We start from the raw sequence: 72,089 nt of genomic DNA, 5'->3' as shown, positions 1-72,089 counted from the left end.
GAAGACAGGTTGAAAAGTGGTGAACTACTCCTTTAAGTGTTCATCTAGCCGAGAGTGTACAAATGGAACCACATGAGTTCATTTAACTGCAGTGTAACAGGCTGCTTCTGGTTGCAGGTAAAGGATGCTGTCCGTGTCTATCTGTTGTCAGGCTGTTTACTAGTGAAGGTATTCCGTGCTTATAGGCCTGTCAATCTGCATCTACTGTATGTGCTCTGGGCCCTGGGCAGTCATAGTGAAAGTTAAACCGTAACACAGAGCTGGGGGCCGCGCGCAGCCACACACGCACACACACACACACACACACACACACGCACGCACGCACGAACACACACACTACCCTGCGGAGGTCTACAGAGCAGTGAGGTATATGAGAACAGAGAGGATTGTGTCAGCTCACTTTCCCCTCCCTCTCCTCCTTCCATTCCTCCTCGTTACTACCCTTCTCTCCTCTCCTCTCCTCTCAATGGAACTCTTGTCCTCCCCTCTATTTTCCCAAAAGCATCTGCACCCCCATGGGCGCGTGGTGCTATTCCGATGGCTTTAAAGTCAGAGAGAGAGAGAGAAAGAGTGGAGTGGAGCGTCTTCTCTTCTCTCTGTCTTATCTTAGATGAAATCTATAGGCTGAAGAGCCCTGGGTTAGAGTGCATGTTCAATAATGTGTCTCACTTGACTGGAAAAAGCGCCCTGACTGGAAAAATAGCGCCTGTCCGACATGAACTATCTTCCAAGAATCGCATTTTATCAGTGAATGGAAACAGGCAAAATGCACATTTTCTTGATTCGAATTTCTGTAGATTCGCTTCCTATTTTCATGCCGCTGTTCAACTATGAGAGCGGAGAGACAGACACACACACACACACACACACACACACACACACACACACACACACACACACACACACACACACACACACACACACACATACACACACACACACACACACACACACACACACACACACACACAAAAGACGTGTCAATTAACGCAACAGGCACAGCTGGTCTGACTCTGCCATAACTTATGGTTCTCACTCTCAGCAAATTTATGATTAAGCCTGTGCACTCTCCATGTTTCCACCTCAAAATGCTGGATTATAGTTCTTCAAATGGACTCTCTCTCTCTCTCTCTCTCTCTCTCTCTCTCTCTCTCTCTCTCTCTCTCTCTCTCTCTCTCTCTCTCTCTCTCTCTCTCTCTCTCTCTCTCTCTCTCGGACATGGGATTCGTGCCGTCTGATTTTCAGGCCATCGGAATATCGAGATTTAGCCCACCCCCCTCTCCTCTCCTCTCCTCTCCTCTCTCCTCTCCTCTCCTCTCCTCTCCTCTAGCAGCAGAAATAGCGATGGTTCCATCTACAACGGTCCTGGCTGTGCCTCAGACACAAAACACTCTGCTAGCTTATATAACAACACTAGAATAAATCTAGAACTGCATATAGAAGCACTGGCTAGGTGATATATTCAGCACACACACACACACACACACACACACACACACACACACACACACACACACACACACACACACACACACACACACACACACACACACACACACACACACACACACACACACACACAGTGGCGATTACATCAACAGCAGCACACCCTAATAAACACAAGGGAAGGGATGAGTACATTAGCCACCAATCAACGTATTATATTCAATTCAATCATCTTGACTGAACAGAATCAATGCATGGATATTCTCCCACAGTCACACAGAGTCAGCCAGTGGGCGTCCATACTAAGCAGGCTGATGCCATGAGTACCATAGTGTGTAAAAGAAAAACAAGGATTATGCGTGGAGTGCTTGGAGTACTAGAGAAGTGCTACTGTCTACTTGAGAAGAACGGTCTATGTTTCAGATCCGCCCTCAGGACCACATTACGATGGTCTCTGTCTCATATCAGTCTCACCTCAGTCTTGACTCTGTCTTGAACCAGTGCACATCTCCTGTAAAGTTTAAACCTCCTGGAGGTTTAAAATTTAATAATATACTGTAATATAAAAGCATATCAAATATTGTCACTGTCGGACAGAAACCAACTAACTCCATTTTTTCAGCCTTTTATTTATGTCGATAAATCAACACTATTGAACACCCTATGTGTTTTTTCTTTTTTCTTTTCATTTCAGGTGGTTTCTTCCCGACAGCAGAGATATATTATGGTGTAATAATCCTCTAGTCCAGACTATACCCCCTTGAGTTTTCCGTAAATAAGTTAAAAAGAATGAATAATGTACTGGATTTAGAGTACATCACACCACTCACACACACCTTCGTTTTTCATGAATACGGCAACTTACTGTAGGTGAATAAACAACACTATTAAGTAGTACCTCTCTAGTCCATCTCTAGTCTATCTACATGCAAGCATACACAAACACAAGGGGAATTCTGGGTCGTACTGGCAGACTTTATTGTCTTTATTACTGGTATGTTATGCATGGGAAACTGATCAGTACGGTATAGCTCTCCTAACTACCTCCATTCTATGCTTACTCCCTCCTCCCACCTCCAATCCCCAAGTCCTCCACAGGGTGCTGTGGGGGCCCCGTTTTGGTCTGCATCAAAGGCATAATTAGCCAGTTAGTTAGATGAAAACACATGTGGGAGTCTGCCTCCCCTGGGGTCCATAAAGGGCCTAAAGAGCATCTAGAGTGTGGCTCCTTTGGACCCCGAAGGGGCCTTAAGTCCTAATGTTGTTTTTAATCACTTTTTGATACTCTTTGCCATAGTCTAAATTATCTCTCTGGGGACCTAAACGTAGTTTTTTTAATTTTATTTTAAGTCTAACTAAAGTTTTAGTCAAGTGATCAAAATGTGGTTAACAACAACGTTAGACCACAATTCTGGTGCAATTTGGAAAATAGGTTTAGAGCTAGGGCAATGAGCCTCAAAGGACGTAGAATAATACTCTTTACAGTTCATCGTGTAGGAATCCCAAAAGACTTTAAATAGCTGCTTGGGTAGAGATTGCATAACAGCCCAGTCCAACCTATTGCAGAAAGAAATGTCCTGTCCTATCTTGATGTTTCTGTAAAGCCCAATGAAGCTACAAGGGAGATTTAAGAGGCAAGGAGCTGAGAGAGGTCTACGTTAAGTAAACAGTGCGCCAGAAGCAAGGACTCACTAAGCGTCTCTCTGCTGAGAACAGCAGACACAAGTTGGGGATTAGACTTAATTGGAAGTCATTGATCCATTGAAGGCTGATCAATTCTTCCTAATTTAGTGCATGAGATGAGACTTTATTTACCCTTTATTTAAATGGGCAAGCGATAGAAGAACATACTCATATTCATAAGGACATGAGAAGAGATGTGATGTGATTTGATAAGATTTCATGACATGATGTGACGTGACGCGCCAAAGCAGTCAATTACACCCGGTACAGTTTGTTACATTTATGCTTTGTCCTTAAAGGGGATGACCACCTATTTTCAATATTGAATTATGTCATTAATATACCTTAGAGGAGTTGTGTGAAAAAAAGAAAAAAAAAAAAAAAAGTTCCCCCTCCTCTGTGTTGCCTAGACCTGGAGGATTGATTTTGGGGTTTGTATTTTAAAGTACAATGTGTGATGTCATCAAGTTGCTATTTGCAATACAAATTCCAAAATCAATCCTCCAGTTCTAGGCAACTATTTCAACTTCTATTTCAACACAACTCCTCTAAGGTATATTAATGACATAGTTCAATATTGAAAATGGGTGGTCTTCCCATTTAAGCCCTCTACCTGACATGCACCTGATCAGAAAGTTACAACTAGAGTACAGAGCCTGACACACACACACGCACGCACGCACGCACGCACGCACGCACGCACGCACACGCACACAGACTCCGCGGCCCAATAGCCTCAACACAGTGTGCCAGCACATTCTGTTCTGCATCCTCAGATGGCCTTTTTGACACGGCAGAGTGAGAGCTAGCTGTGAGAGGGTACAGTACAGTATGTATGAGGCCCTTAAAAGTGACAACCTGAGGGAGTGATACCATGTCACAGCACGAGACCAGCTGCAGGACGAGGACAAGGTGAAGATATAAGAGTCAAGGCTGGCTCCTTCCTCGCTACACAGTCAAATCCCAAGTGTGAAAATGCACCTGTAAAGCGTCTCTGTCGGGCAGAAACCTCCTATCTCCAAGTTTTCGTAAAGTAAAGCCCTGCTTCATCATACAAGACTGTCACACAAATTAGTGAAAATAGCAGATCTACAAGCACACAACGCCTTGCGGTGCGAGGCGTTGTGTGCTTGTAGATCGTCTATTTTCACAATTTCTTTTTTATCGTTTTTAAAATAACAAAAAAGGAAGGTTTTGGACATACAAGGTTTCCACCCGACAACGACGAAAGGGTAATTTTTCAGACTCTCCGAGTTAAATGAACACTCAGGATTTTACTGTGTATTAAACTGCTAGGAAGCACATTAAGCTGAAAGCAGAAATATGCTATTGTACCCACTACCTATATTCCTTCTTCTGACAGGCTGTTTTTATTTTTGGTATTTTATTTTGTTGGGTCGTAGAACTGGTCTCAATGTGTGTGTGTTTTTATAGGTATTCTGTTCTTTGTATAGTGTTTACTGGCCTTCTGTGAAATGTCATTTTTTCCTGACAACGTTATCACCTTGCTAACACATTCTCCGAATCCATCATGAAAAGTCTTGAGAGGAATGTGATGCTCTGAGAATGGTGCGGTGAGTCAGTTTAACTCCGATAGTGTGCAGATGGGACCAAATGGACCTGTGCAATCAACACGTCAATTAACACATTAGCACATTTAAGCATTTTAATCAATTATTCCAATCATGGAAAATGTAATTAAATCATGTCTAAAAGACAAACATTTAAGGTATATACAGTAGTATAGTGTTGCAATATTTCCAGAGACAGTGTGAGTGTGAGTGTGTGTGTGTGTGTGTGTGCGTGTGTGCGTGTGCGTGTGTGCATACGTGTGTGTGTGTGTGTGTGTGTGTGTGTGTGTGCGCGTGCGTGCGCGTGCGTGCGTGCGTGCGTGCGTGCGTGCGTGCGTGCGTGCGTGCGTGCGTGCGTGTGACCATGCATGTGTTGTGACAAATCTCAAGCTCTGTTTTCCAGGGCCTGTGTTGTGCGCTCCCGCTCCGCGTCCATAATTTGCCGGAACAAACGCGCCATTGTCTTGGCTAAACTGAATAAGGTCTACCAGTTTAATAAGCCTAAAGTCTTTTACATTTTTTAACTGGCTTCTTCAACATTATCTCACTGGAGCATGGCTGCCAGCTGTTCTCCACCAAGGCTCTTTGCTCATATCTCTGCAGATCCCACAGAGGATATGAAGAGATGCCTCAATGCTTGAAACTGGAAATGTTCTCAACCACTTAAGCCCTTTATGCTTTGCTGTACAACAAATAGCGCTGCCTATTTTCAAATGATGTTAGGGAAACTCCCGAAAATAGGGACACAAGGGTTAATTTGGTTTGAATTAAATCACTAATTGTGATATCAAAAAATAGATATGGTCGTTGTCGGGTGGAAACCTGTCAAAAACCATTTATAATAATTTAAAAAATGATTTAAACTAGTGAAGACAGCAGATCATGTGTGCTTGTAGATCTGCTGTTTTCACTACTTTTGTACAACGGCCTTGTATGACGAAGCAGGGCTTTACTTTTACGAAAAAACATACACATTTGAAACATGGAGATACAAGGTTTCTGCCCGACAGTGAGTGACGATCTCAAATATATCAGACAGTCTATATTTCCCATAAGAATTGCATGTATTTAATTAAGTCTGACCAGAAACAGTGATAAAACATAATTGTTCTCACCACCACCAGCAATAAAAGTGAGTGACCAGGGAGGGAGGGACATCACGAGCAGAGGCATGGATCCCCCCAAATCGACCGTTCAGTGTTGACTGCCCCTCAGCACTTCTGAGCATCCTATCCTCTTCTCCCCTGGGGCTTTTATTCTACATTATAAGATGCTAGTCTGCAGATCACCATAATCTCTGCTCAGCAAATTCCGCTATACGATTGCCATTGTTACTGTGGCATTACTTACAATACATACATACATACATACATACAATGCTACTTTTCATGCACCGTCCCGTAAGTTTACATGCAATTATGCTAGCCTGCACGCAATATTTATCGTCAATTAATGTCCGCTCCCACCATGTCTCATATCGTCACTGTTGGACGGAAACCTCGTATCTCCAAGTTTCAAATGTGTATGTTCTTAATTCGCAAAGTAAAGCCCTGCTTCATCATACAAGGCCGTCACACAAAAGTAGTGAAAACAGCCGATCTACAAGCACACAACACCTCTTGTGTTTTCACTAGTTTAGTTCTTTTTTTAAATGACAAATGCAAAATGAACGGTTTTGGACATATAAGGTTTTCACCCGACAACGACGATATGCATATGTCTATACGTTGACGTGTTTCTTTTTTGCAAATTCTTTTAAACTTTAGGTAAGTCTAAATTAAAGTCAAATTAGCTGGCACCCCTGCGGTCGCTACTCGACCTTTGTTACTTGTTATGTTACACTATAATGGCTCATATTATTATATTATAATTCTGATTCAGATCTCCACTACTATTCATCTTATAGGAATGTAGTCTGTTTTATTGTGTTCTGCATTTATATGCAAATGTTTTTACAGTGGCCATTGTTGCACCTCCTCTGGCTGTTTCTGATGCCATAGGCTTAGGATTATTGACTGCCTTAACTATTGAAAAATAGCAGATATACAAGCTCACAGCGCGGCACGCTGCGAGCTTGTAGAGCTGCTATTTTTAAAAAATTGTGAAAATAAGAATTTTGACCCGATTCTATAAGTGTCTTTTGAATGCTTCTAAGATTTTTTGAAAAACCTATGTTTCTATATTATGTCAGCAATCTGGCTAGCCATCGTCAAAGATAACTGGAGCTCAGTTAGTCTGTTCTTGAGAGACTACTATGTCAGTGGTACTCAAACCTTTTCATGTGAAGGAACCCCAAAATGATATTTATTTGACCACGGACCCACAAATATTTAGTTCCAGGGACCCCCCAGAAGCAAAATTGTAGTTACAAACGTTCACTTTGAAAATACATATATTCAAAGATGTGCACACATTTTCACGACTTTTTCAAAAATAGCAGATCTACAAGCAAGCTTGTATACCTGCTATTTTTCACTGGTTAAAGCATTCAATAATTCTAGGCCTAAATGGGTGTGCGGTAAACTGTGTTGTGAGAATGTTTGCGTAGAATACACTTCCTTTAATTCCTGCCGAACCCTGGGCTAATGTTAGCCCTGCTCACCTCCTTCAGTAGTGCTCTCTCAGCAACTCTGTGAGAAGGAGAGATTTCCCTTACTCTCCACAGACCTCTCTGTCAAAATCCATTTGCAACGGACATGGCATACAAAGAGATTTGAAGAGCAGCCCAACATTCTGTTAACCGCCATAACTTTTAGTATTTCCTCAGAACTCCAGAGGGCCACAGTGAAGACTATACTGTAGTGCAGTCAGTGTTTATCAACCTTTTAATTACTTATTTCATGGACCCCCAGTTTGATATGCATATTAGGCCATGGACCTAGCCTGGTTCCAGCCCATAGACCCGCCCACTCCCAGAGTGGACTGTTTCTCTGGTCTGGAATTGTGTTCATAATAAGTGATTTCTGGAGCCGAAATGACGGCTCCTCCAATTAGCGCAGGGGGTGGGGGTGGGTTTAACAAATAACCAATCCGTGCCGTCAAAGTCCCTCCCCTCCAGAAATCGCTCAAACACGGCACAATGTCAGACTCAAGCTTCAGCTGAGTCTGAAATCAGGCTACCATGGACACCCATCAGATTTATTTATTTATTTTTGCATCTCTCTAACCCCATGCTACAGCTACACTATAAAATCCTCAGTGACCTCATAAGGGTAAGTAAGACCCTTGGCCCCGTAAGCGTCCACTTGATTCCTCACTATGGTTTTCCAGCTTATCATTTAGCTGGAGTCCTGCTGGAACTCTCTCACACATCCCTGGGGGTCCCCGGACCCTACATTGAGAACCAGTGCTTTTGGGCACTTACACCAACGATGGCATCGAGTAAAATCGATAAGACTGCACAACGCCAAAAACGCCCAGAGCCTCTTATCCTCCTCCACTGTCTTTGTGGATTACAGTATGCAGGCAGGACTAACCGTCACTTACACAGCCGCATGAGTGAGCGCAGAAGTGGCCAAAAAAACGGAGCAGATGACAAGTCTGCGGTTGCCAGGAGCCTCCACAAGGCCAGGCAGTTCCCCAGACGGTGTGTCATTCTGTGGGCTAGACAAAGCCCTTCCACCATTAAAAGCACAATGGCCATGGGTTTTAAAACGCTGAGCCGCTGAGCCGGAATTTCTGCGCCTATGTAGAATTGCTCACTTCCCAGGGCATGTCACATGCTTATTTGGTGACAGCCCGGGCGGGCATACCTCAAATAGCGTACATGTCACGCACTGACGCAATACTATATGAGAACATCTTTTCTTGTATTGCAAATTCACAGCCTTCGCCAATGCCGACAGTGTGTGGGTGAGCCAACCACCATCACAAGCAGCGTAGGAGACCGTATTGAGGAATAAGCACCTTATGGTGTTAATGAGGAGCATTGCCTTGTTTGCATGGCCTTGCTTTTACTTCATCCTCTGCTTCACTCCTCCGTATGCGTCTTCTAGTGTATTATATATTTATGTAAGCACTTCCTTTTATATCTATCTATGCTATGCATTTATAATAACCTGGATTTTCTTCATATACTTTTGGCACAGCTTCCTACGATTCTCCGAACACTCTACAGTCTGTTTCTAATAACCTAATGCGTGTTATTGTTTCTAATATTGCTGCTACAGTCTAAGTAGGTGGGGGGGAGGACGACACTGAAGACATTCCCATAATTAAAAACAACGGCATGATGGGCACAGCTAGCACACCTGCTGAAACCAGGATACTGACAAAACTGCTTAAACACCGTAATCAGTAATCACAACTATCACTCAGAAATATGAAAATGTCTTTTGTTTTTGTGACAAATTGCTTCATTCCAAAGTGATTATTTCATGAAAGGGCTCATCAATCCTGGATACTGTAAATATAAATGTTCCATATACTGTATTGTATGTAGGCTACTACATGCTCAAACATGCGTGTTCACATGCACACCCACTTGCACATGCCCGCACACACGCACACACAGTGTTTCCCCCACACCTATTTATTGTACTATTACTGTAGGTATAGTGTAAGTTGGAGGGGTCTAAAACAGCTTTTAGAATACAGTTGCGCAATTAATCAACAATAATCATGAATCGTGATTCTATGTTTCACAATTATTGCAAAACCTTGCTTGTTCAGCTGTTGCACCTTAATTGCGCTACAACCAGAGCATTGTACAACTCATCTCCGCATACTTCTGGCTCATATGATGAACAATTCAATCACAGAGGCCATCACATACCATTTGAGTATAACATTACACAAAATATAAAAACAATGTTCAAGATTAATAATTAGGAATCCACTAAAAATTATCAGCATTATTATTATTATTTTTTATTTTAGCTGCAGCCCTAGCCTAGACAATATGACAAAGCTATCTATACATCCAACGTAGCTGTAATATTCCATAGATGATGGGACTTTAAATCACTCCATTCAGACCAATACTAATAAAATTCTCCGAAATGACATTACGACATTATGTGGTACTAAAACTCTTCACTGAATCTAATGATTCATTCTTTTAGACAATTGGTGGCAGGCAATTGATGTAAGCAGGTTCATTTAACTCGGTGTACAAATGTGTGCACGCTGAGTTAACTGAACAGTGAGGATTTGACCATACAGGGTCATGAGGTACCAGACCTGCAGAACCACATTATCAATTCTACAGTATAAATGTCAGATGCAATGGGAACATTTCAAGGCCCCTTCAGACCAGTGAGGCAGAACAGTCCTGTTGTTGATGCCAGAAATTGGACCGGTGGTTTGGATAAAACGCAAATCTAATGTCTATGGGTGGTTGTATACTGTATATTTTAAAGCAGCCTTGAATAAGAAATATGTGTAATCATATTGGAGTTTTGCATTTAATTGCCTTCATTAAATAATAAAACAATTTAAACAAAAAATACACAAGAATAGCCACTGGCCAAAGGCAGTTTAATAAGTATAGGCAGGCCCTGTTGCAAGCAGGGCTAAGAATGGTAATTCCACTCCCTTACGTCACTCTATAAACGATGCCTGAAACAGCTATACATGTGCTGTTTTCCTATTTTCTCATAATCTCAGCATTGTGTTTACATTTCAGCTTGCTAGTGACAGTTAAAGACCTTCAATGGCAGGTTTGGCACAGTCCGGGGGGGAATAAATAAGGTCAAGCTAAAAGCAGAAATACATTCTTCAAGATTAAAACTTAACATCTGTGGTTTAAATGTTTCTGCTGGATTTGTGGCAAACCTGTATCTACTACAGTACATTTCTCCCTATAGCTGTATGCTTCTCTTTATATATATATCGTCGTTGTCGGGCGGAAACATTGTATCTCGAGTTTCAAATGTGTACGTTCTTTCGCAAAGTAAAGCCCTGTTTCATCATACAAGGCCGTCACACAAAAGTAGACGATCTACAAGCACACACCACCTCACACTGCGAGGCGTTGTGTGCTTGTAGATCGGCTGTTTTCACTAGTTTAGTTCTTTTTTTAAATGATAAATGCAAAATGAACGGTTTTGGACATACAAGGTTTTCACCCGACAACAACGATATATTATTTTTCAAAAGTGTGTTCTACATACTCACAGCACGTCTGCATCGCGATGTGTTGAGCCTGTGAGCTCACATTGCGTCGCATCGGTGTTGTGAGCTTGTAGATTAGCAATTTTCTAATATCCAGCGCTGCAGCTACCATGACACGCCCGATGCAACTGTGTGTCAGGCATCACAGTGCCAAAGGGCACCAAAACATTAGAGAGAAAAGAGAAAAGCCAAGCCGATCCATTTGATCTGTGGGCGGGGCCGCAGCGCAGTCCACGACTCAGTCTGCACTCACTCACAGACAGACAGACGATAAACGAAACGGGTATTTCTTACATTGATGCTCCTACATATTATCATGCAAGCACCAGTTAAAGTTACTTTCCATCCCTCATATACTGTATGCACAGTGCACATCCCATAACCCACACACTGCACATCATTTTGGAGCTCATATCTTTGAACGGGTAAGGGCTAGTGTGTTAAAATCAAGGGATCTGAGACCATTTTGATCTGGCCAATGTTTATCTGTAGAGATCTAGGTTGTCAAGTCTTTGTCTGTGGAGTTGCAATCCCAGTAAGTGGAGAAATACAGAAACTTCCAGTTTCAACATACTGTAGAGAGCACTACCCCTGCTGTATACTGAATGGAGGAAAAAACACCCAGCCTTTCCAACAAACTAGCAAGCAGTCTTAAATGCCCAATAATTAACCGGTAGTTAGCAAGCTTGCTAGCTAAAGCCAATTTACACTTTCTTGTGCGACTATTTTCTCGTGTCGCATGCTGAAAATAGCTCAATTTCAGTAGAGATAAGTGTCTTTGTCTTCATCAAGTGTAAATGAAGGAACCCTTGAGTCTTATTTGCCATGAAGCTTTTCTAAATGAAATAATTACGTGCCATTTTACACAGATTGTGAAGCTCAGGAACAGCATGGGTAGAGTATATGAAATGCAAGACTTGCCAGGTTTCAGGACAGCTATAGCAGCAGTAGCGTTATACAGTATTCTAATAGCATAATGTATAAACAACACATAGCATGTAACAGCGTAAACTTCCTGTCTATTATATGGCTATTGATATACTGTTTGTGTATGAATCTGCACAAACAAACAATACAGGCTGCCTGCTAATGAGAATGTCGACTAGTGTGCATCGTGATGCTGGTCTACTGTACCATGTCATGCATGGATTTTCAACTCTCACACTCACACTCACACGTTTCACTTTCACTTTGACTTCAGGCTTCCCATGGCTAAAGATGGTTCTTAATTATGTCAATGTTCTCTTTCATATACAAGACACAATGGCACTTCTTTTAATGTACTGCATGAAAATGTTCATAATGATGAACAACTAATTATTCCACAGTCTTGCAGGACCAACAAATACCTTCTCTCCATTGAGAAAATGGCCACAGCCTATAGGAAATGCTGGCCTGAGCTTCACATGTTAAAATAGTTTAATTCATGGGTTGCATTTGTAGTCCTAAACCGGCCATATTGAGGACCAACACAGGTGTTCAATTTGTCTGATTGGCATAGAACCAATGTTCTACATTAATCAAAACACCTGTGTTGGTCCTCAAAATGGCTGGTGTAGGACTACAAATGCAACCCATGAATTAGTAGAATAAACCAGACAATGCGTTCTTTAGATCCACTATATATCTTCATCTACATGGGACTTCAAAAATTAGAATCACAATCATTTGCCAAAAATGGAACACATGTTAAAACATAAATGGTGAGTCATGTACGGTACTGTATATTGTCTATAATACAGTGGAGCTGTAAAAACTTGACCAACAAGAGAAATATGTTTATGTCAAGATAGGCTACTTTTGATTTACTTTGCTTTCTTATGTACACGCCTATGTTTACTACATAGTTGAGATGCCACATTATTAAGACTGCGATAAGCAGTTAAGCAGTTATATGTAAACACAAAAACATTAAACAAATTCATTATTGTACATGAGCAGCTACACTGATATTAACCTGCCCTGCATTGTGCAAAGCAGCCCGTATAGGCCATTGGTTGGTAGGCCATACATCTAAAAACAAGAAAATAAAATAAAGAAAAATGAATTTGCTGTGAATAATTAAAGAATGTTGGGCGGAGGTGGCTTGTTCCAGGTTTGATACCCTGGCAGGTGGGGCAGTGTCTGACCAACACACAGCCCTCCATCAGCACCCATCATTGAAGTGCCCTTGAGCAGAGGCGTCAATTGGGTATGCCAAGGTATGGCAGCTGCCAGCTTCCATACCTTGGCTACAGGGGGAAAAAAACATTTAAATGTATTTCTTAAAATAAATTCATCATGCCTGTTGCTAAGGTATGGCAACATGACTGGTGTCTTGCACGAGCGCCTTTGCGCGCGTGCAAGACACCAGTCATGTTGCCATACCTTAGCTTTTGCTGAACTGACGCCGCTGCCCTTGAGCAAGGCACTGACTGAACCTCCCGTTGCTCCACTGGAGCTGCTAGTGCAATATAAAATGGAAGTACTGTATACTGGGCAGCTCCCAGGTGTGAATGAGTGAGAAGCAGGGAAGAACTCTGAGTTAGAAAATAATGGCCAAACTAGAAAGTAAGGTGGCCACATTTTCCAATATACTACAACAGGAGGACCACAGGAAGAGTCAACAAGGAATCTATAATTTATGAACTAGCACCCTCCTATGTACAGAAAAGGTAGAGGAGGCAGAGAAGGGGAGAGAGAGGGAGAGAGAGAGAGAGAGAGAGAGAGAGAGAGAGAGAGAGAAGCGGATTTGGATGTTGGGAAAACATTGAGAGAAACGGAACAGAGAGAAGAAGAGGAGCGGAGAGGAGACGAGAGGAGAGGAGAGGAGAGGAGGAGCAGAAAGGAGTAAAGAGGGGAGCAACAATGAGTAGAAATGTTCCTTGAGGGCTGAGCTATGTAGATCAGAGCCCTGGGGACCTTGTGGTGTGAGCTGCCGGGGCCTACTGCACTGCATGCAGCCTACAGAGGCATAACAATGCAAAGCAGAGGAAAATGATGGAGGAATATGAATCACCATATAAGAGGAAAAGAGATCGGCACACCAAATTGCTGCTCCCAAAGATATAGTTTACTCTGTAACGTTTCGGGCCACACGGCTCTTCCTCAGACCTTGAATAAGAATCATCATCAATATTAATGAGAGTAAAAGGCCCCAAATCCCAACACTGCCACCTGGTTTATTTTCTTTAAAGATAAAGTGATATTTTGCATCACACAATGACTTGATGTGTGGCCTATAATGCAGTCCACACAGCTTCACATTGCACAATAGCTTTAAGCAGTAGCCTCACATACATGAGTTTCAAATGCTATGTTATAGCTATCAAATGAACTATGGGCTTATTCAATCCATAGGACAATCTTACAAGTCCTTAAGCAGGTTTATCTGCTTAAAAAGAAGGGGAAAAAAAGAAAAAAAGAAAACAGAGGTCCCCCTAATCTTACAAATAATACCAACCAAATATATCAAATAATATTTGACATTCTGGATTGTGGGCTAACAGGCTTTCCCCTTTATGAAACAAAAATAGAGTTATAAATCAGCCTTAATTAGGATATTTTTTTTATGCCCACGTATAGCTGAAGTCATGACTAAACATCCCTCAGAAGCTAGACGAACATGGCAGCTTATCCCCCTCGCCTGTCAAAGGCTCATCATCCATATTATATATCTGGTGAGTGTATAATGTCATTAGCGACTTAGACCAAAGCCAAATCAACGCATCCATTCCAGATCAGAGACGTAGGCTACGGACTCTTTCTATTTCATTCTGGCGTGACAAGTCCTTCCTTGGGGCTGCGAATGTGAGCGCACACACAAATACCGCATTCATCCAGTTCTATGGTGGTGGTGCCCTCGCAGCCAACGGGCGCAACTTTCCTCCCTCTATATCGGCGAGAGAGAGAAAGAGAGACTCGATTCAATAAGCAGAGGCGTCCAGAGGCGTCAGTTGGGTATGGCAAGCTAGGGGCAGCTGCCATACCTTGGCTACAGAGGGAAATAATAAAATGTACTTTTCCTCGTGCCTGTTGCTAAGGTATGGCAACATGACTGGTGGCTTGCATGCGCGCCCTCGAGACACCAGTCATGTTGCCATACCTTAGCTTTTTTTTAACTGACGCCACTGCCCCCCCTCTCCATCACTCTGCATCCCGGCCACAGCTCATCAGCTGAGAAGAGCTTTCGTCTCTTTGATTAACAGGTTTTTTTCCCCCACCAATAATAATTATGCGATTACGACTCGAGTAGCCTACGAGTTTTTCCCTTATTCCAAAGTGGTCAATGCCCACAAAGGAGCTAAAGTCAGGGCTTCGTATCATTAAATTCAACTAAAAATAAATATTAGGCTATATATAGCCTAAATGTATTTTTTCATAGCCTATACACCAAGAAAATGTTTGCAGAAATGGGCTATAAGTGACAGTAGCCTATTTGACACCGGGCTTGCATCTCTCCATCGTCTGCAGGTGGCAAATGCTTGATTTTTCTTTTTATTATTATTATTATTTCAGTGTATTGTATTTTTTAGTTTTACCCATTGGGGATTGAATTTGGACAACTCATTTGTCTGCTTCACATGTTAGGCTATAAGAGCACACAGGCTATTTTTTTGGCAGCGAAAGTGAGAGTGCGCATGCATCTGGTGCGTCTTCATTCACTTCAACACACAGAGAGAGGATCCAAAGTGACAGAGAGAAGCAGAGGGAAATATGTTGGTTTCTGTGTGTGTGTGGAGAGACGTTTTCATCACGACACAGCCTCTCAATGGATATTTCTTTCCCCATATCCTTTAACACTGTGAAATACCGCAATAAAACACTATCTGGCACGATCTGAGCATTCAAACGAACTTGTTCTCCCCAATGTGTGTCGGTCAATAATGAACAGAGAGAAGAAAAATACTGCATTGGTCGTTGTTGTTTTTTCGGTCAAATGCAAAGCATCTCTATGATATTACAACATTGCGGAGTTGTCAAGAGTGTGTTTACCGTGAGGATAGGATCCCATCCGCAGGTTTCTTCTTCACCTCAAGACGATATTCCTCTGTGCGTTATACGTCCCGTTAGGATAAAGTGCATTTCCCTGCGATCATCAAGCCATATCCCCAAATCCCGACGCACAAGCCTTGGCCAGGCTGGGACATAACGCTACAACACTTTGATCACTCCAAAAGGTATAGCCTCAAAAACTCGACAATTCCCTCTCCGGCGGTAGATCGGTCGAAAACTGCAACACGAAAAACAAAATCAAAGGAACCTTTTTTTTTTGCCCAAAACAAGTCCGTAGGTAATCCAATTTTGTGGGGGTGTTTTCTTAATGAGAAAAGACCTCTAGGCTCCGGGTCTTGGATATACCATTGTACATTTTAATGATGAGAATCTTGGGGGGGGAAAAAAACTGGCAATTTGATTTTTGTCCCCCCTCCTCTTCGCTCGCTCCTCACGATCCAGGCTGCACTTGGCTGTTAAAAGCCCGTCTCCTCATCCCTCCTCTCGTCTCCTCCGGTCCTCAGTCAGTCTCACGGCGGGATGAGAGGCAGCATTCATGGAGCAGAGACGCACCTAGCGGTCTGGCACGGAACTCCACATTAAAATTCCTCCCTCACAGTTCTTTAAAGAAACATGGGGATAACCGAAATAGTAATATTCCAGACCGCTATTAATCCACAGGGAAATTGCATTCTAGGGCAGAGATTCTCAAACGTGTTCATGTCAAGGACCCCCAAATTGACTCTTAGCCCGCGGACCCCCATTTGAATAGATATATGTCAGGGACCCCCATAAGAGAAGATCTTTACAGCAGTGATTCCCAACCATTTTAATTTCAAGGACCACCAGTTTGACATGCATATTAGGCTAAGGACCCCCATTTAATGGCATTTCTATCTCTGAGACCCCAATTTATATTGCAAAATCAATGTTAAAGGAGTAGTTCACCCCCCAAAATGACTTTTTTTCTATTGATTAGTCATGCCATGGAGACTAGAGTTCAATAATATGTTTTTGTTTTTTGTCGCATTCCTTAGACAAAAATGTGATAACAATAAATTTACCCCCATTCATTCCGGATGGTGACCCGTTTCAAAACGGGTCACCATCCGGAATCAATGGGGGTAAATTTACTCGATTCAAATTTTTGTCTTAGGAATGTGACAAAAACCAAAAAATATTATTGAACTCTACTCTCCATGGCATGACTAATCAATAGAAAAAAAGTCATTTTGGGGGTGAACTACTCCTTTAATTTAACTCTGAAAGTGTACAAATGGAACCAAATGGACCCTTTAGTTCCTAACTCTCATTTAGCTGGGGACCCCCTGGAACTTCCTCAAAGTGGGGTCCGGGAACCTAGAATCTATGATTTAGCGCAGCGTCAATGTGTCATTGTCTGCAGCTTCAGCCATTTAGTGTATATGTAGCCTATAGGCTACATTGTTACAATGTCAATAAAAAATAATTCTGTAAAATGCTTCATTTTAAGACTTAATTTTTGTTTACATTTTGCCCAAGTTATGAAAACATTACTGGAACTTGTCTGAATTATTGAGTATATGTTGGCCAAATATAATTGCACTCTAAATAAATCATGTATTTCTGAGTTGCAATCTTTTTTCCATGCAGGGACAATTTTCAGCAAGATATTTCATATCAATATGCACTTAAAAAACATTAAAATGCAACAATGTAACATTGATACAAAATATATCAACACGGTTAAGTTTAAAGTCTTTGCAAGTTACTCCAGTGGCTTGAAAAATAAATAAACAACAGTATGATTTGAAAATGGTCGGTTTCAAGTACAATGTAAGTTCATAGTCAATGTGCTTAACATAGCTAGACTACCGTATATTTAAAATGTTAGAAGTAAGAGTAAAAGTAGGCTACTATGGCCCCTTTTCCACCGGGGTTGAACCGGTTCCGTTCTCCTTCCCCGCCTAATTTTGAACCAATTCAGAGTGTTTCCACTGAAAATGAATTGGTTCAGAACCCTAAAAGTTGGTTCGGAATTGGAACCAAAAAATACTTGGTTTCTCTTGCCCTGAACTGGGAACCAAAGTGGCCGTGTCACTATTTATTACACAGGTTGGAAGATGAAGATGCGATATAAACAGTGGCAAAAGCAAGTGAAAAATCATCAAAAAAAGGAAAAGAATAAAAGTGAAACTGTAACTGCCTTCGATGATGTAATTTCCTCTGTTAAATGGACACTTTGACCGCATATAGCTATAAAAAAAACATTGCCCACAGTGTTGGGTGTAAGTAAGATAAAAGGGGAGGGGATGATTGTATGATGTCATTAACTCAGTGTTTTTTGATCAGGCCTTTTTGACTCAGAGGCTTGCAGCTTTCAGGAAGAAACCAAAAATACACAGGGAAGGCAAATTTGCACATTATAACCCCACCAGGCGTCTAGAGTAATGTTAACTTCATAGACACATACAAAACAGAAAAAGCACAAAACTATACTTTAAGGAGAACCTCTTAAGTTCATATTATGCTTTTTGTCCGGGGAGTTCTCAGGAATTCAAAGTAACATTCTCTGTTGTCCGTTGTGTTTGTACTTGAATTCCTTTAGTGCTCTCTCTTTTGACCTTGCAATACGATGTCTTCATTCAGTCTTTGTGCTTTGGTTGTCATGAAAGTAAGATTTAGAGAGGAGAGGAAAGTGGACCTGGACTGTGAAAAGAATACACAATCAGAGAACACATAAAGATAACTAAATGTTGCACTCCAATTTCCATTTTAACTCAAGCACTCTATAAAATATTTACTCAAACTTGGATAATTGGGCTTGGTTCCCAAGGTTAATTAGAATGAAGTACATTCTAAAGGGTTACCATCTTGAATTTAAAATAGGGTTAGGTGCTCATGCTCTGAACAGGATAACGTTGTTGTCGGGTGGAAACCTTGTATGTCCAAAACTGTTAGATTTGTATTAATCATTTTATGAACAATTTCAACTAGTGAAGATAGGCGATCTATAAGAACAGATCTGCATCTGAACAGTGCTTGCAGATCTGTTATTTTCACTAGTTTTGTGCAACAGTCTTCTATGATGAATCAGGGCTTTACTTTTACGAAAGAAACGTACACATTTTGAAACTTGGAGATACAAGGTTTCTGCCTAACAGTGACGATAAGCTGGTCTGACAATAATTCTGGAACCAGACAGGAAGTGTGGGAAAAGGAAGAATGTTTAAATGATATGTAAGAGAAGCTAGGTGTAATCAAATAAAGATACACTCGATTAATCACACACCCCACAATCCCAACTGCCAAGTAATTTACCAAATCCTAGACCGACCAATAGATTTTCCATACCGATGCTGATCCCAAATTATAGATGTTTTTACCAATATATTGTGAAATAAATTAAAAAAATAAATATTATTATATATGTAACCAGTATTAACCACTTAAGCCCTAACATGTTTGGAATTAAAAGAAAAGCTTTTGACAATTTTCACCTGCCCCAAAACATGGACACGTGTTCGAAAGTGGTAAGAAATTTGGACACAGCAGCTGCATAATTGGCGATAATAAAAAAAAAAAAGAAAAAAGAAAAAAAGAAAGTCAAATTATGACTAGGCCTATATATATATATATCAGCTAAAACCGATATATCGGTCAAAAGAGACACATGTCTTCCCTTTTCAGTTAAAATAAGCAGCTTCTGTATTTAAACTCATAATGTTCCCTGTACTAATGTCACAAATTAATAAGTCATTTTTCATAATTGCCTACAACGGAAAGTCAACAACCTCTTCTTGTGCTAAGCATGATTTCATCAAGAAGAGTCAGGACCCCTGTATGATAAACAGAATGTAGAATATATAGCTAACTTTGTCGGACCACATTAGAGAAACGAGACATGTCCTCTGGCCATGTCAGTTAGCGTTGTGTCATTGTGCCTTTGTGCTTTAGCGACTTCCCTTCATTAATATCAAATTTGTAATTGACTGGGTCTATTCGAATCCCCCTGATGAATGAACGGAGATCACAACATTGTTTTCATTTTAATGTATTTGTTTATTTTTTAATGCATTTCCGGGACATTAGTGGTGAAAACCCAGCCTTGACCTTCACAATGTACTGTATAATGATTCGACTCTCAACTGCACAAAACCTTTTTTTTCTGTCTCTTATTTCTCTCTCATTATCTATGTATCTCTCACTCCCCATTTCTCTTTCCCTTCCTCTTTCTTCCCCTCTTTCTCCATCTCTGTCATTGTCACATCTCTAATTTATTTTCCTCTCCCTCGCTCTCTTTCCCTCTCTCTCCCACTCATATTAACATTCCAACTGTAATATGGCCATGGTGATATTATCAAATATGGCTGCTCATTGGCCTCTTGTGTCACGACTCATCTGCATAGTCCATATTTCTATAAGGTCTCCTTTCACATGGCTTACGCTGTAGGTTGACTGATAGGGCACATTCTCATTAGCACCAAACAGCGGAGGAAGAATGTTGAGGGCAAAATAATAAAGGAGAAGGACAGTGGTTCTCAACCTGTGGGCCGGGGCCCACTGGTGGACCATGAGGATATTGCAAGTGGGCCCCCACACAATTGGCAAAACACCAAGACTTTAAAGGACAACTTTAGTTTTTTACAACAAGGGTTCATATTTTAGATTGTAATTGAAGAATATAAAAGATGAGTGTTAAAATGATTTAATTTACTTCTTTCTATTGTTTTAGAGATTCTTATTTCAGTGGTTGGGGGCAGTGGCTAAATAGGTCAATTTACACAGAATAAGCCCATTCCCAAGATACAACACCACTTTTCATGGTTGGATGTGACTTATGGAGGCTAGAAGTGTTACTGTAAATAGCAATAAAGAAACTGCTGGCTTATTGTGTCTAAAAAGACATATTTAGCCACTTGTACGCATGCCCCCATGCGTACGCAACGCATGCCCCACATTTTAGCATGCTAAACGCGATAAAACAATAGAATGAAGCAAATGGAAACATTTTAACACTCACTTTTTCTTTTCTCTAATTACAATCTAAAATATTAACCCTTGTTGTAAAATCAAACCTCGGTTCGAAGTGGAGCGGTGAATCTGAGCAGCTATACCCTGTGTGTGTGTGTGTGTGTGTGTGTGTGTGTGTGTGTGTGTGTGTGTGTGTGTGTGTGTGTGTCTGCACAACAGCGCCCCTCCTTTAACTTGTGTGGCCACTTAAGGTATTGCCAGGCTACAGACATAGCCAGCCACATAGCCACATAGCCAGCCACATAGCCACATAGCCAGCCACAGACATACCTGTCTATTGGGAGCGCTTTCACCGCTCCAAAAAGCCAAAGTTGTCCTTTAATGATAATATAACATTAATATTTACAAGTAAAATGCCCTAATGGTGAGTGGCGACCGTCAGGTCAGAGCTTCTAGATACGGCACAAACTTGTCGTCGTTTCTTTGGCCAACGAGCATGCCGTTTTTGAGGCGATTCAGAGCGGTCTCTCACTAGCACAGCGGTAACGTGATCTGCCTCAGCAGCACAGCGGTATAGCGTGATCCACCTCTCGCTAATGGCGGATCACCATACGTGGAGTTCTCTAGAGGCAGGCGTTACCACAGTGGCGATGTGTGCGAGAATGCGATCCCCGCTCGCTAAAACTCCACAAGGGTACAAATGGAACCAAATGGTCACGTGGTTGGTGTGTGAGCGCACACAGCACAGACACACACAGACTGCGTGTTATCCAATTGCGAGAGGATTGCCACAGACCGACACAGCTGAGTAGTGAGCAGTGAGTGATCAGACACAGCTGAGGAGTGAGCAGCGCTCGTTTAAACAGAGCAGTGAGTGTGCAGTAGACTTAGAGTGACCATGACTAGTGTGACGCTGACTAGCGTGAGGGACGGACAAGTGCTGGAGGTTCTCATACTAACTGCGACCTGACGGTCGCAAAAACAATTATGTCAAAAAGAGTCATGTATTCTTTCTTTAATAACTTGATAAAATAGTTTTCATTGTGATAACTACAAATAGGAACTTAAAGTATATTCATTTAGTCCCACTGATCCAAGTCGGAACTCGGAACACAATTGAATGATCATTGAAATAAACATGCTCTGAAAATGCATGTTCACCAATCTGACCACTTGGTCATGTTTCAGACATGGCCATGTGGGCAACAGTCCGCCATTCCGAAACACCGCTATTCCGAAGCAGGGTTAGGGTTAGGTTTAGGGTTAGGGTTAGGGTTAGGGGTAGGGTTAGGGGTAGGGGTAGGGTTAGGGTTAGTTAGGGTTAGGGTTAGGGTTAGGGTAAGGGTTAGGGTTAGGGTTAGGGGTAGGGTTAGGGTTAGAAGTCAACGTTCGGAATAGCGGTGTTTCGGAAAGGCGGGGTGTAACCGGCCATGTGTCAGACAAGGGTAATTTAGTGTCATGTATTCCGTTCCATTTAGAATTCCTTTCCATCATAATTTCTTTATTATGTCTGCCTGCCTCTGTCTCCAACATACAGTCTCTCTCACTTAATCCTAGTGTTATTTGTCAGGCTCCATGCTGTGGCAGTGCAGTGGTTCTACAAAGCCTCACCCAGCTGTTAGCCAATAGGCAAACCACTGCCTGTGTAATATCAACACTGAAACCGAAGACTTGGGGGAAATAGAAGTCTCTCCAAACTTTCACCCGGACTAAATTGTTTCTTGTCTGCCGCTCAAGCAATGTGTGGGATACAAATGGGGAAAATTCAACTCAAAAAGCCTTGCCTGGTGTAGCTTACCAAAACTGCCAGGGCCAACATTGAAATAAGAGCTTATTTTGACAGCACCCTTCTAGGCATTGTGTTATTTGCAAGAGAAAGTACTGCCACAACCATATAATGTGATTGGTTAAATTGGTACTGTATGAAATGGGAATGGTTGATCAAATAAAAATGTGCAACCATGCAGGCAGCTAATTATATGCATCTCTCTCTTGCCCCTTTCATTAGTGGTGCGTCTAGATTACCCTCATTGTATAAGGAAATAGATACTTGTCAGTAACCTGTGTAATTATAATACACACCCAGTACTTCACCACGTAAATACCTTACAGTTACACTCCAGTTGACAGACCCACAGAGCTCTATCCTAGCCCACTCCATTTCCTCCTCTACATATCAGATATTTTCGTGGAATGTTTCCCCCAGAATAGGAGGCAAACTATAGGCTAAATGCATGACTACCCATATGGTGGCGGTCAAGTACTGATTCTATAAATTCACTAATCCACTAATCTTTGTGCCTGTCTTTCTGTCTGTCTGAGACTTTATGTGACCCTTTTATGCCCATTCATGGAGATCCCGGATGTCATCAATATGACGTCATAGTACTGACGTCAGACTGGCCTCCAAGTACATTGCTACTGGGTAAGTACTCTGATAATGGGTCCTCTGACAACAGGTACGGAAACGGAAACAATGGATACAATGGGTATTGCCTACCCAGAGGGGCATGCGTTCCCAATGGGCGTCACCCTAGTTTATTTGTGACCTACGGCTACTAAGTATGAAAGCCTCCAGATCCTGTCTGACACTCTTCTAACATCACAATGACATGCATCACAATGACATCACAATATAGCCAACCTGTTCTGACATCACCTCATCCCAGCTCAGCAGAAGGATATAGCTGACCGGTTCTGACATCACAATGACATTGAAAATGAATTCCTTCCTTGTCCTTTTATGCCCATATGGATATCCCTGATGTCATCAATATCATCCCAGCTCAGCAGAAGGATATAGCTGACCTGTTTTGACATCACAATGATGTTGAAAGAGATCCCTGATGTCATCAATATTAAGCCCATGTGAGTCACACTTGCAAATTAATTCCATCCTTGTCAGATCCCTGATGTCATCAATATTAAGCCCATATCTGGGAATGCCCATATATAGTATGGCCATATTGTGTCAGTCTCATGTGGTCTATGACATCTATGATGTCAGACGTCAGTCATCTCCATATTTGGGAAAATATGGCCACATTTTGGCATCATTTTGTCCAACTTAAACAACCAACCAGGTCTGTGCATTATTTTGGTCAAAGTTAATTAATAGTGTTTAAAAGACAAAGAAGCGGTCACACACACTGTAGCCAAAGTGCTAATATTAATTTGAAGATGCAGAGGAAAAGTTGATCCCATGCCAAAGCGCCAGTGCTCGCCCAGCAGACTGCTGTCACCCAGGTGGATGCGTGCACGCGCCCATGTGCACGCGGGCGAGGTCGCTTCTCACCCTTTGGGTGTCTTACTGGTTAATTACACTGGTTTACCCTCAATTCCATTAAAATCTGTGTATGTGGAGGATCATTATCTTTACCCTATAGCTTTGACCAGCTACTATAAGCCATTCTCTCTCTCTCAGTCAGTCAGTCAGTCAGTCAGTCAGTCAGTCAGTCAGTCAGTCAGTCAGTCAGTCAGTCAGTCAGTCAGTCAGTCAGTCAGTCAGTCAGTCAGTCAGTCAGTCAGTCAGTCAGTCTGTCTGTCTGTCTGTCTGTCTGTCTGTCTGTCTGTCTGTCTGTCTGTCTGTCTGTCTGTCTGTCTGTCTGTCTGTCTGTCTGTCTGTCTGTCTGTCTGTCTGTCTGTCTGTCTGTCTGTCTGTCTGTCTGTCTGTCTGTCTGTCTGTCTGTCTGTCTGTCTGTCTGTCTGCCTGCCTGTCTGTTTGTCCAAAATATTCAAGCTCAAACCAAGAGCTTGTTGCAGGTTATAACATATGACAATACGCTTGTTGTGTGGATAGACGAGACAGCAGCAGCAATGGAGCAGAAGTGATCATTGTTGTATAAATATGTTGGAATCATTGATTGGCAAACACCTGTGCAGGCACTGTGAGTCTCAGCAGGAGGCGTTTGCATGGCATTTTACCATCTGAAGCCTGTATACTTGGTTGCACAATTTGTTCTGAGATTGTCTATTTTCGGCATGCGACGCTGTCTGTTTTAATAGCTGTAACTCAGGGCTTTGCCTTGATAAGAGCCAATCAGTCCTGGCATATGCCCAATATTTCACCAATGTGATAATAGCTGTCATTTGTCGGTCCCAAAACAACTAAAGGATCCTTCAGTGCAATTGATCAATCAATCACCAGCACAACGGAACAGACTGACAGGAGAATCTATCAGTCTGGGAGGCCAGATGCTTGGGGAGGTGGTGACAAGCAGAGAGGCAAAACACACAGGAATGCACACACATAATATACAAGCACGCACACGTGCACGCATACAAACTCTTATGCTTACAACAGATTTATTAATAGATTTAGATTTCTTTTTTGTCTCACTGAGGTAGTTGCATTACGCTGAATAACAATATCTACAGTATACAGTTTAGGCAATTAACAGAAGCTCTTTCTTTATCGAGAGCAACTTACAATAACCAGGGCAAACACATACATCAAATGCAGAGAGACAGTACTCAGTAAACTAGGATCACAGGTGAACCAAGAACCAAGCATCAGTTTAAACTATACCGTCAAAATTATTCTGCATATTGAAACTATAGCATCTGTCTAAATAATATGCTATCTATAGAAACATCTCAATTATTTATTGACTCAAAATATAAGATCAGCTACAATATATACATAGTTACATACATAAAGGTAAAGGAGCGCTAGCTAGAATGTATATATATAATGTACTATACTGTACTCTAGGCATACACACACACACACACACACACACACACACACACACACACACACACACACACACACACACACACACACACACACACACACACACACACACACACACACACACGTGCGCACGCTCTAGAGATACCTTTGAGTCACCTCAGCACAATGAAAGTCTTGACCAAGATACTATATATAGTCATAATTGCAGACACTCAAGGGTTGGTACGTAATTGTCGACCTATCTACCAGCTCTAGCTTGACTTGAGTCTGAGCGTGTGCCTGGCTCAACCTGACACTGAACCCCGAGGTATAACACTTCTTGCAGGCCCAACCCTAAACACAGGTTATTCTGCTCACGTCTGGTCAGCAATGTCAGCCTCTAAGGATTGATAATGTTCACTTCCATTCGTTTCAAAACACGCTTCCTTATAATCCCTGCTCTCCAAGCCTAAAATAGCTAACCATTTTTAGGGCCAATATCTTCTAAGGTCAGGGTAGGTGCTCAATTTCATTTTTGTGCTGTTATCCAAATCTACGGTGAATGTGAGATTTCACTTCCATTTCCATCTAATCTACACTCAATAAAACATCACAGGCAACAAAGCTGCATGCCATGGAATAGTGTGGCACTGTAGAGACAGCGGAATATACAAACAGGAGGAATTGTCAATTACTAAATTGTGGAGAAGATTACATAAAAATAACAATAATAAGTGTGATATCCTACTCATAATTATGTAATGCATATTTGTCAGTCAATCAAACAATGAAATGTGAAGGGATGCCTTCTGTTACAAGTTAACTGCTATGAAACTATAAAAAGGAACTAACAGCCTGGATCATACCATTGTTTCCAAGTTTAGATTATTTTGCTTTTGTTTTAATTGGTAACACAATATTTTGCAGTGTTTCTTTTCAATGAATATGAAACCCTATATACCGCCTCCCCCTCTGCTGTCAGATATGTCCCACATACAGTAGTAAAATCCTATCCATTTGTGTTGAATTAAAACACAGGATTTTACAGTGCAGGTGTGTAATAACCAAGAATCTGACTTGTCCTCATTCCCTGTCTCCCCTTGTCCAAAGCAAGCTCCATTAGCAAAAATGGGTCAACTTTAATCCACAGCCAAATTAATGAAAAAGGAAATGCTTCCATTTTGTCACCAGTGCGCACCCCCCTATTCTCTTCCATTATCTCCCTCTCTCTCCCTCTCTCTCTCTCTCTCTCTTCTCCTTGAGAGGGAGCTGTCAACACTAATTACCTTTGAAGAATCCTTAATGAACATCATTTATATGAGAGTCAATCTATAGCATGAAGGTGTACACTGTACAGTATGCGAGTGTGTATGTGTGCATTCTGTGCTGACATCCATGAGTGTGTAGGCTACAGTATGTATACTTCTTGGGTGTGTGTGTGTGTGTGTGTGTGTGTGTGTGTGTGTGTGTGTGTGTGTGTGTGTGTGTGTGTGTGTGTGTGTGTGTGTGTGTGTGTGTGTGCGTGCGAGTGCGTGCGTATGGTATATATACAGTATATATATAGGCCCTATATAACTTGTTCAGGAAAAGTATAAAAATAGGCAGCCCCTAACCTCAACTGTTTACTCCACCTTGGCTAGATAATGAATATTTCAAAAAAATATTGGAGGAGCGGCAGGAAGTTAATGAGCAAGACACACTCAACTTAACCCCATTGCAGTGCAGCGCACTCAGCGCAGTGCAGCGCTGTGCTATGCTCATGATTAACCCTTCATGGTGCCCTGTGCTTGGACCTAGTTTTGTCCCCCCGCTGGTGACAAGTAGTAGCCGCTGGCGCACACACACACACACACGGCCACTTAGACATAGATAGGAACTGATAAAGTCATTCTGAGGGACGCAAGCACGCACACACGCACGCACACACGCACACACGCACGCACACACACACACACACACACACACACACACAGTTGATCCTCTCGTGCCCCCTGTGGTTGGTGCCCGGTGCTTCAGCACCAAGCTAGGGGTGTAACGATCGGAATATCGTTTTTAATTAAAAAAAATCTAAGTAAATCAAAATTAAAACAGCTAAAATCGAATCGTATCGTCTGACTTTGTATCGAATCGGCAGTGCAAATAATCGATTGTATCGATGCTATACTTACCTTGATTGTATTTAGCATTTTAAAGAAGGAAAAATGAAAAGGAGGGGTTTAATTACTTTTCCTTTCCATACAGCTACACTAGTCTATCGATAAATGTTTGTAATGTCTATGTTCATGTCAAGGTGCAGGTTTGTCTATATGTGTTCAAATATAATGTCTATGTATTTACCAGATAATCGTTTTGATGATTTATTTATATCCATAATAATACATGTTTCCCTTAAAAACCTGCACTATACACACTTTTCACACAGATTTAATTTTGTTACTAAAATAGTTACTATATTGATTTTAAATCATTGAATCGAATCGTATCGTATCGCCATGAATGAACCAATATCGTCCATGTATCGTATCGTCAACCATGTATCGTGATTCGTGATATGTATCGAATCGCTATTAAAATGTAACGTTACACCCCTACCTCAAGCACGTTGATTAATCCGGCTATGTGCTGTGCTGTGCTGTGCTGTGCTGTGCTGTGCTGGGCAAACTTTGAGTGGTTTGTGCGAAGATGTAGGCCAGATGTAGGCCATGCTTCCAAGCCCGGACAAAGCCAGATGTTGGAGCACCGCTAAAAACTCCTATCATCCTAGCCTTGATAAGTAAAAATGGGACACTCGGGTGGCGCAGGGGTTGAGGGGTAAAGCGATTGCTCCAGTTTGGCCAGGCGCTCAAATGAACACAATTGGCTGGGTTTGAGGATGTGAAGCTAGTAGGGGAATCTCTGTCAGTGTATAGCAACTCCTACAGGTTGATCAGGGCACTGTTCAGTAAAAAGAAGAACTGGGTCAGATAAGGTGTTCCTCTTCACCCACTACAACCTGTCAGGTCTCTCACATGACCAGCTGTAGGTGTTAGCAGTGGTATTGTTATAATGACTAAACCTGGCATTTTCACCAGCTCTAAATCTTGCAAATTGTCTTCCTGTCCCTTTATTAGTGTGTTGTGTAATAGAAATTAAAACAAATTATTTAAATACTCTTTGCTTAGTTAGTCATAAGATGTAGCTTTGCTGTCAAAGTCCTAGAAGGTGCAGAAGCATAGTCTCTGTAAGTGTGATCTGGCCCAACTCAGTAACTCCGTAAATCATTATTAATTATAGCAAACTGCTGCAAAAATGCATTTGACCTTATACAGTATAGTACATTATAGCTATATTCACACACATCTTACTAATAATAATAATCTTAATTTATGAATGTAAACACACACACACACACGCACACGCACACACACACACACACACACACACACACACACACACACACACACACACACACACACACACACGTATATACCGGTATATATACAAATCTATATATGTGTGTGTGTGTGTGCGTGCGTGTGCGTGTGCGTGTGCGTGTGTGTGTGTGTGTGTGTGTGTGTGTGTGTGTGTGTGTGTTTACATTCATATTCTTTTATTATTATTATTTTCAGCTTGCCAAGGCTAACATAAATCAAAATCCAGGTGAGACTTTCTTTGCTTATGGTCACCGTTTCACTGCATTAAAATGATACTAAACAGTTGAGTTCAGTGAATCAATAGCTAAATAAAACCACTGGGTGGGTTGACAGGGAATTCATACTTCAATAATGGAGCAAGGCTTTATAGTTCAAAACATGGCGTTTCACCCACGGAGACCTCCATCAGTATGAAATATCATGAGATGAACACTCAAGATGGCTGCACCTTTGCCCTTGTTGTCAGAACTCTTTTTTAATCATAAACAACATCAACTTCAGCGAGGAATATTAAACTAGGAGAGTGCACTCTAAAGGCTGTAAAGGTGCTTGGAATTCCATTTTAAAGAGGAGAGGGGAGAAAAGGAGAAGAGCGATAGGGGAAGCAGCCATCATGCTGTCGAGTTGGTCAGGGCCCAGGGGGGGCACAAACCTATTGTTCCAGCTGGGAGAGAGCAATCATCTGATATCATCAAACTGTAATGAATCTATATCGTCAGGAGAAAAGAGGGGTGAGAGTGAGAGAGGCGGGGTGGAGAGGAAGGCGGTGGGTGGGGTTGGGGCCGGATGGCTGGCTGGCTGGTGTGGAAAAACGTATAGGAGGGGGAGGGAAAGTGAGGGAATGAATGGAGAGAAAGGCAGGAAGACTACAGGGCTAAAGGTGGAAAGAGGGTGGAGAGAGGGTATATGAATAGAGCAGGGGTCTTCATCATTTTCAGGCCAAGGACCCCTTAGTCGAGAGAGAGATGAACCAGGCCAGGGACCTCCAAAACCCATACCATATAGTTTCATCGCTTGACGTCACAAGGATTCATGTCAATTTGTTTTCAGATATTCAACCACTTGAACCGTCAATACTTAATAAACTTGACCTTTCACTCTGTACTTATAGTCTGCTCTTTTTCCCATCTACCCCAAAACTCTTTGCCGAAAATAGACGATCTACAAGCTCACAACGCCTTGCAACGTGAGGCGTTGTGAGCTTGTAGATCTGCTATCACACAAAGATTCTATCACACAAAGATTTGGAGGACCCCCTGTAGTAACTCTGAGGACCCCATAAGGGTCCCAGACCCTCTGTTGAAGACCCTTGGAATAGAGGATGGAGAGAAGGAAGGCAGGAGGGGAATTGAGGCAAGTGAGGAAGGGTAGAAACTAAAGCGACAATGCTCTCTAATTATCCTCTACCCTGCAATTCATGAGAGAAATCAGGATTGGATAATAACATGATTGTTGTTTCAAAATAATGTTCTCAACTAGTCAGCTTTATATTGGTTATCGGCAGTGATTTTGTCATAAATGGAAATGTTCACATTACCCAGCTGGTCTGCGGGCGACCAAGTTATATTAGCCACAATTAAATTATCTATTAGCCATCAAAATGCCAAAAGAAATGGATAAAATCATTATCTCTCACTGTCCGAGTATGTCTGCCCCAATTAGGACTCCCATTATTACAGCAGCGGGTTCCCAGATATCTGAAGAATGGAGGCCCAGATATCACAGCCATAGCCTATTAGTTAACCCTTCTAAATTACATCTCCCTCATTTCTGTAATTACAGTCAAATTAGAGGGTACAGTATTACGTGAAAAGGGGAGTTATTGGACACTGTCATTCAATTAGCAATGGATTACAATTGACTCAACGTGAAAATCAGCAGAGACTTCACAAATCAGTTTTATTTTCTTTCATAAGGCATGAAAGATGAAAGAAACCTAGCATTATCCTTAGCCTCCACTGCTAAGTAGCAACTCAGTGATCCTCAAACCTTTTAATTACAAAGGCCCCCCTGTTTGGTATTGGAACCTACTAACTAACAAGTGTCCATGTAGCGCTCTTTAGAACACTCTTCTGTGGATCACAAGGTTCTGAGTTCGATAGTGGGAACTGCCACTTCAGTGTATGAGTGGCACGGCTTGGTAACTAAGTCATGCGATAAGTACGCAGATAATAATAAGCCACTCCGACCTATTTATGTACTGCTTGCGTACTAAGTAACTGGGGCTCTTAAAGGGATATTTCACTAAAATTACATAATTTTTTACTTGATTCAATATTTAGATATTTGATATTCATTGTATCAGACACGTAGACTTCCTACCTATTTTTACTTTATTTTTTTTCTTTTTCATTTTCGAAAATAATTATTAAAAATAAGAAAAAAAAGGAATTGAAAAACACAGCCTCCTCATGTATTTGGAGGGTTGTATGAGTCACCAGAACCAAGGACGGGTGTTTTTTTAATGAATCTGTCATGGTTAAAATGGAGTTTATAGCAAATATCTATTCTAAATACTGAATCAAGCAACTTAAAAACTGTCCGGGTTCTCCCAAAATCCTGAAAATGACCAAAAGTTTTTTTGAAAGTGAAATATCCCTTATTTTTTATCAATTGCAGACGAAGCCTTGACTTCATGGATTTATTTGTCGCATTCCTAAGCCAATAATGTGATTACCGGCGGAGAGATGCTAATGTATCCGGTAGGAAATAGACAGGTTCATCAACTGATTTACTTAGGAATGCGACAAAAAATAAGACAACAATCAAGTCTGGGGATTACCCATTAAATATGTTTGACGCAATGGAAGGACAGTAATACACAAAGTGAAACTCATTCTTGATTCCATTGATGTCACAGCAAGTCACAGTAATTACTATATAATATTTACACAATAACTGTACTGTTGACATTTATCATATGAGTAAAAAAAATGACATCACCACACAGACAGATCAAGCAAACGGACGTTAGGTCCGTGTTGTAAACATGGCTGTCTTAAACCATGCATGTTAAACTACCCTTTTACAGAACAAGGCCTTGTCAGGTCATATCTTTGCGTCGCCGGCCAGTGCCCTCACATACCAAGGCCTTTCTCAAATGATCAGTTAAACCTGTCACAGTAAAGCTTCTTGAAATGCGGTTCAAGTCTCCCTGTATTTTTATCAGTGAGAGAGAGAGAGAGAGAGAGAGAGAGAGAGAGAGAGAGAGAGAGAGAGAGAGAGAGAGAGAGAGAGAGAGAGAGAGAGAGAGAGAGAGAGAGAGCGTGCGTGCGTGCGTGCGTGCGTGCGTGCGTGCGTGCGTGCGTGCGTGCGTGCGTGCGTGCGTCTGTGTGTGTAGGGGGGACATATCAACTGGCCACTAAATCGAGTTTATATACCCATGGCACGAGGTCAACAAGTGAAAGTGCCTCTGGTCAAACTTATTACCACATGAGAGAGGATGGGAAGGAGAGGAGAGGAGAGCATAAGAGCTATATGGAAGATCAAAAGACAGAGAAGGGAGAGAGAGAGAAAGACAAAGAGGGATGGAGGAGAAATACAAAAAGAGAGTGAGACCAGTGGCATCAGTTCAGCAAAAGCTAAGGTATGGCATGCCATACCTGAGCAACAGGTCCGATGAATTTATTTTAGGTGCATTTATTTTTTTCCCCCTGTAGCCAAGGTATGGCAGCTGCCATACCTTGCCATACCCAATTGACACCTCTGAGTGAGACAACAAGACAAGAGCATAAAACCCTGCAAGACAGTGTTCCTCACACCCAAAGTGGTCTGAACTGAAAGACATGGCCATCCTTGGAGCTGTACAGTATGATGTGCTCACTAGTGCAGGGATATAATTGAGTACAGTACTGTATAGTCATAGAGGATTAACTCACAACGCACACAAAAAAGAAAAAGAAAAGAAAAACGCTAGCAGTGTAATAAGTGTAATAAAAGTAAGTAACATACAGTGTAGTTTAATGTTACAAAGTGCCTTTAAAAATGAATATTTTAGAATCAAATCAGCAGTATTCATTCTGCATGCTGCCTATTACGTATTGAGATATACTGTGTGCTGCGTGTGCAAGTGTAAATTTACACTTCCGCAGGACTAACACATTACAGAAAGTGTGATGTATCACCTCGTGTAGTACAGGCCTTCAAATGCACAAGGTTTTCATTGTAGGATGGATGTAGTGCACACTAGTACTCACACAGTTTAGAAGCATATTGCAATGCATATGAATTTATAATACTGACCACAATGCCAGACAAAATGGATTCCTGATGATTAAAGGAAGGGTAGGGGGTCCTGTGTCCAGGGGTGTCACAGGGGGGGGAAAGTCGGACTGAGTTACTAGGGCCCAAGGTGGAGGGGGTTTTATTATTGTATACTTTAGCTATTGAAAAACAGCAGATCTACAAGCTCACAGCGCGGCACCAAGTGCCGCGCTGCAAGCTTTGAATACCGTATATGTATTTTTTAAGCAAACATTTGTAACTCAAATTTTACTTCTGGGGGGTCCCTGGAACTATATTTTTTGAGATGGGGGTCCGTGGCCAAATACATATCATTTTGAGGGTCCTTCACATGAAAATGTTTGAGCACCACTGACATAGAAACATAGGTTTGAAAAATCTTAGGATTTGAAATATCCAAAGACTTTCACAAATGTTCATGATTTTTCTAAAATAGCAGATCTACAAGCAAGCTTGCAGCTTGTGAGCATGTATGTCTGCTATTTTTAAATAGTTAAAGCACAAAATGTGAGTGAATCCTTGTACCCACGGCCCAGAATTTGGTGCGACACCCCTGCCTGTGTCCTTAATTTAAGGAGGTGTGCGTGCGTGCGTGTTTTTGTGAGGCGGTAACTTAAGGATGGAGAGAGCGGCGACGATGACCAAACCCAAAGGGTGGAGAGGAGAGGTGGAGGAATGCCTCTAGACAGCAGCAGTTAAGTAAGTAGAAGTAGAGAGGACGGTAAGGGTGGGGAAACCATTTGTTTCTGTCATTTTCCAGCAAGGTCGAAAAGATAGGGCTGCCGTTTTATGAATTCTGCTCGTCCTGCGCGCTCTCTCTCTCTCTCTCTCTCTCTCTCTCTCTCTCTCTCTACACCCCACCCTTCTGTCTACTGCGTGCCACCCCTCCACCCACCCACCCACCCACCCAAGAAAAAAAAGGGAAAAAAAGAAGAAAAAAAAGAAAACGGAAAAGAAAAAAGATACTTTTTGTCCGACATTGAAATCACGTTTGGCGTCCTTGCTGGGCCGGGGGTAAACTGTTTTCTTCAGCGTCTTACATCTCGGAGGCTAATCAGTATTCAGGCATCTCGCCCCTCCTTGGACTGCACAGCGAGACCCGGCTCTCACCAGCCCTCTGCTTTGATGTAGAGAAGACAAAGGAGAAGGGAAAAGAAAAAACGGATGTCTTACTTAGTTTTCTGACAACTTGCGGGCGCGGGTTTAAGGTGGGGGCAGGAGCGAGGCTCCCATGCCGAACAAGCTGCTCTCACCCGCTCCCTTTCTTTTCATGTCACTTACTGCATGCACCTCCTCTCCCTATATCCCCTCACTACAATTCACCCCTTCAGCTCTCTTTGCCTCCCTTCTTCTCCGCTTGTTTCCTCTCTTCTCGTCATCCATTCCTGCACTTCACACACTCAAGTCCCGCCTGTTGTCCCGCCCCCTCTTCGCACCTATTGGTTGTTGTATCTTGGTGGGACAAAAGTCCTTTCTCTCCATCCACTGCCATTGAAATTCAGTTGCTTCGTATTGTTATTCTATGAATTCAATTCTCATGTTAAAATAAGTGCCTATCCCGAACAAGTTCGGCTTTATTTCAATCCAATCCAATATTTTATTTGCTATTTTACTTACCCCGAGCTGCTTGGAGCAACGTGGGTGGTCCTTGCTCGTCCAGCGCTAGCCAACGAGAGACGCTAGATGGTCCGACGATTTATTCCATTGAAAATGGTTTAAAATAAAGTTTAGAGCCCCCCAAAAAAACCTCAATATATACTGTCGGCGGCGCAACGTATTCCAGGGTGCCTATCCCAAACTAGTTCGGGATATTTAATAAAATGAATTATTTAATCGGAGGCCTCAACGAAGCCCCGGTCTAAACGTCCATCCATGGTCCAGGCCAACACTCGGCCATACACGGGCTGTAGTCGCGCTAACGGCCGCATCGCGCCGCCCACTCCAATAATAAATTTTCTCCGGATTGTGTTCCCAGACCCAAAGAAAAAGTTTTTTGCTACTGAAATAGCTTTAGATCGGGCTTCTAAATGGGTTAGCATTTTGGCTACGTGTCAGCTAGCTTCCTCCTCTCGTCACCCATAGCATTGGCTGGAGTGAAATCCCAAGGCACTTGGGACAGTGTCGACGGAAGCTAGAGCGAAGGTCTATAGAGAAATTTCTGGCACTCTAGCGCCCCTTGTGGCCGGCGGCACTGTATGAGTTAAACTTGGTTTCAGTAAACAGGAGCCTCTCAGGTGAAGTATAGTGACTGGGCATATTTTTTAATGTTTTTATTTATCAAAAAATTATGTTTCAGCAAGTTCAACATAAAAAAGGTGAAACCAGGGCGATACAAGGCAGAAAGAGCCTGCTGGTTGGTCAGTCAGGGACCAATCAGGAGGCTGACAAAGGGTCAATTCAACACAATACAATTCAAATTGGGGCTGTATTGGCACGGGAAACATACGGTTACATTGCCAAAGCAAGTGTCTCTCTCTTTGTCCTCTATCTATCTTGTAGTGAAGTCCTTTGCTTCTCTTTCTCTGGGCTCCAACTCTGTCGTGATCTGCATTTATGCCACCTATTCGTCGTCCTCTCTTACTACCACCCTCTTGTCTAATCTCATCTTATTACGTCTACTCTCCTGTCTCCTCCCTCTCCTCCCTCTGTCTCCATGGTTCCTGTTTGAAAAAGAGAGAGGCGGAATTGTCAACCACATGAGAGGCGGAATTGTCAACCACACGACTTCCCCTCACTCACTGCTTTGGACTCCTTAATGCATTTAAACACGCAGACAGGAGAGGAGAGGAGAGGCGAGTTGACCCTCCCGCTCTCCTTTACTCCTTCTACAGTACCTGCCTCTCTCTCCCTCTATGTCCAGGCTGATGTAATTGGGGCAGACAGTCGAGAACTGTGGAGCCTCTTTGGGCAGAGATAGAGCACTTGTATCATTTACAGGTTGTTTCCCAGCCATAATGTACTGCGATCGGTTTAAGCTTCCACATAATGGGAGTGAGACAGCACACACACACACACACACACACACACACACACACACACACACACACACACACACACACACACACACACACACACACACACACACACACACACACACACACACACACACACACACACACACACACACACACACACACACACACACGTCCGTGTGCACGCACGTGCGCACCCATTCAGCAGAATCCACTGGAATATACCTAAAGCGCTCAAATTATTATGTCGGAGAGAAAGAGCACATACCGTTGTTTTCTGTTGAGATTATAACATTTTCACCCAGTTTTTTTTATTTTGACTTTGTCTGCTGACCTCACCCAGCAATGAAATAAACAGAAAAATAAAACAATTCACAGGAGGCAAGCAGTGATCACCCCATGATGTGCACTGCAATGTAGTTTCAACAGCACTTATTGAGAGTGAAAAAATAAGAAGACATGTGCCCCAGGAAATGTGCCAAGCTCAATAGGCAACAACGGTAGATGTAGTGCATAGATGGCTTTGTGTGTGCGTGCGCCATGTGTGCATGCATCCGTGCGTGCGTGTGTGTACACAATCGTTCATCTGTTCTGTGCATCTGAACTCATGCATTAGTAATCTGCAGTACGTTAGTGGTCAATAGCTATCTGCTCAAATACCTAAGTGAACTGTACTTTGCCCTGGGCAATTGGCATTCTTGAATTAGTTAACCCGAGGCTAATGGGGACGTTAAATCGGAACTGACTAGGGTACAGCGAGCGTAAGGCTCTAAGGATGGAATCGTTGGTCAATCAGTTTAGACAACTGGTTGCAGAGAAGCAGCATGGTCTCTAGCGGCCACAAGCTGGGCTTTTGTCCATTTTAATAAGGGACTGCATGACAGGTTTGAGCTTGTGAAATGAGAGAAAAGCTGCATAACGAACTAAAACAAATTGCTGTTAGTGTTAGTACACATGTTTTAAGGTGAACTAACACAGGTTTTAAAAAGGGTACCAAAATATGGGTGGAGAGAATGGGAGAGTATTCATTCAAGTCCTGCTAAAGCTGATTTATCACTGTGGCAAAGGACGTTTTGTCAGTGTTTTAACACCTGGGTAAAAGCAGATGTTCTCTGCAGAATTAAATCATGTGGATTTAAGAGTCTAATTCCACTAGGGCTATTAGCTGCAAGAGCTCTGCAATTTGTCCAAGGTTCAAAACTAATGCCTGAGGCAAAGTCCTGCAGAAAATGTACCATTAGGCGTAAAATAAATACATACCGGTAAACTGTTAGGCGGTGTATGTTGTATGGATATTAATATTACATTAATGTACAGGTGCTGTCAGTAGCAAAGAAAATAGAGCTATTGAACACTTATTTTAACAAGAAATATCCCTAACTGCACTTTTAATTAAAAAGTGACAATGACAAAACGGCTAGCCGGGACAGTGGTTTATAAACATCTGTTTGATCAGATGCAGACATCACTCCCCACCATCTTGTATTCTTTATCTATTCATCTATTTTAACTAAAATGGCATTGGCCAACCAAAAATAAAAAAAATAAGTCTAGTATGCACAGTGGGTGGAGACTAATTTAAGAAGTTACAGTATCGTAGCAACAAACACTGTAGCAGCAAACACTATAGCAGCATAGTAGTGTTATAGCAGAATAGACTGTTTATTATACACGTTTAAAAAGACCCATCTGCTCTTCCCTGTGCCATCTGATTTCTGTGTGATGATGACTACTACAAGTTTATATCTGAGGCATGGCAAACAGAATGGGAGTATGGTTCTCTAATCATCGGAAATTAGAACTTTGGTCCAAATCCCTGTTGTAGTCGGTTCCCCCCTACTGAGCCTGTTACAGTGGTGCGATGGCTGGGAACCTGGACAAGGACCATCAGTCTGGCCAGGAGCCCAGCTATGAGCCCCAGCAGTCTGGTTAACAGCCCAGCGACAAGCCCCAGGTCTGGGGACCAGTGGCATCCTTGGAGGACGGCGGCGAAGCGCACTGGTGAGGAGCAACAACAGGGCTACAAGACCCAGCAGTCTGGGAAGCAGGGGTGTCCTCTGGGGGAGGGGGAGAAGCAGCACTATAGCCCAAACTCCCAGCCCTTCCCTGGCACTGGCTGAAGTCACAGGTGGTGACCACCTGAGGAGTTGGCACCAGGGGCGTCACAAGGGGGGGAAAAGTGGGACTGAGTTACTAGGGCTCAAGGTGGAGGGGCCTTAATTATTATATACTTTAGCTACTGAAAAATAGCAGAATTACCAGCTCACGAGCAAGCTCGCGAGCTTGTAGATCTGCTATTTTTTAAAAGTCGTGAAAATGTGTGTAAATCTTTGAAAATTATGTATTTTTTTAAGCAGACATTTGTAACTAAAATTTTGTTTGTGGGGGGTCCCTGGAACTAAATATTTTGAGATGGGGGTCTGTGGCCAAATACATGTAATTCTGGGGGTCCTTGACATGAAAGCATTTGAGCACCACTGACATAGAAACAGGCTTTTCAAAAAACCTTTGAAGGATTTGAAATATTCAAAGACTTGCACAAATGTTCACGACATTTCAAAAATAGCAGATCTACAAGCTCACAGCGCGGCACTCGGTGCCACGCTGTGAGCTTGTAGAGCTGCTATTTTTCAATAGTTAGAGCACAAAAATAATGCGTAATAATGCGTTCCCAGTTCATGGGGGGCCCACAGTGAATCCTTGTACCCAGGGCCCAGAATTTGGTGCGACACCCCTGGTTGACACCATCAGCTAGAGCAGGGGTTTTCAAAGTGGGTGCCGCGGCGGCAGTCCAGGGTTGCCGCAAGATAATTTGATTATATTTGGAATTTATTTGGACACTTGAAAAAATATTTAGTATCATTTTAAACGTGAAGTACAAACGTATTTCCAGTCAGTTCTAACCAAAATGGCTATTATCTAAACGTTTTCCTCGCAACATAATCACTAAAATAATCGTCACTGTCGGGCAGAAACCTCGTATCTCCAAGTTTCAAATGTGTACGTCTTTTGGTAAAGCAAAGCTCTGCTTCATCATACAAGACTGTCGCACAAAACTATAGTGAAAACAGCCGATCTACAAGCACACAACGCCTTGCGATGCGAGGCGTTGTGTGCTTGTAGATCTGCTGTTTTCACTAGTTTAGTACATTTTATAGATGATAAATACAAAACAAAACGTTTTGGACATACAAGGTTTCCACCCGACAATGACGATATGCTATAAATATAAGGTGCTGGGAGTGAAATTATAATGTAGGGGTGCCTTCGGATAAAAAAAATTATGTATGGGGTGCCCTGAGACAAAAAAAAAAAAAAAAAAAAAAAACGTTTGGGAACCCCTGAGCTAGAGGCCCCACCAAGGAGCCACGACCCATGCTCACCCGAGCCTCCTCTCAGCCCAAACCATGCAGACCCCAGCAGCCTGGAAGCAGCGACACCTCTGCGAAGCCACGACAGCATCCCCAGGACGCGGCCTCCGAAAGCACGTGCCTCTGTGTGGATATGTTTCTTAAACCATGTACAGCACCTTCTGTACAGTACATATCTATTCCATCTGCTGCTAACCGCCTACATCCCACTGCTATTTTTAACCATGCACCTAATGTTCTGTATGCACCTATACATTTCACACTGCCCATGTTGATGTCTGACCTGCTCTTCTGTTTCATTCTTAAACTATTTCTTATTACCTTTCTTGAAACTGCAATGATGGAGCTTGAATGGCAAAGAATTCACCCACCCACTCACCCACCCACTTTCAGGAACCAAAGTATACGTCTTGCTTAAGGAGGAAATAAGTCTTCGAACTATGAAATGTATAGGACAAGAGGGGTGTTTGTCACAGATTTTAGTTACCTGCACACATCAGAATCTGTTTATTGTTTGTGTATACAATGAATTTGACTTGGTGCATGGCTCTCAGATAAATTATAAATGTTATTTTTGTTTTACCTCATAAATAGGATATACTATGAACAAACAAATACACATGGGAGTATGTTGTGATGACTATTATTTACCCTGTCTGTTGGCTAGGGTAACATTCATGTAATTTTCTCAGATTTTGCCCTCTCAAAAATAATAATCTTAATAAGATCTGCAACATGCCTGATTTCAAATGTGTAAATTGCATCATATAACATTGCACAGTTAGAATAATATTGCACAGGTATACTGCACAAGTAGTGTTAGATATTGTACATAAAGAATAGATACATGTATTGCCCTTGTTGTTGGGTTCATGAGGGCTGGATACTAGCAGCAGCAAAGTCCAATGTTACGGTTGAGTGTTGGCGTGCGGTTCAGCTGTTGATGAGTGCAACCACACGTGGGAAGAAGCTGTCAGTGTGCCTGGATGTTACGGTTTTAATAGACTGGAGTCACGTCCCAGAGGGATAGAGCTTGAAAGAGTTTGTGGCTGGGATGAAAGGGGTCAGACATTATCGTGCCCACTCACTTCCTGGCCCCGGGAAGCATAAAGTTCGTTAATGGGGGTCAGGCTGCAGCCGATGAACCTCTTGTCCGACCAGTTGATGCGCCGCCCGCAACCTCCTGCTGGGAGGCTGCATTGAACCAGGCCGGGATGGAGAAGGTGAGGACAAAGAACCAAGGCAGTGTGGAACCGCAACATCGTAGCCCGTGGGCAGTTTGAAAATCTTCTGCTGCTGCTATAAGTACATCCCTCTGTTTTAGCCCTGAAACATGACGGTCGTTGATAATCTGACATATGACCGTCATGGTTAAGGATTTTCCTGCGTTGGTGGAGGCGAATTGATTCGCCTATACAAACTACACAAACTTTCAAATTTCACAAACAAAGTGCTTTATAAAGTCACAACCAGTTATAAATCTTGGCCGGCAATGTATAATTACTGGCCGGCATTGTGTTCTTTAATAAGAAGCCTTTTTATCCGATCGTTTTATGTTTTCCCATGTATTTCTGGACCCATTTTGGCAAGGCCCACGCCCACATCTCAGTGTTCAATAGATGGGGTTGGTGCGCATGGGGAACATCAGGAAATGCATGGGAAAACATAAAAATATCGCATAAAAAGACTTCTTATTAACAAACACAATGCCTGCCAGTAATTATACAATGCCGGACAAGATTTATAACTGGTTGTGACTTAATAAAGCACTTTGTTTGTGAAATTTGAATGTTTGTATAGGTGAATCAATTCGCCTCCACCAACCGAGGTAAATCCTCAACCATGTACGTCAGATTATCAACGACCGTCATGTTTCAGAGCTACCTCTGTTTTAGCCTTTATGACTGCAAAGTCTATGTTGGCCTCCCAGGTCCCTGGAGATGGATAATGGTGGGGATGCCTTGATCAAAGGCATTGGCAGTATGTCCCTAACATCGATGTCTTTTTGGGAGTAAAGTGGAGTCTCCGCAGGACACCCACATGAACACGGGGAGGAGAACATGCACAACTTCATACAGAAAGGAGCACATGCAGCCTTGCATTACCTATGCTGAGGGTCAGTGCAGGGTTAGTGATGTACTTTCTGTCCTGTCCAACAGACTGGGACAGCTTGGAGTGTGGGTCTGGCACTCTGGTGTTAACTGCAGAGCTGCAGTCCACAAGTGACATCCTTGCAATGATCCCCCGGTAGCATAGGTGCTAGAGAATGAATTGTAGACCTACTGTAGATTCACTGCATCACTCAATTAGATTTTTTTTTTTAACATGGGTTGTCTTTTCTGCTCCTCCTGTGTTTCATCTGGCATATATATATATATATATCCACGAGTTTCCAACGCCCCATAGTGCATTGAGCAAACGTCTGCATCGAGGTTCCGCCGCCGATTTACAAGCTCACAACGGGTTGCATCTGCGACGCGACGTGAGCTTGTATGTCTGCTGTTAAACCCGGAAGTTTGGTCCTGATAGTCTCCAGTAAACCCCCGGGGAAACTTGTGTATATATATATATATATATATATATATATATATATATATATATATATATATATATATATATATATTAAGGCTGGGACTTTAACTGATTAATTGTGATTAATTAATTACAGAAAATTAACGCGATTAAAAGAATTTACACATTTTAATCGCACTTAGTTTTTGCACCACAGAACCTTCAGTTTCGCGCATACCGATCATAGTGATGCACCAACCAAGAAGAGACAACAAACACAAAGGGAGAAGTAGCCGATCAGAGCGCTTTGCTTGGCCCAGTGGATGCGAAATTTAGATTTAAAAAACTCACTTGTTGATTCACTCGTACAACAAAATGTGTTTTATTTGAAAAAAATGCTTCTCAGGTAAAATATTGATGTGTGATTAAAATGCGATTAATTGCGATTAATTAATCACAGAGCCTGTAATTAATTAGATTAAAAATGTTAATCGCATCCCAGCCCTAATATATACCGGGTATATATATATATATATATAAAACCAATTTGGGTTTTGGGAGGGGCTGTTTTTACAGTAAAAATCATGACTGCTTTTTGTGGAACTGAGGGCATGTCAGTAGCCGCGTATGTGCATGTGTGTGTGTGTGAGGCAGAGGCACAGAGTCTGGTGATAAATCAGACAGGACCATACACGCTGAAGCAAGTATATAAAATGATTACATTACAGCGAGTCAGCGACCCTCTGGGAATTGTCCCCCTTCTCCTGCTTAGCTGAAATTCAGCAAATAAGCCACGGATCGTGACACTATTAGTAATTTCATATCCCGTTGTTAGCCCCACTGGTGAGACTCAGCACAGGGCCCTAAGGATGGCAGTGTCGATTCTGTTCACACCATTTTGGTCAGGTTGAGGAGTGTAAGGAGCAGCAGAGCCTCTAGGGGGTGCTAGCAGAACTTTTAGACTCCTGGTAAGTAGAGATTTAATGACCCACAGTGGGACACATTTCCAGAAGCTGTATGTCGAACAGTGTCCACCTGATGAAGGTGTTAGCTGTAGCCCATATGGGGCTATGACAGGAAGGACAGAGGGTACATATCCTACTGTATAAAGAGGAGAGAGAAAAAGAGAGAGCGAGAGATTGATTGGAATGAAACAAAGAGCAGAGCCATGAGACACGGTTGTGGGTGAATACAAAAAAAGAAAAATCGAAGAAAAGCGAAGCAAAATAGGAATTAATTCAGAAACCTTGCGCTTGTGTCCCAAAGACAAAACAACAACAACACAAAAGAGAAGCGGGAGGGAAGGGAAGGTGGATAGGGACTGACTGAATGGTGAAAATTACACAAGGAAGGGGAAGAGGGAAATCAAGGGAGATGAAAGAGGAAGATGGGAAAGAGAAAAACTGTGAATGAAAGGCAGATGAAATACAGAGGGAAAGAGAAATATACATGTTTGAGTAAAGGTGTCTCTCCACCAAACAGACTTCCAACTGCTTCCAACTGCTTCAAACTGCTAGTCTGTTATAGTCTGCTGGTATCAGTTGGCAAACTTGGCATTTAAAAAGCGGGCGGCGGAACATTGCATTCAGATGACGCCTCGAGTAGCCTGCAACGCTGGCATGGCATGCCGGGTCTGCTCATTACAAGCGACTTTGGTCTTGTTTTCCTATTGTGGCTTTTGTTTGGGCTTGTTCCTGAAGCATAGTTGCTCATTTGGGCTTGCGTTCAAGATTATGAGCTGATCAATTGGTACAGTATAGAGGAATTGAGAGTTGAGATTGAGAATATGGTATCTAGTTGAAATGTGCAATGGGAAAATGTCTCTGGCTTATTTACTGTAGGCTTATTTTTGCTCCTGTAGCAGACTAGAGGTTCACTCTACAGTGGAGTATTTACCCCCTCATCACTGCCGACGGCTTGCCAGGACGGCAAACGATTGAACATGCTCAGTTCTTCTCAGATCTCAGTTCATCAACGGGTCCCGAAGACCTTCATCGACGGCAAGTGTCTCTTGCCGATGTGACGGAGAGAGTCGTAGCCCCAGCCTTGAAGCCTCAAAAGTCTAGTATCTCCCTTGTTCCATAGTAATGGTTAAGATATTGGACTTTCACGCGGGAGACCAGGGTTCGAAGCTGGGTGGGGAGGTTCGGATCACCTCCGTTACACCGACAAGGTGCCGACGGCAGCTTGTCGGTGAAGAGCCACCTTAAAGGGCAAAGAAGGGGTTATCGATGGACACACACACACACACACACACACACACACACACACATACATACTGTATATGCATCTGTCCGCTGTCTTGGTAGCCATGGATACCACATGGCCTTTATGCATGGCAATGCCCTGCAAGATTAGAGTCATACACATGCAAGCGCACACACACACACACACACACACTCACACACACACACACACACACACACACACACACACACACACACACACACACACACACAGTGTACTACATATTTACGGTTTGGATTCAAAGCATTTTATTAAAAGTCAAATGCTTATGTAACCTGAATGTCTTTGCATCACCTTTAAACAAGCACCATTCAAGTCACTTGACATTGACTGAGGAAGAACTGGCTACTCTCACTGCAGATTGATAGGTTCTCCACAAGACTCAAAGATGCCAGCTAGGCTCTTTCATGTTTATTTGCTGCAATCGATGTGTTGATACAGACAATGCCCCTGCATTGAAGCAATTTATTCATCAATATTGGTAAAATGTGCCTACACTTTTGATCGCTTGATTGCTTGTACTTTTTTATGTTCTTATTTATTTTTTCTGTGTGAGTGTGGTAGGCAAGAGGGACATGAACCCTTTCAGAAATATGGCTCCCACAAATCCAAGCTCAAAGCTAACCTACTCGGATGCAGTTCCAAGATGGAACCAGCTATTAAAGCCAAAGCCTACACTTTCCCTACTTTCTTCTATCTTTTCCAGCTACGATGTATATGTCTTGATACTCACTGTGTATAGTTTTATAAGCTGTGGAAAACGTTTTTACCCATTAAACATACTGATGAGCCATTACTGCACTACAGCAGAAGTAATTCCCAGAAAATAGTTTACAATGACAGAATAAGTGAAGTGCACTTATATTTTCCTTTAGTTCCTTGTTTCAAGGCTACAGTGAATTAAAACGATTATTCATTGAGTGAAAGCAGTGTTGTCAGACAGTTATGAAGCCAGAAATAACTGGTATTGTGTTTTATTTTCTGAGGAATCTGCCCAGGCCGACATACTGTAATCACACTGTGCATAAAGATGCACTCATAGTTGTCTGGTCTCTCCAGCCACAAAACTTCAACAATCTTCAACGGTAACTCCAGTCTCCACCTCGCGAACGGAACTGTCATCTGTTTGTAATTTCGGTCTCAGTTCATTTTAAAATATTTAAAAAATATGTATTTTTTATTTCCATTTCTGCTAAGCTGGTTATACTTCGACTAATTTGATTTACAGTACAACTTGTTTACGTGACTGAAGAGATTAAACGGAAGGGGGTTTCTTCGCAATTTCAGCACATTCCACCGTTAGGCAGAAACATTGTGTGAGCCAACAGTCAGTCTGAGAGTGAATAGTATTCACTCTCAGACTGACTGTTGGCTCACACAATGTATACATACATAGTGAGTTAGTGTACTGTACACAAAATGTATACCTTCTGTGTGTGTGTGTGTGTGTGTGTGTGTGTGTGTGTGTGTGTGTGTGTGTGTGTGTGTGTGTGTGTGTGTGTGTGTGTGTGTGAGTGAGTAGTGAGTAGTGAGTGAGTGAGTGTGAGAGAGAGGGGGCGAGAGAGAGAGAGAGGGAGGGAGAGAGAGAGAGGGGGGCGAGAGAGAGAGATATTGTGATTACTACAGATGTTTTGTCAGGGGAGGGAACCTTACAAGTGTGCTGGTTGTGATGGAGGAGTCAGTGCAGCAAAAAAACTGAAAAAAGCATATGCTGCATGTTTATCATATACAGGCTGTTCTGGCACGCACGCACGCACGCGCACACACACACACACACACACACACACACACACACACACACACACACACACACACACACACACACACACACACACACACACACACACACACACACACACACACACACACACACACACACACACACACACACACACACACACACACACACACACACACACACAGCTTCATTTATCAGTGCTGCATTATTTATCAGAGGCAGTGTTACTTCTCCTCTAGGTATTTACAGCTGGGAATACATCAGCAGTGAAGACTGCTGGATGCATGGGAACATGAATATTCCGGTATTCTAATATGCTCATTGAAGCTCCTGCAGGAATAATCAGCAGAGCTGCTCTGGTCACACCAAACACAACTGGGACTGGCTTCCCAGAAACCTTTGGCTACTAATATTCTTGTTATTGTTTGGCTGGGCCAGCTCTGTCACTGCCTGGCCGACTGATCCAGTCACTCAGGGGCATTTTCCACCGGCAAAGAACCGGTTCCAGAACCAGTGCCGGTTCCACTTTCTTGGGAACCTTGGTTTGTTCTTGCGAACCGGCTTGCGTTTCCACCAGATTGAACCATGATTGAACCAGAGGATCCAAGGATTTTGTGGTTCCCGTTCGGAACCAACTTTTACGGTTCGGAACCAACTCCGGTTCTCGTTGGAAAAGCTCACCTCTGGTTCATCCCATAGGCGGGAGAAAGAACCAGAACCAGTTCATTGCAGGTGGAAAAGGCCCCTAAGTGATTAAGTTGCAGCATTGGTCGGCCGGATGGCCAAACAACAAGCTAGCCAATTGCAGAGCAATCCTCACTCAAGGCTATGGGATCCACAGTTGGCCTTATAAAGTAGTCAATCGCAAAGCAATCATCCCTCCAGCCTATGGGATAAAAGAACAATGTTGGAAAACGATCACTTTCCCCCTTATACAGTCCAACAAAACAGTCTCTGCTCCATCTTGATTAATTTCACATCAGCAATATCTACAGTAGTTGAAAAGTTTGTTCACGCCTGGTGTGTGTGTGTGCGCGCACATACGTAGGCTATAGGTAATCTCTAACACCTAAACCAATAGGGGCCAAACCAATGCAGGTAACCATGAAGGCAAATTAGGAAGACACTCCACACCAAGATTTTCAAATCAGCCTCAGTCGCTAATACCAGCCTCCTTTGTTTCCAAAAAATGTTTTGCTACTCTGCCTAGCTACAGATTATGTCCAATAGGAATACCATTTGCGCTGCACACAGAGCGTCTTTCTTCAGGTGGAAGATAGGACCCATGGACTTGATGATCCTTCTCAACTCACAAGATGGTGTTGCAAGTCAAAAAGAGGTTTTTATTTGAAAGATGGCACATTTTTCAAAGGTCAGACAAGCATGAAAAAGTACTTCCGTACTGAACACATTACTTTTATATTTTAAGAAATCGGAAAATGATGTCTGTTCCCATCCAAGCAACTGGAATAGACTGTACACATTTCCCTGTGTTCTTTCACTCTGTTATGTGCATTTTGTGTATGGTACTCTACTATATTTCAGCTGTATTTTGTTGATACTCTGACATGTGAATGTATGGTACTGGCAAGGTCATTTTAGGACAGCTGAATGCCAACTCTTAAAACCTTTGCTTAATATCAAGAACATTAAACACAGTATCACAGAATTTCAAGTGAAATGAGGACAGACTTCCCGGGCTTTCAGAGGTCAAGAATAGTTATTCAAGTCACTATGAAAGGAAATCATTATGGATGTCAATTAGAGTCGAGTAATTATCTGACTAATTGTCAAGAGGCTATTCAAATCTCAACAGGCTACGTCTCTGATATAATTCGTCTGAACGATAAGTATGGCCTATAGTCATTGTAATGAAGAGTCTTGGTTCATTACATTAGTATATTTCCTACCTTCCTCAGTTTCTTGTTGAAGAGGAGCACTATTTTCTTTGTAATACCCTCACCTAAAGCAACTTCAATGTTCTATACAGGGGGTTGTGATTTGCCATCACCCTGCCTACTAGCAATGCATGCTTTGAAACTTTCTCGCTTGGCAGATATGAGATGAGATCCAATCACAATGCAGTCGGAATTCAGAAAACAAGAATGCGTAATGTTACGAGTAGCAGTACTACCATAAACAATTATAACCTTCCCGAGACACAGGAAGGAAATCATGAGACGTGACTCCTTCACTGCATCCTCTGGAAATAATATTCATGGACTCTGCCAGGCCGAGAGGCAAATGTTGTGTTTTCTCCCATGTCCATGCTCACAAATTGGTTGACAGTTGGCTAGCTCACACACACACACACACACACACACACACACACACACACACACACACACACACACACACACACACACACACACACACACACACACACACACACACACACACACACACACACACACACACACACACACACACACACACACACACACACACACACACACACACACAGGAAATGGGCAGGAAATAAAAAGAGCACGCAATTCCATGCTTCATCATTACGTTGGAGCAGAATATTCAAAAGTTACCACAGGGGTGGACTGTGACAAGAAAACACACTTTCAGAACAACAGAACAAATGAATGGAGCTGGGGAGGTCTAGAAAGGGTGTTGTGTGCAAACAGGAAAGGGACAAAAGAAAACAAGCAGAAAATAGGAAAGTGCAGTTGGGTAATCTTTAATCTTGGCAGTCCAAGTTGCTGCATGGCATATCCGTATACCCAAAACATAGAAACATCTTGGGGCAGAGAGGAGATCTATTGCAATAGCACCACAGGGCTAGTTGGGGCCGCATGTAATATTACCCATACTGGGCGTACAGTGGTGTACAGCAGGGGTCTTCAACATTTTCAGGCCAAGGACCCCTTAACTGAGAGAGAGATGAAGCAGGGACCCCCTCTACATATTGTATAAATGCGTTATGCTGATTTTCGTTGACTTGTTTGACAGCACCATCATTTGAATTTGTGTTAATGTCTTTCAGACATTTAGCCACTTCAGTCGTCGATACGTAGTAAATTTGACCTTTCACTCTGTACTTGGTCTGCTCTTTTTGACCTCTACACCGAACCTCTCTGCTGAAAATAGCCACCTAGGGGTCCCGGACCCCCTGTTGAAGTCCCCTGGTGTACAGGAATGGTAAATAAGCCCCTGAACTATGAACACTGCATGTCAGCAATGGTCACATGGTCATCATAAAAGATAAACAAACCAAGATAGGAAGCTTTTTTTTTAAACGTTATTAATTTACATACTGAAATGTCAGATTAAGTTATACTAAAAATATTTATAGTATATCACAGAAGTAGGTAAATTAATTCACCAGACCTCAATTCAGACATCAAGTGTGTCAGGGTGGGTTTACCCATTGTATGCCGTGATAACTGAGCAGTCATATTGAGTGCACATAATCACATTTATGAATGATTTTTCTTTTTCCTTTTGAAGATAGTAAATATAAAGAGACATATTGGCTGGAGATATAATTAACTAGCTTCTAGGTCACTGCTCATTAGTTAAGCCACCACTTGCATTTGTCATAATGCACGGCTAAGTGTGTTTTATTGTCTCATAAAGCCTCATAAAAGGTATGAAACATCAGTTTAATGACTGCATGTGGTAGCCTCTACATAATGGTTTCTCTCTTTCTGTCTTCTACGTTCTCTTTGTATTTGTAAGCTTGTTGTATCGTATTGTTAATTCAATACATCAATGTATCCTTTGGGGGTTAATAACGTTGAATTAAAAGGAATTGATTTGAACCATCCAGATATGTATAATACCCTCTATAATACATACTATACTTCTAGAAAGGCGCTCTGCAGAGCACAGATTATCTCCACTCGGCTGGGTTGCCTAGCCAGGGCTGAGGAGTTGTGCTTTTGGAGGTGTACTCTATATTATAGGGGCCCCTCAACATGCAATTTCATTTTGGGTTTGCTTGGATGATGTGTTCATGAAATATCGTGTTTTTTTAGGCCCACCCCACCCCACTAAGCTGGGAAGTAAATTACAGACAAATTTGATTCTTGCCAATTTTGGATAGCAATTATAGACAATTAGAATGGCATCCAAATGATACATGTTTAAATAACATGATTGTGAGTGTGTGTGTGTGTGTGTGTGTGTGTGTGTGTGTGTGTGTGTGTGTGTGTGTGTGTGTGTGTGTGTGTGTGTGTGTGTGTGTGTGTGTGTGTGTGTGTGTGTGTGTGTGTGTGTGTGCGTGCGCGCGCGCGCGCGTGCGTGCGTGCCTGCGTGCGTGCGTGCGTGCGTGCGTGTGTGTGTTTTGGGCAAAATCAGAAAATGCAAAATGACAAAGATCTGACTTATGTCATGTCTCGTAATGGGAGTCAAGAGAATAATAACAACAACAACAACAACATATAGTTGGAACAAACGGACACATTGTTCTAACTATTAAAAAGTGTGAAATGATTGCTTACAGTTACAGGATGCTGTTTCCAATGTTTTGCATCCAACAATATGTCCAGAATATTGGACTCATCAGTTTGTTTAATGATGATTTATAACTTCTGTTTCCACCCAGCAATAAAACAATACAATTTCAGTATCCAGATGACCTTCAACTTCAACACTATTTTGTTCCCAGCTCAGGCAGTATTCAAGTTCTTTGATACCTTTCCACATCCAGCTTGGCGGACTTACAGCTACACACATTTGTCACAGAATTGTGACACAGTAATTCAAAAATTGTGTTTTCTAAGTACATCAGGATTAGCTTGTTTTGCACTTCAAATAATAATTTCCGACACCAATCTGATGTCTGGCCAAGTTCAACCAAGCACAGTTGTTGTTAATATGACATGGATGCAGAGCAAAGCTTAAAACAACACAGAATGATTTCATCCTTTCTCTTGGTTAACCACATGAACCCACAAGTTTTAACCATATCTTTGCTTCTGGGGATCCCTGGAACTATATATTTTGAGATGGAGGTCCGTGGCCAAATATATACAGTATCATTTTGGGGATCCTTGACATGAAAAGGTTTGAGAACCACTGACATAGAAACATGGGGTTTTCAGAAAACTGATTTAGAAGACATTTGTGCACTGGAACCCACTCCCACCTCATATAAAAGAAGCCCCCACCCTTGCCGTGTTCAAAGCCTCCCTCAAAAATCACCTTTTCAGACTTGCTTTCCCTACCTAAATTTACTCCACCCCACCCGCCTTTCAGTTTTTGTTTTTATTCCTTGTGTGTGCCCTGTTAATGTACATCTTAGATCTTAGATTTTATCCTTTTAACTTTGTCCTAATAAAGTTGTTTTAATTTTAATGTTTTGTTTGTAAAGCGACTTTGAGTACCTTGAAAAGCGCTATATAAGTTCGATGTATTATTATTATCATTATTATTTGTAGAATCGGCCTCAGGTCTTAATGGGTTAACACATTAAATCTGTGTTATTTTAGATATTTAAATGGCAACATAAGTCTGCTATCTCCCGATTAGGAGTCTTAAGCCGGCATCATAGTCGCCTGGGCGGTGGAAGGCTTTACACCGCGGTGTAGTCTTTTTGAGTCTTTTTGAGTCATGAAACTACAACGTTACATCATTCCTCGCGGTGGAGAGCTTTACACCGTGAGTCCCAACACATCTCTCTGTTTTTACTATCAGACAGGCAGGCTCTACACCAGTGTTCGAGTTATACTCCCAGAACTATGGGGGCCCTATTCTGGCGGCGCCTTCGGCGCCAAAAAATCTGTTATTTTTCGGATATAAAGTCCGCTAAAACGGGTACTTTCCTATATTAAATCATATTAAATCGGATATTTTTCGTGTATAAAGTCGGCTAAAACTGGTATTTTCCTATATTAAATCATATTTTTCCTTTCACAATATTAATTCGGGTGTCTTTGGGGCTTCACATTGGCTATGTTGACAACTCCAGGCAGTCTTTTCTGTTCATATTAACTCACCATTATTGCTCAGCCTCCAGTTCCCAATTCCTCCATCTGAGCTCTGAGCCATCCAGCCAAAAGTTCCCGTTCTGGTAGCATAAAGTCGGCTAAAATGGGTATTTTTCTTTCTCAAAACAAGGCGGGTCGGGTTCATATTTATTTACTAAAAAAAACATTGTCACGGGCACAGGCAGCTACAGTCTTGCTCACAAGACAGCGGTTTGGTTGTTTGTTGCTGTCCGGGACAGCCTGTCCGCCTTGCTTTGCCGTCCGGGCCGTGGCTAGAACAAACACTCGATGCAGTGGTTCCTAGCTTACCGGCTGCCCAGGCCATGGCAAGACCACGCAGCTGGGTAGGTCTGCATCCAGGGCCTGGTGGAAAGGTAGGAACCATTGCAGCGAGTGTGTTATAACCCGGACGGTAAAGGAAGACTCACACCCCACATTAAATGCGCCTGATTTATAATAATAAAATTAATAGTAGGATTAAACGGTGTGATGTCATTGTTCAGTCTTACTGTCTAACATGTTTATTTAGTATATCTAGTTAACATAAATAATATAAATTCTTCCAATGGAACATAAAAAAAGAAAAACGAGAAAAAAGAAAAAGAAAAAAAAAACACTTAGAAAAAAAGAGACCCCCACAGGGGTTGTTGACTATGGGGTCCCAGACCTTAACTATGGGAGCTAAGCCCCCATTGGCCCCCACATAACTCGAACCCTGCTCTACACCCCGTTCACTGATTGGTCGACCTGAACCGGTCTAGACAGGGTGAAGGACTTCACCGTGGGCCGTGACTATGATGTCCTGCACTTATTTTCTGACTTGAGGTTGAAAGCTTTCCACCTCAAATTTGCGGTGGATAGGTCTCCACCGTACACTCTGATACGGGCTTCAACTGAAGTATAGCTCTCGGTTACACTGGAATTATATAACTCTCTCACCCTGCTCTCTCATCACACATGCTGTGATGCTGTTAGCTTGATAGCTTCACCCTCTGAGTCTGTGAGTAACAAACTGTTGCAGAAAGGATATTTCTGATAATTTGCCAACTTTCCCTATATGTAGGAAGGAACTCACCATCATATCGTTGTCTCCAGGGCATTTCCAGGCTAAGAAAATGTTAATCCATCTCAAGTAAACATGCAGACTAGCAAATGTAGCTTCATATTGAAACATGTGACCTATAGAATAACGTTACCCCAGGAGGAGCTGTTATAGCCTACACATGGTCACATATTTTTGCGTGACACACTACTCTTGACATGCATCATTCTTCTACACCTCGTTCTGTTGAATGAGTACAGAGTGACAGCATGCACGCTGCTTAGATCCGATAAAAATATATATTTTGTATGTTTTTATAAGTTGATAATATTTTTTAGTATTGTCCCTGTAAAAGATATTCGAATATATTCATTATTCGAGCCAACTTCTAAGACCAATATTCGAATTTAATTTCTGAGGAATGTTGACAGCTCTAGTGGGCCTACCCAGTGGATCACCCAGCCAGTACTTACTGTAGTAAGTGGCTATAAACGGGACAGAGACAAATGGGGCTCTGATCGGGCTGAAACCTTGTCCAAATCTGAGTCATCATATGTCATAGATAAGTGATTTACATCGATGACTGACGTTACGGACTGCGGCCACATAAAGTCCCATATTATCTAATTTACATTGGAGCCATGGCGTATATCGTCACAGTCGAACAAAAACCTCCAAGTTTCAAATGTGTATGTTTTTTTCGTAAAGTAATTCCCTGCTTCATCATACAAGACTGTCGCACAAAACTAGTGAAAATAGCCGATCTACTGCTTGTAGATCAGCTATTTTCACTATTTTAAATCATTTTAAAAATGATAAATACAAAACGAGCGGTTTTGGACTTTTCCGTTTCCACCCAAAAACAATGATATGTGGATACCGAGATTCAAATAGTTTTGGAATAATACGGCATCGGGCTGAAGTGGTTAAAGCAATCTCTCTCTCCTCCTAAGGCGAGGTAAAAGGTCAACACATTGGTCTTTGGCCAATGGACGTGCCAAATGTGGTGACTATTACCATCATTTGTCAACACCCAATGTTGACCATGCAATAGGCCAAGATTCTAAATGTCAAAGTAGGCCTTTAACAATTGTGCCATCATAGTGTTTCTATAAGATCAGCAATCAGATCATCACATCTTTACAGCTATTTCAGTTAATTTGCTCCTCATCATGGCTAGATGTAATGTCTGAACGTGAAGCTTACCCAGAGAACACCACCACTCAAATGTGAAAAGGATATTTAACTAAGCAGGGACAATGGATACTTTGGGTTTGAGATACACATTGTTTTATATGCACAGGCCTGCCAACTGTCTCCAGCTTAGCTTTGATACTATTATGCATAGATTGAATAGAAAATGTAGCCCATAACTTGGCAGAGACACAGCATTTATATTCTGCAGCAAAGTCTTTAAATGAAACCTTAAGGAATAAGGATGATCAAGAAGTTTGACCTGGTTAGCATTTAGCCATCATTAAAAGGTGTAACACTTCAAGGTTGGAGCGGTTTCAATGAGTAAAGCTTGTTCAAGGACGAGGCCCAGGCACAAGGTGACATCCTGCAAAGGCCACTTATAATAGAGTTTCATGAAATGTCATGAAATGACACATGCAAACTCATGTTATGAGCTTGACTCACACCATGCAAGATACTATATTGCCCACTCTGCCATTGTAATTTCAATGGCTAGTAGATTGAAATAATACTGTATGAATACATTTATTATTTTATCATGTTTCTGTGTCTCAGCCAGCTCTGCTATTTGAAACTATATGCATAGATTGAATGGAAAATCTAGCCCAGAACTTGGCACGTATTTATTCTGAAGGGGCTGGAGGGGGTAACTTCATGAAATGACTCACACCATGCAAGATACTGTAGGCTGACTGTAATGCCCATTTTACTAGTTACAGTACATTGACATATTATTGATTTCATTTTTCTATATGTCTCAGCCAGCAGATCTACAAATTCACAACGCATTGCAAAATTGTAGGATCTTTAACTAATATTTTTACTGGGATCTGTCTGTGAATGGGGAATGGGTCTCAGAAGTCTTGGATCTATTGGTAGAATGTGGTCTGGAAGAACATTATTTCCAAAGTGGTGGAGTTTAAAAATAGAATCCGTGCAAAATGCATACAGTCCTGGGCAGAAGAAATCTGGCAGAAGCCCAAATTAAGAACTTATTGTCTATAAATGTGATAAATATATTTTGTATAATTTACCTAAAAGCTAGGTGCACAAATAAGATGTGGCATTCTGCCTTTACTCATTGAAACAAGAAGGTACAGGAGCCTAGCAGAGGAAGAAAGAATACTGTGATCTGGGTGAGGTAGAAAACGAAATACATTTTATTTTATTTTGTCCTTTGTATCATGACTTGAGAGAACGTTTATTTAAAAAAGTTCACAACCCCGATCTTAACTTAATAGAGTATGAGAATGGTGCCTTAATGAAATTTCCTTTTAATCATGTATTTGCATACAATAGGTCAAATAGTTGTCCAGACACGGAAATAAAATATTCATTCAATCAAGTAGTTTGGCTATTTTGATTTTGTAATAAATATTTTTGCTGGGGAGCCACTGGAACCTCCCAGGGACCCCTGGGGGACCCACTTTAAAGAATGACTGCTCTATAACAACAAACAAGGTTGAGCACCCTAGTGTGTGTGTGTGTGTGTGTGTGTGTGCGTGTATCTCTTTTCTATTTTTCTATTACCTTTACCACAGGGGAAATTCAGTTTCAGCTTAACCCAGCTGAGTGTTTCCCACAAGGAGCAGGGGAGGGGAGCAGTTAGGGGGTTAGGTGTCTTGCTCATGGACACTTCGACATATTGCTGGAGCTGGGATCGTACCTGGGACCTCTGGGACCTCCGGAGTCCTAGGCATGGACACTAACCATTAATCTATGGCCACCATATGCACACATGTATGCGTGCATGCGTGTGTGCGTCTGTCTGTGCTTGCGTCAATTACTGTCAATGGATCCAAACAGATGAGCAACGGGCACAGTGCCACTTAAGCCATTTAGCTGCTACCTTGAGATGACATGACATACATTCATCAATGCCCATGCTAGCCACACACACACACACACACACACACACACACACACACACACACACACACACACACACACACACACACACACACACACACACACACACACACACACACACACACACACACACACACCCGCCATGCAGTGGGGACCTCAATAACATGGATATACAGTATATGCACACATGATGCAGACATACACACACAGCAGCCTTGGATATAATCCTGTGTTCGAGGTTAATAGAACATATGTAACACTATAGTACACTGACCCAACAATGACCACAATATATACGTCCCAGGTTCGATTCCAGGCCAGGGTAGCAATGTCAATGTGTGTCCCTGAGCAAGACTCTTAACCCCAATTGCTCACGCGCTCCTCGTGGGGCAGCAAATCAGCTGGGTTGGGCTGAAAATACAGAATTTCCCTCACGGGAGGAAATAGGTATATTACACACACACACCCACGCACGCACGCACGAACGCACGCACGCACGCGCACACTCACACACACACACACACACACACACACACCTACGTATATGTTCTCATCCTCCTACAAACATTCCATTCTTTCTATATCTCCCTACTTTCCATTATATCATCCATCCATCCATCCATCCATCCACCCATCCACCCATCTACAAGCTCGCGACGCGACGTGATGCAGAGCTTGTAGATCAGATATTTTAGCTGCGTCAGGCTTACTGTAAGTAGTTAACGCGGGAAAAACAAGACTTGCTGGCACACGTCAACCTATTCCAGGGAGCTCAGACAAGCACACAGCTGTCTACTGTACGATCGGCTCCAGTGTGAGTTACTTGGGCAGACATCCCACGGGACCGATTGGGGACGGGACCGTCCTCCTCCCACTTGACCCGCCTGTCAACCATACAACACTTTCTGCTGGAACAAATAAAGAGAGCGAGGTGGCAACTGGGGACAAGCACAGACACAGCTGTGGATTGACAAACCCCAAACTCCAGAATCCAATATATCACCCGTATATTTAAAATGGATTGAGATGTCTCCAATCTTTGCTGTGCATGTTCCTACTCGTATTTAGATATCTATTGTACAACCACGGGTGAAGTACTACATCTAACATATCGTTGTTGTCGGGTGGAAACCTCATATCTCCAAGTTTCAAATGTGTACGTTCTTTCGCAAAGTAAAGCCCTGCTTCGTCATACAAGGCTGTCACACAAAAGTAGTGAAAACAGCAGATCTACAAACACACAACGCCTCGCGGTGCGAGGCGTTGTGTGCTGGTAGATCGGCTGTTTTCACTATTTTAAATCAGTTTTAAAATGATAAATGCAAAACTAGCGGTTTTGGACATACAAGGTTTTCATCGGACAACGACAATATAATTCTTGAAGAAATAGGGGTTTTGGAAAAGGAACCTTGATTAACTAGTGACTTGAGGCATAGCGAGGGTTAATCAGTCATGAATAGATTTTTGTAAATACTGTTATGTAAAATCAGCAACCAATTAATTAGAACTGATGTATGAATTCACTGTCAGTGATTGCTGCAACAGTCACCTGCCCTTTTCCTTATTCTGACTCTGAGTGGCAACACTTATCACATGTCTGCACAAGGATCAGCTTCATTCAAGGTGTGATATTACAGTATTTTCTGTTCATGACGCATGACGCATAATCATCTCTCTCTATTGGGAGAGTGAGAGTACAGATGTTTGTAGCTATACACTAGTCACATTTTAGCTATCTATTTAAATACAATGTTCATACTGATTGGCATTACTTGCAAAGATTCTAATATACAAAAAATACATAATGATTATTAGTCACCTTTACAACAAGGTACCAGTAACACTCCCTAATCGGGAGATAAGCGACCGTAGGTCACTTATCTCCACAAATAGGGCAAAAATGTGTTTTGCCAAAATCTTCCTGATCCATGTTGATGACATGAGTGTAGACATACTGTGTAGTGATTTTCGTGATTTTCGGGCAAAATCTGTAGGAGCAGTGTCCAAAAATGTGTTTTTAAAAATCGGCCTGGAGGTGGCACTATATGGGAGAGATTCATGTTGATGGGATGAGTGTAGACATACTGTGTACCGATTTGCGTGATTTTAGGGCAAAAATTGTAGGAGCAGTGCATGTCCAAAAATGTGTTTTGCAAGAATCGGCCTCATGGTGGCGCTAGAAGAGGGCCATGTGAGAAATGAGGGGTGGGGTCTCCGCGCCGGCAAGGCGGACGAATAGGTACGGGCCCCGGCTGTCCCGGTCGCTCCTAGCCGGAGTTACGGCATTTTATGTGAGCTGCAGTGTAGGGGGTCCTCCACTGGGGGCGCCACCACTTTTGCATCCGTTCTGGAGCACCAGGAGTGGGTGGTCCCCGGGAATTCCCCGTGAGCAGCCCCGTGGGGGTGGTCATTTGGTCAGTTTAGCACATTTGGTCATTTTTTACATCTGGGGGTCCCCCAGGGACCTGGGGGTCCCTGGAGGTTGTAGTTTGGCAGTTAAGGAAGGTGTGTGCAAAATTTGGCATGGATCGGGGCAACGGTTGCGGAGATATGAGCAGGGCAAGAGTGTGACGTGTGAGGTGTGACAGACAGAGGGACTGACACTACTTACAGTTTGTGGAGGTTTTGATAGTAAGTGCGACCTGACGGTCGCAATTACTGTATTGTGATTTTTGCATATTAACCAGTTCACATGAACAATACAGATGTAAAATAAGATATCTGAACGGTTACATTTATTTATACAATTAAAATGTCATGAGCCAGCACAGTTATAGGGGGGTTTGCCCAGACTTCTTTTTCTTCCGATCACCAAAAGAAGTCTGGGTTTCCAAGGCTATGCACAGATAGCAAGTCTTTGTACACAGTAAGGTTGCAACCTAACTTACCTTGAATATTGTTACCATGGATGTAATCAATGAATCTACTGTAGCCCTTCTATTTAATCATTTTGGGAATGTTGATGTTGTCATCTGCCCATTTGTCAATTTGCTCAAAAGAAATTGGTTGAATAGAACTCATATTTTGGGACCATCGCTCCATTATTCACAATGGTTTGTAATGCAGGCTGCTATCCCAGGAAGTAATGTGATCCAAGATGGCCGAGGTGTGAATTGTGGATAAGCATCACAGCTAAAGGTGTGGGTTGTATGTAGACCTGAGCGTGGGTCCTGCAACTTCCACAGAGATCTGTTTGTGGTACCGGTGTGCAAATCTTGCCCGTAAACCATGTGGAAGCAATGGTGAGGAACCGCTGTTCTTGGGGTGTTGTCTTCATGGGACGTCCACTTCACTGTCTGTCTTTGACATCATCAACGTCACACATGGAAATTGGTGTGTGTGTGTGTGTGTGTGTGTGTGTGTGTGTGTGTGTGTGTGTGTGTGTGTGTGTGTGTGTGTGTGTGTGTGTGTGTGTGTGTACACACATCAATGTACAAATGCATGTGTCTGTGAAGATGACCTAGAGAGAGAGACCAGATAGAAGAATGACGTTTTCCTTATACTCTGTTTCTAGAAAGAGATGTGTCTCCCTCCAAGCAAAATATAGATCTGTTGTGAGTCTCTGTCCAATGTTGGAGGGAGGGAGGGGGTGTTTCACGTAATCTAATAGTCTCCGGCTCCGGCACATGCATGCAGGGTGCCAATCTTTTTGTCCTTAGGCTATGACTTATCCCCGCCACTTTTGTCAAATCTCCCTTCAATATTCTCCACCCGGGGCAAAAACACGTTTAAGCATATTAATGGCTGACCCTGAACATTCCTTGGGAGTTGAAGTAAATGAGCTCTGACCGCCACAGTGGTGCCACCACCTGCCCGGAGTGGCTGGAAAAACATAAAGAACTAGAAGCAGTGCTCTTCCGAGCACAGGTCTCCACCAGGCCACACAAATCGGCCTGTTATAGCGCCACCATGAGGCTGATTTAAAAAATGTGGGGCAGAGGTTCTGAATTAGCATCCAGGGAGTGTGTGTGCTCAGTTTGGCAGCGATCGGGCCAACGGCGCCGGAGATTAGCTGGTAACAAGCAGGCCACACAAATCGGCCTGTTATAGCGCCACCATGAGGCTGATTTGAAAAATGTGGGGCAGAGGTTCTAGATTGGCATCCAGGGAGTGTGTGTGCTCAGTTTGGCAGCGATCGGGCCAACGGTGACTGAGATTAGCTGTTCACAAACTGCGAGGACGCACGGACGCACGGACGCACGGACGCACGGACGGACGCACGGACGCACGGACGGACGGACGGACGGAGGGGAAAACATACTCTCCCTCAGCCTTCGGCTGGTGGAGACAATAAACCTCATACTGTACACAGGAAACTCTGTGTAGACTTTATGAGAATAAGAAAAAACAATACAATAAAACACTGCTCGAATGTCACTTTATAGGCTATTATGTAAAATGTTATCATATTTTGTACTGGTTTAGATCTAATACTGACTGTTCCTCCTTTTCCAAATGTCTTCTCCGTACAGTATGTGCTAGATGGAATAGATTGTACACAACATTCTCTTGATGTTGAAATAAGGATCCTTACACTGTAAAAATATGAGTGTTGCAAATATAACCAAGGGTCAATTTGGTAACATTTGTACGCTCTCATACTTAAATTGACATTTTGTAATTGGATTTTACAGTTTGGGATCAAGGCCCCAACGGGGTCCTAATACAGTCACTCACAAACAAACATGCACAAAAGCATGCACACTCACACGCACGCACGCACGCACGCACGCACGCACGCACGCACGCACGCACAGCGCACGCACACACACACACACACACACACACACACACACACACACACACAAACACACACACACACACACACACACACACACACACACACACACACACACACACTTCAGACAGAGCAGAGGCCGGATCCAATCAATTCAGTGCTGCTTCAGAGAGTCCCGTATCAGAGAGAAAGAAAGAAAGAAAGAAAGAAAAAAACTTCAATCAGCTGTATCAAACAGCGGCTGGCGCTAATGGTTAACGGCTGATTTTGAGAGATTAGAAGGGGAGGCATCCCTTCCTGTTGAGCTGGGGCCAAATGGAGCAGGAGAATAATTAGATGCTTTGATGTCTCTGAAAAGGATCCTCCCATTTCATTTAGAAGAGCAAAGACCAGGACAGTTGGCTGTCTGTCCCTTTATCTGTCTCTTTAGGACAGATTTATGGACACGAAGCACCTTTCATATACGCCTTGCATTTGCAATACTAGTCCTTACCCGTTCAAAGATATGAGCTCCGAAATGATGTGCAGTGTGTGGGTTATGGGGTGTGCACTGTGCACACAGTATATGAGGGATGGAAAGTAACTTTAACTGGTGCTTGCATGATAATATGTAGGAGCATCAATGTAAGAAATACCCGTTTCGTTTAAACGGCTACCCGCCCCCCCCCCCCCCCCCCAGCCGCCCGCCCACCCGCCCACCCGCCTGCGCACACACCCCGCCTGCCTGCACACACACACACACACACACACACACACACACACACACACACACACACACACACACACACACACACACACACACACACACACAGAGAGAGCTGGTTAAACATGTTGCCTCATGCTAGATGCAGAATAGATGTGCCTCATGCTAGATGCAGAATAGATAGTAGATACACCATAAAAATGCTAATATACAGTATACGATTTGTGAAAGTGACAAACGGGCTTCACAGTTATGTTAGGTGTGTTCATATGCTAATGGTGATGCGATTTCAGATCAATTGCTCCAGCCACTGAGGAGAAACGCTGTTTCAGACAGACAGACAGACACTCACTCACTCACTCAGACATTCGCAAAATTATAGTATAGATGTGTGAAATTAACATCTGCCCTTGTATTTTGATTGCATTGTGTCAACACATTGTGTTGTCCTGTGTAAGAAATGTACTGTACAAACCAAACTTGATGATTTCTTGATTCTTTTGGTCTGGAAGTCTTTAGGATCTGTGTCTCTATGCTACTGCGATACCTCTACCTGCACTAACTACAATTTCAATGCAAAACTGACCCGTGCAACTTGCATGGCTATTAGTAAATCCATTGGAATGTATAATCTTCATGTCCTTCTGTTATTTGTGCGATCCTCCCACATACAGTATGCATAACGGAGAGAGGCTCAATTTGTAATGACTTGCAACAAGATGCTCTCAAGATGACAAGCAATAGTGCTTCCAGGCCAATGTGTCTGTTTGATAACAAGCATGTTTCTAGGTGACAGAGTACATTGGAAACAAGTCACACCTTATTAAATCTGCCTGCTAGTGTACTACTCAGTCTTTCCATTTGTCTCTTACTTTTTCCTGAACACTGTTTTCTCTCCATCTCTGACAGTGAGCAGTTAGTGGTGTAACTTCAGGCCTCCATTGTCCGATGTCAAGGCTCAGAGGCCTTTAATCTCGTCTCCCCCCCACTCAACTTGTTTCCTTCTTCCTCCTGTCCCAGAAGGAGCGAATGCATTCTCCGGCACTGGCACCTGCCGCGGAACTGCAGCAGCAGGCACCGCCGCACGGACCGGCAATTCGACCGGCAGTCGTGGCAGTAGGACCGGCGGCCGCCGCACAGACCGGCAGTTAGACCGCCAGTCGTTCTGCGTCGCCGGAAGCAGGACCGGCATCGACGGTAACTGCCGTGGCAGCCACCACCGCACGGACCGGCAGTTTACCGCGACGACATCCAATTAGAAGGCTACAATGGTGGTTAGGGTTAGGGTTAGGTTTAGGCATAGTTTTACTGAGGTTAGGGTTAGGGTTAAGGTTAGGTTTAGGCATAGTTTTACTGAATTTAGGGTTAAGGTTAGGGTTAGTTCTTCTCCTTGTCCTGCCTGTATGCTTTGAATAGCCAGCCTATCAAAGCTCCCTCTCTCTCTCACTCTCTCACTCTCACACACACACACACACACACACACACACACACACACACACACACACACACACACGCACAACCCACACCCACACCCACACACACACACACACCTCTCAACAGCCATCCTGTTCCTCCCTCCCTCTCTGTGTTTGTATTAAGACATTGGCAATGACCTGCGTGACCTCTCTCGGCAGAGGGAAGTTTCATGGCGGTGTGACCTGCAGAGTTACACTTCTGTCCCTGGGGTAGAAGACGCAGCATAGACACCCTGGTGCTGGCCGCACCTGCATACTAAGCACACTGTATCTGCATCTGAGGGCGCCCTGGTTTGAATATCAATGGGCGATGCTAGATATCACAATCATGTCATTGTCTAAAAAAGTATCACATCTGAGCGCTGAGAGGTATTTATAGAAACAATTCATTATTCTTTCTCTGGTGCAAAAAACTTTGTAACTATTAGTTTTATTAGAAACGGCAGTTGACATTTCGTAGCACAACAAAATCAATTTAGTGTCTAAATGGCTGTTGCTGTGCTGGACATCTCAACCTTTTTGTCCCTGGGAACTGATATGCATTTTAAATGTATTTTGTTGTGTGGGTGATTTCAATTTTGTTGTGGGTGATTTCAGTACAAAGTTCTCAAGTAGCTGTTAATGACAAAACATCAAACAGTCATAAAATATTGTATTTTGTATGTTTCAGGTATTAGGCTATCAAAGAAAGAACATGATATGCCTAATACATTAAATAAATAAAAAATGTGGATTCAATGTTGTATTGCACGTAATAATTGGTCAAACCAGATTGTATATTATAGTCCGGTGGGCAACTCGAACAGTGTGCTAATCGAGCCATGCTGTTGGTTCCGCTGCCTTGTTGTCAAGTCATTTAAATACTTGATTTGGTTTATTTCAATACATTCAAACGTTATGTTAGCTAATGTTCGCATGCTAGCTAGCAACATGCAAACAGACCGAGCTAGAGCGTATCTGCCTGATTGTTAAGAAGCGTGCACTGCAGTGGACCTGGGGTGGGCGGTGTCCATTGGAGCGCTATCTAATGAAGATTGTCTGGGTTACAGAATAACTCTTGAAAAGTATCTGTGGCCTCCCCAGAGTCAAAGATATTTAATTTATGAAGATAGCTCAACCTCATTGGATCCACTAGAGTGCGACATTGTACACAAATCCTACAAATAGCCTCCTAAGTGGGCGGCGGCTTTGGCGGCAAATCTCGCACACAACGTCCTGTTTACTGGCAAAGAAGGTCTCAGCAAGAACAGTCACCAACGTCATCTAGGCTCCATGGGTGGCGGGTGGCCACGTCCGGTGGCCACCCAAAATAACATTAGCGTCTATGAGCACTTCGTCACTTCCGCCACCCAAAAGTGTCATGGCGGCGTCCCATGCTGTGCCAAATTCGGGTGTTGTCTGTTCCTGCCTAACCTTCCTTGTTTACTGGTGCTATAGATCCAGCGAGAGTGTGTTGCTGGGACAGCTAAAGAGCAATAATAAAGTAAATTTTCTCCTTTGTTGTGTCGCTGAAAAAAGCCACATTAGTATGACAATTTTGTTAATATTATGTATGGTCGGGGTCCAATATTTAGTTCAGTGACCATGGCGAAGAATTATAATTCAGGAGCTGTGTTCACGTTAGCTCTCCCATTGTAAATGAATAGACTCCAAACATGCTTCCGCCTCCTAAAAAGGTATCCACTTACGTCACGCAGAAACGGGAAGTACGGGTCTGTTTCGCCCTCTTGCTATCGCCCTCTTGGCCAGAGTCTCTCCTGGTACTATAGCAATCAGTCACAGGTGTGGTCAAATGAACAATCAGTCACTCACTCCAGAGAGACCATATCCACCACTGCCTCACTACACTCTTCCCCTCTTAGCAAAGTGCTCTCATTTCCCCACTCGCCCCATCTGTCCCTCGAGGGTCCTGCCGCGGTCAACTGCTCTGCGGCGGGGGTTGGGTGATATCCCTGAACTGGTGCCTCCATTGTTGATGCCCTCCGATTCCTCCCTGGGGTCAGACATCTCCTCTAGACTCTTAAGTTCATGTCTTCATGGTCACCTCACGGGCTCGTCTGGACATGCTGGATGGTTTCCTGGCACTGCTGGTAGACCCAACTGGACCTCCAGTTGTCCTCAGGCTGAGGACGTGACCCAAACAATGGGTCGGGACCATTTGTGGGTCACGGAACAATTTTTATGGTTCATGACCCTAGTAAAAAAGAAAAAATCTTTTTATTTTATTTTATGAAAAGATCAAAAAATATTACGATTTTTTTTAAACAAACAAACACATCTAAGAAATTCCAGTTAGTTAAAAGGAAAATAATAATAATAACAATAATTAAGAAGAAGTGAAAATAGCCGATCTGCATGCTCACAACGCGGCATGAAGCGACGGGTTGTGAGATTCTTTTGGGTCTTGAGCTAAAACGTTTTAAGCCAACTGAAGTGCACAATCATTTTGTTCCCCTCCCTGCGCTAGTCATACTTTATACAACCCGTACGTGTCCTTGTCTAGAATCCTATAGGAGCCCTTGAAATGTATTTGAAGTTTGGGACATAAGTTACCGCCTCTCACTGACTCACATAAGCTCCCCTTATGAATAGTACTCCAAGTTTGCCTTGTACTCAGTTACTTTAATCTGCCTTTGCTTGCTGCTTCTCCTTCAACTAACCTTTTTACATATTGACTGACAGATGGCAGCTGTACTTTATTCCCCACAACTTATGGCAGGTTGGGAACCAATGCACTAAGACACACCCTGTATTTAATACACACATAAACACACACACACATAGGCGAGACATTTTGTACATAAATCATATAACCAGGGTTATGCCGTTAATAAACTAATGTGTTAACGTGTTAATAACACGTTAATGTGGACAGCATTTACTATGAAAACCTGCAGCTCATGTGCGTCAGTCACGCCTCATGTCACGCTCCGTCATGGCAACCACACTTGCAAATGAATTCTGTCCTTGTCCATTTTATGCCCATATATGAAGATCCCTGCTGTCAAATATTAAGCCCATAGGCCTATATGGGTGTCAGTCTCATGATCTCATGATATTTGGAAATGCCCATATTTGGCAATGCCCATTATGTATGCTCCATATATGGCCAGAAATAAGGAATTCATTTGCAAAGCAAGACTGCTGACTATCATTACCTGGATCTCCATGAAGATCACAACACTGACCTCATCAAACCCTGGATATCCATACATGGAGATGACTGGATCATCATCTAGATCTCCATATATGGAGCAGTTCAATACCTCTACATCTGACCTCACGGACTCCATATATGGATATAGCTGACCAGTTCTGACATCAGTGATGACTCGACCAGCTCAGCAGAAGGCCATGCAAAGCGTCCATGTGCACGCGCCCATGTGCAGTTGTGCACACACCCATGTGTGCGACCTCGCCCTTTAGGGCGAGTTTTATTATGGAGTAAAACAAAGTTTAATCGTGCATTAATTATTCATCCCTAGAGGTGATGGATTGACACTGTATTTAAATGTTGTCTTCCAAGATTATAATTAGTTTTTTTTCTCCTACAATATCTGATCAAATCAATCCACTGTACTCGTTGTAAAGGAGGTTACAGCTCAGGAAAATAGTACCACTCCTCTGCATCCTTCTCCTCTTTCTATACCCTCGCATTGACGCTGACAGTGAATAATGTTTGGATGTGTGGGATCGTGTGTGCGTGTGTGTGTGTGTGTGTGTGTGTGTGTGTGTGTGTGTGTGTGTGTGTGTGTGTGTGTGTGTGTGTGTGTGTGTGTGTGTGTGTGTGCGCGTGCACTGGCGCGTGTGTGTGCATGCGTGCGTGCATGCAAAATATGCATTTAAGACTAACTGCTGTGCTCTGGCAGGTCTGTTTCTTCTGCTAAAGTCAGGCTGTCTGTACCATTATCCTGCTCAATTGGTCACATTGACCCAGACACATGCCTGCATTCACACACACGCACACGCGCGCACGCGCGCACGCACGCACGCACGCACGCACGCACGCACGCACGCACGCACGCACGCACGCACGCACGCACGCACGCACACACACACACACACACACACACACACACACACACACACACACACACACACACACACACACACACACACACACACACACACACACACACACACACACACACACACCTGCCCCATTATACTGTAGAGCAGTCTGAATACTCAAATCCACACTAAGCGGAGGTAAGAGCTCTCAGGATTTACAGAGTAAACCATTCGGTTCTTCATGATGCATTTATATAAATAAAATTTCAAATGGACCAAATCTTTAGATTGTACACCAAGGGCAGTTTATTTGCATTCAGCAAAGAGCTGGTGGTGTAGCATTAAAAGTAGCTTTGATAAACGGCACTAAAGATTCTAAGGTGGTGAGAGCACTGCAGTGACTGCCTAAAAGTTTCCCCACAAGCATGGTGTCCCCAACTGTTCACAGCAGAAAATGTATTATGCAAGACCATCAGCATTCAAGACACGAGATTACTTACTGATAATGCAAAGCCACGCGGCAGAAAGATGACGGACTGCACTGATGTGAAAACGCCTACTCAAACGCACATTAAATTGCCCCTCCCTCTGTTTGCTTCTCTCTGTTTTCCTTCTTTCAATCCCCACCCAGTGTATGTAAAGTGCTTTAAGTGCGGTATTATATCAAGATGATGACGTGTAGGCATGCAAGCAAAAGCAAACCTTGACTCACACCATCTCCTCCTCTGCATGCAATAATCATTAAGTGCAGAATGGGTATAAAACATTGGTTCCTAACATGAAGTTGACAGAAACCGCTGCCCTCCACCTCATCCCCATCTTCCACACCTCACCACATAGATAGACACTGTAAGACATAATTAAATAACAGCTTTGTTGTGGTGTTACGGAAAAAAGTCCTCACGTGTTTGCAAATGTACAACACCCACCCACCCTCTGTCTTGTCTTTCTGTTCACAGGCTACGAGTATTTCTCTCTCTGTCAGATGCTCCTCAGGTTTGCATATCAAGCAATTTGCAATGTCTTTCCTCTGGGATTGCAAGTTGTTTTTTGTCATCGTAAACTTTCTGTTTAAAACATCTTATTGTCCTTAAAAGAATAAAAGCACTTGCTTTTAGCTCCAAGGAATCAGTTTTGGTCAATTTGTCACTGGTTAAATACAGGCCAGACTTCACATTTTGCTCTTGAACCTGGATTCCTTGGATCATGACGCAACTCGTCATTATGTGCCCACCCAGATTTTCCCGCCCAGATTTTCCATTTTCGTTTGATGTGTTTTCTACAGAACACAGTTTCTGCTACTACTACAGATTCTGTCCAAAACTCATGCAAATCGTACTCATCATCTCATGTGATGATGTATCAGCCCGACTTTTCCGATTCCATTCCGACGGGCTATGATTGACATCCAAAATTTGAGGGAGGGGCCCATTTAGCAAAGATACCCCAAATCTTGAACAGTGTCTGCCCCAAATCAGAAAATCATTTATCATCAATCATTTGGAATCGCATTTTGAGAGGCCTTTATAGAGCACACCTCCAAAAATGCTTTCACTTCTTGCGATAAGGGTCTCCACAAAGTGCTCCACCTTTTGCAGGATCTGCCTCCAGCAACAGTGGGGGAGGCATGCAGTGGCTGCTCCTCACCATAGACAATCTATCAAACCTTGACGCCTGATCAGAATGTGTACTCCATTCAGCTGCTGTGATTTTGGTTCCTGAGCCCATCATCCCATTCCCATATCAAATGGTCAGGTGAAGTGAAGTGTAAAGCTGCGTCCAAACCTGAAGCTATTTCTTCTATTCTAGTCGCTTCTATCGCTTCACTCTGGTCGCGCAGGTCCGCATTGGTAAAAAATCATGTCCTGTTGGAATCATGGCGAAACACGCAGAAAAAAGGGAGTCCCAACTCCAAACACCAAAACATGTCCATGTCTCCGGACATCATCAAAGCTGATTGAATGTCATGACGCGATGGGTGGAGTGGGGGTGAAGCGAAGGTCGCTTCAGTTGTATTTTGACAATTAGGGCGAAGATATGAGGCGACCGTTCGCGCCGTTCGCGCCGCCCCTTTCGGATGGTTCGTGCCACGCCCGTTCGCGCCACGCTTGGTCGCGCGTCGTCTCGTCTTTGCATTCACTTTGTATGTAAACGCGCCTCTCGAACCACCCAGTTTTGAACCCAGCTTAAGGCCCCAAACCAAAACATGTCCTTTTGTATCCATCACCACTGTGAAGACTTAACTCTGCTCTGGATCTAATCAAGGTTGCTACAGACAGCAAATATAAAAACGCAGTATAAAGAAACCACCACAACTCACATATGCCCTTTCATTTTGGTGAGACGATCGATCACTCTTCCTCTAGCTGCCTCTGACTTTCCTAACCCCCCCCCCCCCCCCCAGGTCTTTCATCCTGTCTCAACCAATCGTTGTGCTTTTCCAGAGTTGAGCGCGACCTGCCAAGAATTACAGTTAAAAATGTAAATCCCTCGGTTTCCTATCATCTCAAGCACACTCCCTCTCCCTAACAAAAACACGGAACAACATCCTGGAGCCTACAGCAGCCTGTACGTGAGGTGCTACTGCAGCCTGTTGACACGACGCCAGGCCATTAATCTCATTACTCCACACCACATCAGGACGAACTGAGAAGGAAAGACAAACTAACTGCAAAACATGTTGCACATCAAAAACAAACGACCCTTGGCTGCTTAGAATTGGCAAGACTTACTTCTACTAAACCTAAACTCTCTCTCTCTCTCTCTCTCTCTCTCTCTCTCTCTCTCTCTCTCTCTCTCTCTCTCTCTCTCTCTCTCTCTCTCTCTCTCGCATATTCCGAGTTTCACCTGTCAGAAGAGACTATAGCGTGGATGAAGTGGCCCGGATGAAATTGACACTCGCCAGAAAATGGGATTATGACTAGTTCCTCTTTTCCCAGGGAACAAACAGTAAGTATGTAAACTTCAGCAGCGTAATATGACAGTGTCATGGGGATTAAATGGAGTAGCCATCTTATGTGGTCATGCCCATTTTCTGGCTGCCAGTCCAAATATAAAGATACAGACGTTATTTGAGATATACCACTGACGCCACACAATCTTGTCCTGGAATTAGACTCTATGAGCATATGTGTACTGTGTGTACTTTATTTATTTTTTAGAATCACTTTGTATGACACTACACTAAGGTGGTGTTATTTATTGGTGGCTGTTGGCTGACAATTTGAAACATTTAAGCTCAATGAATACTAAAGGAATAGGTTTTTGATGACGCACACACGCACGCACGCACGCACGCACGCACGCACGCACGCACGCACGCACGCGCACACACACACACACACACACACACACACACACACACACACACACACACACACACACACACACACACACACACACACACTTTAATTTAACATTCCATTGATAATGGCATGATTGAAAATACCATTTCTTCATGTTAATTACATTTATTTTATTGTATTAAACTGTTCAAATTCCAAATTGTTATTTCAACTTTGGTAGCCTAGAGATGACACAAATTTAGACTAACTAGACTGTGAGTTCTGCTGTTGCTGTCAGATTATAACGTCACTGTCAGGCAGAAATCCCTATCTCCAAGTTTCAAATTTGTAAGTTTTTTCGTAAAGTAAAGCCCTGCTTCATCATACAAGACTGACCGTCGCACAACCGTCGTGTGTGTGTGTGTGTGTGTGTGTGTGTGTGTGTGTGTGTGTGTGTGTGCTTAAAATAGGGAGATAAGAGGTTTCTGCCCGACCTCAAAGAATTTTTTTAAATTATTTATCTTAAAAAGAAATAGGAATATATATATATATATATATATATATATATATATAGAGAGAGAGAGAGAGAGAGAGAGAGAGAGAGAGAGAGAGATTTTCTTATTAAATCGATTTAAATTGTCACCTGTTTGAATCGATTTAAACAACATTGTTAAAAAAAAAAAAAAAACGGTATCAGGAACTTGATTGATTTTGAGTTGCATTTCCCTTTTCTCAAGGCCACTCTTTATCTATCCCCTCATGAAGATTATTTATTATTATTTTATTTGTGAAATCAATAATGGATAATAGCTTTCATCTGCCAATCTGTCTCACAGATGTATTCTCAATGTAGCTTATCCCACTACACTTTAAACAACAGAGGCTATTTATGTACGTACATAATTGTATTTATTTATTTATTTGTTTGTTTGTTTATTTAATTATTTATGTATTTACTTACTTAAGCTCCAGTGCCATTTCTTGTCAAATTGTTGCGTCTTCCCCAGGTCCTATTGTTTTGCAGTAATGTAAAATAATCATACATTATGTATTCTGTAGTAGTGCGATACTAAGAGTTGTATAAGACTTAGAATTAGGGACATATCAGATTTTTCAGGCAGCTCATCTTGATTTACTTCATTGTCTACTATGGATGCAGACAAAGTTTTTGGTACATTTACTTTGAATTCAATTAGAATTCCGAGTGAATGTCTGATGTGATAGCTTAGAGTTTCTAATCAATCTGACTGAGTGTGATCTTTCATTCTCAATTGATCTGCCATTAGATTAAACCTTGCATGTGCTTTGCCAATTAGAAGTATTCCCTTGAATGTATAGTGGTTTAGACTGTTTTAGGGGCAAAATCGTCATATATTACTTATACATACTGAGAGCCAGGGTAGAGGTCCCCTACCTTGCGTTTATTATTATTTTTGCATCAGTACAGTTGTATATCGTCACTGTCGGGGAGAAACCTTGTATCTCCAAGTTTCAAATGTGTACGTGTTTTTGGTAAAGCAAAGCCCTGCTTCATCATACAAGACCGTCGCACAAAACTAGTGAAAACAGCCGGTCTACAAGCACACAACGCCTCGCGATGCGTTGTGTGCTTGTAGATCGCCTGTTTTCACAAGTTTAGTCTATTTTTTAGATGATGAATAAAAAAACGGTTTTGGACATACAAGGTTTCCATCCGACAACGACGATAATCTACAGTGTGTCATAGGAAGTCTTGTACTCTATCTGGCTTAGGTAACTGATCAAACAGGGACACTTCTGCAGGAGGTTGCCAATCATAACTTGTCCTGCATGTGAAACATTGACAGCCATATTCTCATCGTTGCATACTGACTTGAAAGAAGGCAGCATTATGAAGGCCGACATACACAAATGGCTCAACGTATGTCTGCACCATTGA

The sequence above is a fragment of the Nannobrachium achirus genome, assembly GCF_963921795.1.
Source record: "Nannobrachium achirus genome assembly, chromosome: 1".
In the NCBI taxonomy this organism is placed as follows: Eukaryota; Metazoa; Chordata; class Actinopteri; order Myctophiformes; family Myctophidae; genus Nannobrachium; species Nannobrachium achirus.
This window is presented reverse-complemented; position numbering follows the sequence as displayed.